Raw genomic sequence first — 71,139 nt, 5'->3', positions numbered from 1 at the left:
CCAATATTCACCAACCCAAGAACCCACAAAAAAAAAAAAAAAAAAATAATAATAATAATAAATAATACCAGAAACTGCTTCATTTTCATATCTATGAACCCTCCAATGGCTGCAGTTTTTTCATTAGATTATAATGACACATTATTTTATCATAATTCTTAACTTTATTTCACTTAAAAACATTTAATTTTTTTCAAGTTATTAAAAGAAATAAATTAAAAAGAGTTTGTTGGATTGGACTATTCATCTAATGAGAACTAATGGCAATTCTGAATCATGCATGCATGCATAGCTGCTAAATTCTGCAGTATATAATTTGTTTCATATTTGTCTTCTATGTATTACTTATATATATATGCTTCCAAAACGATACTTTATTGTTCTTCAAATAATTATGAAGAAGAACAAGTGTGAGGAATTTATAATAAGTTATTAAGAAGACAAATCAGCTTGTCAAAACCCTATTATATATATAAAAATATTGCATCAAAATCAAAATCAATAGCAGAATAGAAGTATATATAGTATAAGGGTTCCGCTTTTAATGGGATTAGGTGACAAAATATTCTGTTTGTTTCAGCTTTTGAAAGCTTTAAAATTAATCCAGTGATTAATTAACCAGACAATCTGCCACCAAAATATTCTATATAATCTGATTGATCAATGACTACTAATCACACGATTAATATAATTAACAAAAAAGCATGTTTCATTTCATTAGAAGCCTGAAATATACTGTATAATGAATGATTGATTGGAGAGAGACATTGAAAATAAATAAATAAATAAATAAATATATATATGTATATAGAGATAGGTGGGTGGGGACTAAGTTGGACTATCACAGTATGAAATTGATTAAAAACAAGAAAACATTCACAATATTTGATAAAAAGTGGATTGAAAACAATAGCTGAATGTTTCTTTCATATCATAACATAGCAAGTTAGTGGAAACAAAGATTTGGAATTGGTTGATGGGATGATATATAGGAGCAAAATATATGCATATGGGGCCACATTGCCACAATCCAACAGAAGCAGAATTTTTGTCTCAAATCTTTTTTCTCTCTCCCACTAATTTATTTACCCATTTATATAAACATATCCACTTTGGATATGGGAATTATGTTGCGAATCCAGCCATCAACCCAGAAAAATAAATAAAAACCCCTAGAAAGACAAACCCTAGCTAGAGTGAGAAAGAATGAAAGAAAGACAAAACCCTAAACCCCTTTTAAATAAAAATCTTTTGAATATATAAAACAAAATAATAAAAGGTATGAGGTAGAAGACAGAAGATGATTTTTACGATTCATTCCATTCCATTCCATGCACACATGTATAATACAAATTACCAAACCAATGAAACAATATTTATAAAATTCTTTTTTTTTTTTTTATTTTTTTTTTTTTTTTTATGTTTGTGTTCTCTATCATATGATACTAGTAAATGATAGCCCATGTGATTATGGGGTTGTTGTGGGGTCCCGTGATGTTTAACCGAAAGCAGGTGGTGGTGGTGGTGGGTGGAGGTGGAGGGTGGACCCTTTTTCAAAATTAAATAAACAACTTAAGCTTAATTCTATATAATATAAACCTTTTTAGCTTGTGACTTAGCGGCGGTGTCTCTGTCTCATCATCTTCCTTAAATCAATCACCCTTTTTATATTTATTACCATTAATTACTCTTAACAATATCTCCCCCATCAAAAACTCTTATAACTATCTTCTTTTTGTGATCGAATACAATCTTTTAGTTATTAGGGTAGTATATCTAGAAGATTTTGTATTCGAGTCGCAAAAAATATACTTACCACTGGTTCATTAACTGTAGCGTATTTCGTGACCTTAAGGAGAAGCAAACTCTAATGTGAACTGAATACTGAGCTAGCTTAAAAAAAAAAAAAAAAAAAAAAAACTTAACTTAGGTTTTTTTAAAATCTGAATGCACTCTTGCTTTTATTCAATACCATTTATTATGGGTTGCATGATGTGAATTTATAAATGAAACCATGAAATATGCTCAAGGAATAATAAATGCATATATTAATTAGTTTAAGTAATTTATTTCAATCTAATATTAAAACCCTATTCATGAAATTCGAAATACGTGCGAACAAGTAGCTGAATAGGTAATGACACGTGCGATAGGTAGCTGCAACCCATACTGGGATCTGCCACACGTGTATAGCGGAGTACAGCTACAGCGTTCAGTCTGATGTGGCTATCACCATCACCGCCATGGATTACTGTGGGACACGGTCCCACATGTTGCCTGCTTGCTGTTTGTCTTGTGTTCCAAAAAAGGGGACGTGCAGTACACGCGCTGGGCCGATGTGTATGTATTTTTGAAACGTAATGCGTATGCGTACGTAGAGTAGAGACGCTCAGCAAGAGAATCCTGTTACCAGTTATTATTTTAAAGCGGTGTACACGTCCGAAAAAAATACCCCTCCGTAGAGTTAGAAATGGACGGTTGATACCTTAAAAATGAAATAATATTATTTTATTTTTCTTATAAAATGGTATCTAAATAATTCTCAAGAATAAGCATATTCCTATTCTAATATGAATTGTTTAAAGCAAATTAAAAAAAAAAAAAATTAGAAATACTTCATATTATAGGACGTAGTCATATGCAGAAAATGAAACTTTTTGAGATGATATTCTAATTTTTTTTATTTTTTTTTGTGGGTTATGGCTATACCGCGACACCATGTCTACTAATCGTGCTTATCTATTGTTATATTATTTAATTTTTTTTGCATCATTTTCTTATTTTTAAAATTAGTTTTATTAAGAAAACAGAATATTATGATATAATTTTTGACTAATTATATCAAGGTATTTCTTTTTGTTTTAATAGTTCTGATTCAACGTATTTTGTGTTATTATAAAATATAACTATCTCCATTATTGAAGTAATTTACTCTACTATTCTATAGATTGTGTAACAATATATATATATATATATATATATGGGTGTTAAAAGAAATGCAAAAATCGAATCGAACCGAAAAACCGGTTAACCGAGAAAATGGTTCAGTTATGATTTGAAAAATTCAAAAAACTGGATTTTCGGTTCGAGAAAAAATAAAAAGCGGTTTATATATATATATATATATGGGTGTTAAAAGAAATGCAAAAATCGAATCGAACCGAAAAACCGGTTAACCGAGAAAATGGTTCAGTTATGATTTGAAAAATTCAAAAAACTGGATTTTCGGTTCGAGAAAAAATAAAAAGCGGTTGACTGAAACCGGTTTTACAAATATATATATATATATTAAATAAAAATAATATATTATATATTAAATAAAATAATATTAATATTTTTAATGTATTGTTAGTAGTAATCAATAGATATGTATGAATGTTTAATTTTTATTTGGATACGTATTGTTTATATTTACAATTTAATTTAGGAAAAAATTAAAAAAAAAATTTATAAAAAAAAGGAAAAATCGATTCAAAAATGGTTAACCACTTTTTTTTAAAGCGGTTAACCGGTTTTCCTTCTAAACTAGTTCGGTTTCGGTTCGAAAAAAATTTCAAACTGAAAAATCGGCTCGGTTAAAAAAAGTGGTTAACCGGTTCGGTTAATTGCTTTTAAACACCACTATATATGTATGTATTTAGTATCATGGATCATGCTTGTTTTACAAAATAAATTTAATAAAATTTTATATGAAAAATGTTATGTTATATTTATATTAATCCAAATAAATAGGACTATAAAAATTCCCTCGCGATAGTATACTAATAGAATTTACTCTAATACGAGCTAAGAAAACGTTAACAAATTTTCCTCTTTACTCAATTAGAAAATATTAACTTTGATTACTTATCTATCGTTTATTTTATCACTGAAAACTTTTTGATGGGTTATTTGTAATTCAATAAAGAATTGGGGGTATTATGTTATTTACCAAGTATTTTTAATAGCTTAAATAGCTTTCCAACAAATAGCACGACAGCCCAAAACTAATAAAGCTGACTTAGAAATTTGGACCGCGTTATTGTTTCTTTTCTTACACTTTTACCCCACTTTCTTTTTTTTAATTGTTATTATTATTATTATTATTATTATTTTTAATTTGAGTAAGAAACAAGAGACAACATAAAAACACATAATTTTCTTTTCAATTTGGACCGAAATGTTAACTTTAAACTTTGATGTGCATAGCACGGCATGGCTAGCTAAGAAAGAAGAAAGGGAATCTTTATCCTCAATGCTTCTTTTTAATTTATTTATGCTAAGCTCTTAATCATATGCTTAAACCCATAAATATGTATAAATTATATATTATATGATCAAAATAAAATTCAAATTATCAACGTGTGTAAAATATGTTTTGTATGGCAATAAGATTCTCATTACATGTGACCTTAAATATCGGGTCGCATTATTACATCTATATTAAAAAATGTATGGCCTTATATAATCCTTTACATTTCCTAATTCAATTAAGTTAAAACACATTGATTTTTTTTTTTTTTTCAAATTTTAAGAATGATTATATTTTTACATCAAAAGGTCTCTTTGGTAACCCAAATCAAAGAAGCCGTGTAGAGTCTTGAGGCTTTGTGTTTTGGGCAAATTGGATAGTTGAATGGTTAATTAGAATTCTTGGGTATATTACTTAAAATGTCATAAGTTTGATTCATCTTGACTGCTAATAAGGGTGGTCATTGGAGTTTTTACTCGAACGGTAATTTTAAGATTTGAAAGATTAGTTGAGATGTATGTAAGTTGACACGACATCCTTGATAATTAAAAAAAAAATGAAAGAAGATAAAAATGGAAATGTGAAGTGTGAGGAGAGGGGGTGTGTTGGGCAAAGCAAAGTTTCCCTTTTGAAGAAGAAGATGGAGAAGAAAATGGCTTTTTTTATGAAGAGGGTGAGAAGTGATTCAACATAAATAAGAGAAATGAATTTATTTATTTTTTTTTTTGGTAACCAGACACATTAATAATAATAATTAATGTTACCCTTTTACCAAAAATATGAAAAAAGGCACCCCATTTTTAAAGTGAAAGCCTCTCAAACTCCCATTTTTGCGTCAACAAAATAGGGAAAAAGATGTTTGATGCAAAGAACAAAGAGAGAGCCAAAAAAAAAAAAAAAAAAGCCAAAATTGCAAGTCATTTTAAATTTGACATCCCCCACACTTAAGCTTTGGGTTAAGTATCCTCTAGTCTTATACAATTTTTTAGTAACACATTGGTCCTCTCATAGAGTCGTCATCAAAATGTTGTGTTACTAACAAGTAACTAAAGAGTTACCAAAAGCTTCTATAGTTGTATAAGACTAAAGTGTCACTTAGACTAAACTTCAGGGTCGCAAAAAAAAAAAGTAAAAAAACGACACCGTTTTGACAAGGACAAAGTAGGGGATGATGTGGGGTGCACCTGTCCTCTGTACTACTAACCCACTGCTGAGACATGATATACTATAAATATACAAAATAGAACCCAATAAAAACGAATATGAAAAAAAAGAAAAGAGGAATGAAAAACAAAAAGAAACCAGAACAGGAAAAAGGAAAAGAGGGCAAAAAAAAAAAAAAAAAAAAAAAGCAAACAAGAAAGAAAGCGAAATGTGAGAAAAGAAAGGAGAGTCTCTATCTATCTAGTGATGGCGTGGTTTGCTTTGCTTTTCTCTCGACAGGAATCTTTGAAAATCAAAAACCATCCAACATTTTACTATACAGTTCAACAAAAAATAAACCTTAACTCATAAATATTTACCATATTTATTATAATTATAGGTAGCAAGGAAGCAGTTTAATGGAGTGGCCAAACAGTCCCTTAGAGACAGGGATAAAACAGTAATTTCAGAAGCGAGTGCCCCTAGAAATGCAAAGGCAAAGGGCAAAGGCAAAGCCGAAGAAAAGAGAAAAAAGGAGTCGAGTTTAGTAGTGTGGGGCATTCTGAAAAATTCTACGCGTAGATCTTTCTTTTTCTTTTTTAATTTTCCCCAATCTTTCATCATTTTCTCTCCTTCCTGTGTCCGTTGGAACCAAACAGTTGGTTTACACAAACACACACTCGGTCTCTTTTCTCTCTCTCTCACTAAAGTGTGGGTAGTAAATAACACATTATGAGCAGAGCAAGAGTGAGCATTACAAAACGACACCGGTTATGAATCCAGCAACCGAGCCACCACAACCACCGCAGCCCCACCGTCCTTCCACCTCTTGTGACCGTCACCCCGACGAGCATTTCACTGGCTTTTGCCCCTCATGTTTATGCGAGCGTCTCGCCGTTTTAGATCACTCTTCTTCTGCGTCTTCTTCATCGCGAAAACCTCCCCTCACTTCCTCAACCGCGGCCGCTCTTAAGTCCATTTTCAAGCCCTCCGTCGGCGGCGGTGGGGGTGGTTCCTCGAGACCGCCGTTTTTCCCGGAGCTTCGTCGGACCAAGTCGTTTTCTGCTTCCAAAAACGAGGGCTTTAGTGGCGTCTTTGAGCCCCAGAGAAAATCTTGTGACGTTAGGGTTAGAAACACGCTCTGGTCGTTGTTTACGCAAGACGACGAGAGAAACCCTTACAAGAGAGAACAACAGCAGCAACAACAACAACAACAGAGTGAGACGACGAGTGAGAGCAGAAATTTAGGGTCTTCGGCTAGGCCCAGCTTTCAAGGACCAGTGTTTGAGTCCAAAGAAGAAGACAAAACTGAAAGTGAAGAAGACAATGATGGTGATGACGACTACATTAGGGTTGTAGATGAGCCTGATGTAGGAACGTCATCTTCAAATGTTGTAATTGAAGAGAAAATTGAAGAAATTATCGAAGAAGAAGAAGACAAGATAGAGGAAGTTCAAGAAGAGGAGTTACACTTAAACTTAAAGCCGATGAAGGACCACATAGATCTTGATTCACAAACGAAGAAGGGTTCAGGGAGAGATTTTAAAGACTTTGCTGGGAGTTTCTGGTCAGCTGCTTCAGTGTTTAGTAAGAAATTACAAAAGTGGAGACAAAAGCAGAAGCTGAAGAAACGTAGAAATGGAAGTGGTTCAGCCAGATTGCCTGTAGAGAAGCCAATTTCCCGACAATACAGAGAGACTCAGTCGGAGATTGCTGATTACGGGTTTGGGAGAAGGTCTTGCGACACGGATCCGAGGTTCTCGCTGGATGCGGGTCGGATATCTTTTGATGATCCACGGTACTCGTTTGATGAGCCACGGGCTTCTTGGGATGGTTATTTGATTGGAAGGACTTTTCCAAGAATGCCCACTATGGTTTCTGTTGTGGAGGATGCTCCTGTAGTTCATGTTTCAAGGTCTGATACTCAAATCCCAGTTGAAGAACCAACTATGAATGCTATTAATGAGGATGAGATTGTTCCTGGTGGGTCTGCTCAGACTAGGGACTATTATTCGGATTCGTCTTCTAGGCGAAGGAAGAGTCTCGATAGGTCTAGTTCGATCAGGAAGACAGCAGCTGCTGTGGTGGCTGAGATTGATGAAATGAAGTCAGTTTCTAATGCGAAAGTGTCTCCTGCGACTGTGGATTGTTTTCAGGGGCCGAAGTTGGTTTTTGGAGATAAGGATTTGAGGGATTCAAACTCGAATTCTTTAAGGGATGATTGTAGTGAGACTTTTGAGATGAATTTTAGAGACAATGCGTCTGTAGTGGGGAATGGTGAAAGGAAGGGGAATAAGAAGTCCAAGAGATGGAGTAAAGCATGGAATATATGGGGTTTTATACATAGGAGAGGTGTTAACAAAGATGAGGATGAAGATAGGTATAGTAGAGCAAATGGGGTTGAGAGGTCATTTTCGGAATCTTGGCAAGATTTGAGAGGAGAAAGGAATGGAGAAGTTAAAGGGGCATTTAATCCAAAGATGTTGAGGAGTAATAGCAGTGTTAGTTGGAGGAATTCGAGTAATTTTGGTGGATCATTTGGTGGTTTGAGGAAGAACGGAGTTGAGGCTAATGGACATGGTAGAAAGAAAAAAGATGAGTTTGTGTTGGAGAGGAACAGGAGTGCAAGGTATTCACCAAACAACCTTGATAATGGACTGTTAAGGTTCTACTTGACCCCGATGAGGAGCAGTCGGAGAGGTGGATCAGGCAAAAGTAGGTCAAATCATGCACATTCAATTGCAAGGAGCGTACTGCGATTGTACTAAATTTGGAGCTCCATAAGGTGTTTCTTTGGTTTCATGTTGTTAATTTTTCTGCATTTGTTGTGTAATCACACATGCCTATGTATTCTTGATGGTTGGTTGGATAAAAAGCACCCTAAATTTGTTGCCTTTTCTTTGAGTGGCATGCTTCTTCAATTATTCAAATAACAAGAATTTTCAGTGTTTATTTGTCTCTACCATACTCTTGTTAGTGTCTTGAAATTTCCTTCATGTGCTGTGTTATTTTCTCTTCTTCTTACCAGAAATAGCAAGGGCATATAGATTATTAGTGAATATATGCATAAATGTTTTTGCCCTAGGATTCGACTAGGTTCTCTTTTGCGTTGTCCTTTGCGGAATTAGCTGATTTGATAGTGTACTGGTTTCAAGGTTCTTTCCCAAAATTGTTTGGTACAAGGCCATATAATGCTCTGCTGATTCCTCCTCATCCTTCTTTACCAAATGGAATTCTGTGACATGTCTGTACATGACCCACTGTTCGTAATAAGAATATGTGACATGTATAGGCAACTGTTATCAGACAAAACGTGAAGATTCTATTTAGATTGGGTTCTCTTTTTTTTTTTTTAATAAATGAGCTTTTCATTCTTACAAAATCTACTCTTCACATGACTGTTCCTGATGTGAATGTTTCCTGGGAGTTCTGTGAGATTTATTTTTGTCACTCTTGGAGCTTCAATGATCAGTGTTTCGGAGCTTATAAGCTGGCCCTTCATGTTTGTAAAGAAGATTGTTTGCACAAATTCATTATTCCAGTTCAATTAGATGTACTAGAAGTGAAGGATAGAGTAGAAACAGTGACTAGTAATTTCCTTTGTTTCGATGGATACTTCTTTTCAACGGCTTCCTGTTTTCGACAATTCCACTATATCCAGAGCCCAGGTAACATGGCTTCTCAAGATCAATTGTGTCTGTGAGATGATCAAATTTCATCAATAGGAAGAAGTCACAAACCTGGGAATAGAAAGAGGTCGAGCAGACCTGGAAGAGCTTAGTTTCTGTAAAATTCTTCACTTGGTTCTTCTGCGGGCAGACCAACTCAAGAGCCTGCCATGGTTACACAGAGATGGATTAGGTGAAGCAAATGATGCAGTATCTTAAAGTAAGCACCACCGTTTGCATATGATAGTACGAAAAGATCAAATTCTTTCTAAATCTTTTCTGTTTTTGTGTATGTCAGTGGGTCTGTATTTATTTTCATTTGAATATCAAGAGATGAAAAATTACTCCATCTGTCTCTAAACAGAAAATGGGTGACAGGGGTTTGGAATGGTTTCACTTGTAAAAGTTTGCCAAAGTGTGGTGCGATTTATTTTGTTCATTGTCATTGAGGTATATGATTTCATTGGTTTGTTCTATCATCAGCAGGATTCTATCATAGTACACTCTTTTACATAATACTCACTAAAATGAAGACTACGAATATGGTGGTGGGAAGTATCAAATCTTAGCCATAATGAATTCCATTTAGGCCAGGAGGAGGAGATTAAAAGATGAAAAATACTTTAAACACTAGTGCTCAAATCCAATTACCAAAACAGAATCAAACTTGAGCAATGATACAAAAGGCATATAAGAAACGAGTAAATTCCGATTCCAGTCAATGAGTTTGAGATTATGCTTTTCTCCTTTTCTCTAAATATGTAAAAAAAGCTCCATGATCAACAACAATCTGCCTTCTAAGTCAAAAAGTGATTAGGAAAAACATCGCAACATGCTCTTACGTCCAGTACTCCAGTTAGCCTTAATGGCAAGTGGGTGATAATAATAATTTTGTTTAAGGTAATTAGTACCTTCTTTGTCAACGATGTACACTCAGGCTTCCACTCATGGCACTTTGATGTTTTCTTTCAGTAACATTTGACAATTTGTAACCCATTTTTTTCTCTTTTTTCCTAACATTTTGTCCCTCCCCTCTGCACCTCCATGTTACCTTATATCTCTTCCATTGAGAAATGTACTTAAAATGATTCTCCCATATCCTTTGTCAAACATGTCAGCTGGCTTATCTAGATTAAAGTTTTCTCAAGATTTTTGCAACGCTCTCAATGAATACTTTAGTCGGAATATTTTTACATACTATTACATTAAATAACTTTTAGATTCTCCATTTTCAATGGGTATTTACAACCATTGGATCCATGCAGAACGTAAAATTATTAGAATGAGATGTGCAAACTTGAGATTTTGTGAAAAGTTGTTCAAATGATTGTGCAGTAAGCACCCATGTAAAGGGTAAGGTTAGATGTAATGTTTATCTAACGATTTGGGTAGATTTGAGGTCCTTTTCTGACTAATTTTCTTTCCCTCAGCATGTCCGTGTCGGTATCTTCCTCTATTGAGAGATTAGATGGATTGAAATAAAATGGATTTTCCCATTCCTCCGTCAAAAAGGTCAGGCTCATCCAGCTCTCCGCCTGGTATTTCTGAACTTTCTGCAACATTCTCCGCCTCTATTTTACTTGATGAGCTTGTGGATACAACTACACCCCTCAGGTTTGGGAAAGTATTCATTGGATCCCCATATTATAAGGATATACATCCCTTAAAGTTTGACAAAAAGTGTTTAACAACAGTGACAATTACATCCCTTAAAGTTAAAACTTGGTACGACTTATAACTTGTTTAAGAGCATATAAAAGTAGATCTTTTAATTATCTTGCGAAATTCTCATTTCAAATGATGTGTAATCTTATAGGGTGTTAAAATATAAACGAAGAGGTGATTTGATAAATGATACGACAATGCTAAACAAGATATCACGTCGAAAAAAGTAGTTTTGGGTTTAGTTACATTGACTAGGTTAATAACTATCGGCGTGTTAAAAACACTTTTCATGATGGGTTGTATTTGAGTTTAGTCTTAAAAATCGTTTGACAAATTAATTAAAGGATATTTGAGTTATTTTACGAACAAAATAGTTAAAGAGCATAACAAATAAGATGCAATATTTTGATTATTTATTTATTTTCTTAAAAAATTAACCTATTTACTCCTTTTTTTTTTTTTTTTTAGTTTCTATGATATTCAATGGTAAATAAAGAGAAGTGACCCACCCATGGGTAGCCCACTTGTAAGGGCGAACCAAGAGGGTTGCAAATGGTTTAACCCACAGTCTCATATTCGATTCTCCTGTTAGACGCAAAGGTAATACCTTTGTCTATGATTTATTTGGAGGCCATGATTATTAGTTGCTGTGGGGTAGTTTCTACTAAGGATTAGTTAAGATGCGTGTAAGCTGATCCAAACACCAAGTAAATACAAACTATTTGTACAAATTGATGTGACAATCTTGTATGCTTATATGTTATTTTAACTTATTTTTAAATTTAAAATTATCCAATCAACTTAAAACACTTTAGTTTGTACGTGAGAGTTTGTATATGAAATATTATCCGTAAATAAAAGTCTTATTCATTGTCTCCAATATGAGCCATAGGGATTAATTGAGTGTGCGCAAGTTAGTCCAAATACCCTGATTACCAAAAAGAAAAAAAAAGAAAAAAATGTATTATATATAGCTACCACATTCGAATGAAATGGAAGTATTATCTTCTAGAAGATGTCTTTAAATTTCTTTTAGTTTCTTTTTTCCCACTTTTTTAAGTTCCTTTTTCTATTATAATAGTTAATTCATGATTCATTCCTATCATTTAGTAATTTTATTTTTAGAGTTTATTTTATTTACAATGTGAGACCGCTTAATATGAAAAACATCCATTATTATTAAAAGAATAATACTACACATACATAATTCCCATACAATATTTCTTATACAATATTATGTGGCAAGATATGATTTGGTGAAAGTTTAATTTTAACTTTAAATTAGCCAATCATAGTTTGCCACATAATGTTGTATGAGAAATATTGTATGTATAGTATTACTCTTATTGAAAACTATCAAGTAATTAGGGTTAAGTTTAGTTAATTAACTTTAAAGATAAATTTATAATTATAAAAATATCTTTAAAAGCTTTTATTTTTTATTATAGTAAACTCTCTTGTGCTTGGCCTTTTTTGTAGTGAGTATCATTTGGTTTTAGAAGTGCGACCTTAAACCCCATTTTGACTGATAATTAGATTATGAGTAATACTAAATGTATAAACAAATCTTACAAAGATTTATATACTAATTGATGTATCTGAAAATGAATGGAAGGGTGAATATAATGAATTTGACTTTTTGTATTTACTAACTTCTTCATTTTCTATCACATCAGTTTGTATAAAAATCTTTGTAAAATTTGTCTGTACGTCTAGCATTATTGTTAGGTTATTTTGTTTAAATGTGAAGGAAATGTTGTTTTTACTATTCACCCAAATTCAATTAATCAACTATTCAAAATTTGTCAACAATGTTAAGAGGTTAATACATTTTTTAGATGTTAAATTGATGAAATTGTCGATAAATTTGAAGGTTGAATTAATAACATTTCCAAAATCAGTGAATGCTCATTACAAAAAAGGTTAAACACACAGGGTTAGGATTGCATTTTCAAAACCAGTAGATGCTTATTATAAAAAGGTCAAACATATAGGGATTATGATTGCATTTTCGAAACTAGCGAATGCACATTATAAAAAGGCCAAACACACAAGGTTTACTAAAAAAAAAAAAAAAAAACCTCGTACAAATGCAATATCAACGCAACCACCTTTTTTTTTTTTTTTTTTTTCTTTAACCAGGGTCAGAGCCCATATGAGCATATACATGATTCAACCTTGGGGCAAGATGTATGCAAATTCAATAAATTCATGTTGAAAAATAATACAGTTACCGAAGAATACGCACCGACTGACGTGACGCTATCTTGACCGTTGATTAATTATGAATTTCTTTTTTTAAGAAAACAGGATGGTACTACGTTATTCGGTGTATGAATTCGATGTACATTCTTCGATAACTGTAGCATTGCTTATTCAGGTTATTCTTACCATTTAACACAAACTACCGCCAATACTAAATTCTTTTGTAATTTAATGACTTGTTAGATAAAAATTTAACATACAATTTTTTTTTTTTAATTAAGATATTATCAATTAAGGTACAAAGTTTTCAAACATTATTAATAGGAGGATGAAAGTTATAAATTGTTCAATTAAGGGGCATCTAATGGTTATTTGTCATTGACTTTAATGGAAACTGATATAATTACTTAGATGCCCTTGATTTTTTTTTTCTTTAGTATAAAATATAACTTTAAAAAATGTTAAAAACTGAAAAAAAGATCAAAAAGCAATTTTTTAAAGGAAATAAAAAAACTAAAAAAATAAAAACTAAAAGAAAACTTAAAAAATTAAAAATTAAAAGAAAATAATAATAGTATAGTAAAACCTCTATATAGTGATACTATTTATAAGAATAACCTCCTTGTAGTCGTAAAAAATGATAGTCCTAACTTAGACCAATTATAAATAAGAATAAAATTCACATTGTAATAAATTATAATTTTTTAAGTCTCGTCTTAAGAAACTTGCCTTCATATAGTAATAATTATCTGTATATTACAAAATATATATGTTATGTTACATTAAGATTTAAAATGAAATAAAATATTTATCTAAAGTTGTTTGAGATAATTATTTATGTTTTAAAGTTGTTATCACGTCTTTGAACTTGCAGGTACGTGATAACTCGTCGGCAAGAGTATCTTCTAACCACCCACGAGATCTTTTTGTTTCCAATTAGGGTTTGATTCTTTCATTTTGTACAACTCAACATGAATACGTTTCCAATTGGGGTTTGATTCTTTGATTTTGCACAACTCAACAAGAATACATTCAGTCATCAAGTCGTTGATTGTGTTTATTTGATTGTTTTGTTTCTTTGTTATGTATTTGTTATTGTATCTTGTTTTTTAAGAGTTTTTTATTTCTTAATTATTCTTTTTTTTTTTTTTTATAAGAGGATCAAATTCTTAATTATCAAATCTTATTGATTTTTTTTTATTTTTTCTTTTTCAAGAGAGATTTTTTTTATAAGAAGATCGTGCCTTAGAACAAACAAAGATAAGTGTCCTTGATGGAATTATAAATACAGTTGCTTCATAGTTAAACTGATGTGAAGCCATAAACAATTGCTAATTGTTTTAAGCATTACAAAATTAGGACACCTGATGTCGATGAATTACAAGTTATAAATAAGTGGATAAGAAGAATCAAAGAGTCATTGTAGAATTGAGTAATCAGATTTGACAACTTCACTACACTAATCGAATGAATATTAATGTTTTCCTTAATAATTCACATGAGCAACAAGTCATGTATACTTTAACTGAAGAAGAAATCATCGCTATAATTACACAAGAAAATAAAGGAAATAACCATGAGGATGATAGTACGGAAATACAAAAAGTTTCATACCAAGAAGCTCCAGACATGCTTGAGAAGCTATAAATATTTTGACTTTAACAAGAACATGTTCATGCTAGCGAGTAGTGTACTCGTAAGTTAAAAGATATGGTAACAACTCTAAAATATAAATCATTCTCCTAAACAGTTTTAAATAAATATTTTATTTCATCTTAAACCTTCAATGTAACAAATAATATATTTTTTTGCAATATACACATAATTATTACTATGTGGAAACAACTTTCCTTAAGACAGGAATTAAAAAAATTATAACTTATTACAATGTGAAATTTATTCTTATTTATAACTATCCCAAATTGGGAATATAATTTTTTATAATTATATAGAGTTTATTCTTATATAAAGTATCATTATAGAGAGGTTTTACTGTAGAGGTGTAATTACAAAAATTATTGTTTTAACTTAATTATCATTAGTATAAGTGGTATAGAGATAAAGTATACACTGTATTAATAATTAATTAATGAAACATGTTAAATCAAAAGTATAGACATTGATAAAAGAGATAGACATAGTTTCATGTCAAGAAGCTCTAAATATACTTAAAAACCTAGAAATATTTTGGCTTTAATAAGATGTCCACGCTAGTGAGTTATTACGTATCCGCAAGTTCAAAGATGTGGCAACAACTTTAAGAATAAATCATTGTCACAAACAACTTTAGACATATATTTTATTTTATCTTAAACCTTTAATGTAATATAACATATATTTTTTGTAATATACAAATAATTATTAATATGTAGAAACAAGTTTTTTAAGAAGAGACTTAGAAAAATTATAACTTATTACAATACAGAATTTATTCTTATTTATAACTTCCTCAAATTGGGACCATAATTTTTTGTGACTACATAAAGATTATTTTTATATAGAGTATCACTATAAAGAGATTTTACTTATTATCAAGCATATATTGTTCTCTAAACTTAATAAATTATGGTTTTAATGTAAAACAAATTCTTTATCACTTTAGGAACCCTATGCTGGTTTCCTTTAATTTAGTTTATTTTTAGAAAATTAGGATTTTTTTTTATGCGTTTTCCTTATGTTACTATGATTTTTTTTATTTGATATGTTGAATTGTGTTGATGATGATCACTTTTGAAACATTAAGGCCTCCTTTGGATTAAGAGATTCTAAATGAATGATTTCGTTAAATCCATGGACGTGATAAAATCCTTCGTTTGGTTTTTTTTTTAAAAAGTTGAAATCCATGGATTTTAGAAAATCCACCACCCTCCAAAATCATTCATTTTTTAGGGTTTTAAAATCCCACTTCATAGGTGGAATTTTGCCAAATTCATCAGTTTTAATAAAATGAAGGATTTTGTTAATATTTTAAATTTTCAATAGTATATTTATTAATAATTTAATATCTCAGTAATTATCCTTTACTCTAATTAAAAGAAATATATTTGTCATTCTCCATTTTTGAGCTCTTCACCTTTACATCATCAATATCTTCAGAGCATACTAGAGAAATAATCTAGTATGCTTTGAATGAAGATGGTTGATAACGTATTATATAAACTTGAAATTCATTTTTTTTTCTTAGCAAATCACCAAAAAAAAAAAAAAAAAAAAAAAATCATTTATTATAATTGGACTTCTCTATCAAATATAATTTGACTTGTATTTAATTAGATAAAAGTTGAATTTTTGTTGGTTTTGAATATTGAGGGTAAAGTTAAAAATTATTTATCAAATCCATGGATTGTATTTGTCTAACCAAACATGAGTGCATAAAAATTTGAATTAATAATCCATAAATTTTATTTTTAAACTAAACAATGGAATTATCAAATACATGGATTTTGAATCCATGGATGGTACAAAATCCAAGGATTTTAAAATCCCTCAATCCAAACAAGGCCCAAAATGCGTCAAGGATAATTGCAACTATATTGAAAGAAAATATTGTCGATAATTATTAAAGTTTCAATGCTAATCTTTATATTGAAAATTTTAAATTTTATCACATATAGTCACATATAGTAAGATAATAAACCAAAATTAAAAAGATAACTCCTCCCTATCTTCTTTGAAAATATGAGGTCCAAAATGTTAGAAATTCTCATTCCAAATTTTTAATAGAAGTGGAAATTTCATATGACAAGCTAATACTAAGTTTTCAAATGCTAGAATTGATTATATATCATGTTTAGCTTTGTACCTCCTCCAACATAACCCCTTGTCATCATCATCATCAATTTGATCTTCATCACTATCAACTTGATCCAAAGAAGAGCTTGTTTGCTCGCGCATGCGTCGAGGGATGAACACATTATAGTAATAATTCAAAATGCTCCTCTTGCACTTGGATGGAAAAAGCTTGGAGATAGCTTCCCAAAATCCTGCTCCATCTGACAGTGGATTGTTTTTCACAAAAGATTCAAACATATGTTGTTCCCTCAATGTCCATGCTTTTGAAACTACTTCTCCCATCTCATCAAACTTCCAACTCAAGAAAGCAGGACCAAGACTAGACTGCAAATCATGCCTAGCCGAAAGCACATGACATTTAATGCAGTCTTTAGATCCTGGAGAGTCACAAGAACAAGAGTCAGGTCTACCTCTCCCAATAACTTTAGAGCTGTTCCTTAATCTAGTTTTTCCTTCAAGGGGCCACATTTTGGTGCCCAACCATTTTAAACTTTCTGAATCATAAAGGTCCTTCCTGCTGATTGGGCCCTTCCACTCTGGAATTTCAGCTTGGAATCCAGGCCCTATAGGAATAACAGCTCTTGGAAGATTTTCACCTTCACTCTCAGTGATCAGTGACCTGACTTCTTGTTGAAGTTTCTCTTCTGAGCTTGATGACTTTGAATTGATAATCAACTCACAGGAATCCTCCGAGGTTGGGTCCTGGACAATAAAGTTTTCCAAACTTAATGGATTTGAACCATTAATCGATTCCTCCGTGTCAACTAAACAAGAAACATTATTGTTGTATGGACTCCAGTTTGTCCTGTTATCCAAATTGTTTGACTCAGTACTTGGCTGCTTCCATTGGAAAGTACTGTCAAATGTCAATACACTGCCTGAACTGCAAGAGTTCCTTACAGCTAAATTGGGTAAGCCTGAAGCAGGACCTAGCTGCTTGCAACACAATGTCTTAACATTTTGATTATTAGAATCCTGTGAAGCCAATCCAGAAGCCTTAGTGAAATTTCCTCGTTGTAGAAACTGCTCACGCTTTCTCTTTTTCTGAAGAAAGTGGGAGAGGAAAAGGATGTTCTCATAGGATTCAGGAAAAAAAAAAAAACTAAAAATTATCTTGAAGGGACAGGTTTTAACATCTTATTAACTCACTGTTGGGCTAAATTAAAAAAGGAAAGCAAGTATGGTTTGTATTTTGGATCTGCCAAAGGGGGACGAAGATACACCTCAATTGTATTTGACAAAACATAGCAGCTGTTGAAGGTTTCACCAAACGTTAAAGTCAGCAAATTTTATGGTAGTCAAGGATTGTTAGTTCAATATTTTATCAAGTGAAGAGTGCAAAGCTGAATGGAGATGATTCAGCATGGAGTCAAGTGCTTAAAGAGCACTTGGAATCTATATATATACTGATTTAGCTCTCCTTTGAATTCACTTAACGACAAACTTTAGATGGGACAAACTGAAAAGAACAGCTCAGCTACATAGGAAACTGAAAAATGAAAACTGAACTGAAGCCAATCAGATGAAAGCATAAGACAATCTATCTAGTACTCCATTCAGCCACTATCCATAACGGACTCTCAGTCTTCCAGTCACTAACAAAACTGTAAGGTAATTACTTTATTTCTGAATTATTCACACTAAGAAAAAAAAAAAAAAATGAGAGAAGATAGCTCCTTATACTGAAAAAGAAGCTTACCATTTATATATAACCTTAAATGCAAGCATCAATTCTATTTTCACGGCATGAATCTTTACTCTCAGATCTAGGCAACACCCTCAAAACTGGAATCAGCTTCAATGATCCCTTCTTAATCATCTTAAGTCATTTCTGTAAAATTCTTGGGAATAATGTCCTAGCTTTTCTTATCTTGTTTTCCATTTCAACCTAATTATATCACTTCTCTAACTAAATCCTTAGCTGATGTCAGAGTAGTACTGACAAAACCATCTCAGGCAACTTCCTCATCTCATCCGTAACGAGCTGATGCCATAAAACACATAACTCATTGCAGTACTTAATCTAAGCCACCACAATGAGGATCACTCATCACTCCTATAGTACTCCTAATAGTCTCCAACCCACATAATTGTGATTGAACATAGGTACTTCACCACATTTTCTCTCCAAGGAGCCTAAATGTACACATTATTGGATTTTCTTTAATTGCTCCACTGCTTAACCCAAGTATATATCTACTAATGACTAGCCTACATGGGGCCAAGATCTAAAGGGAAAGAAGCTGGATTAAGGTAGTAGGTATATATCAACCAATTGATGAACACAACACACAGCCCCAAAAAGGGGATTATGTTAAGCTGAATCGAGCCAAATTTGCTCAATCCATTTTACCATAGTTATGTCGCTAAGAACAATATTTTCATTATACCTCTAAATTCAAGGAACTACCAGTGACTAGCTTTAATGAAATATATGCAAGGGCTACAAATATAACATTGGAAACACAAAAAATAAAATTGAATGCAACAATTATACGGAAAACAAATAATCATGAGTAAAAGAAAAAGATTCAGTTGGGCGCTTACTTGAGAACATTCACCATCATTAGAACGCCAAACTTTCCGCAACTTAAGAGTCTGATTCCGCAACTTTCTGACCAAATCTTTCAATGTTTCTGGTTCGCATGGATCCAACGCCAGTCCTTTTAAACACAGCAGCATATTTGAACAAGTATTTGAATTAACAACCCATTTTTTTGGACCCATTTGCTCTACCTTAGACAATGAAGCTTTCTGATTCTTATCCTTATTCCTCTCCTGCACTTTACCATTACCACGCATTCGCAAGACTACCATTTTAGCGATGATTTATTTCTTCAATCTCTTGAATCCACTCCTGGAAACAATATTAGAGTCCATGAACTTAGAATATTATTCATCTAAACAAACAATTAAAACCCAGTTCATTTAAAGCACACTCCATGTAATCACATTGTTTTCTTATGCAATCCCACATTTCACAACTACTCATCATCACTATCTGTTCATGCATGAAAGATTAAAGGCCGGAAAATTTTCCCCAAAAAAATTCCCAGAAGCTTTTTTCACCAAATTTCTACAGTGAAAACACATAAAAGTATAGATGATTATGTAAGTAAACGAATAAATTGATAAAAACTGTTAGTAAAATAAAACCCTGAATTTTGAGATTTATAGTTCAAAAAAGAGATTTGTTAGAATTAGGATCATGGAGAGATAATAGGGTACAACCAAAAGTGGGATGGGAAAGAACTAACCTCTTTCTAGAGCGAAATGGTGAAAGTGAAACTTGGTGGTGTTTGAAAGTTTGATTGATTGGGATTCTTCAACTACAATTTAAAATGGAGTTTGGAATTTCTTGAACTTGTGAATTTAGAATTTTAAGGTGGGAATAATGAGTAAAATTACACAAACAATCTATTTTCATGACCCTTTCTTTACAATTTTGACGTGGCAATTCGTAATTATCAATCGTAATTTATCAGGTAAAACTCAGGTAAGATTCATTACAAATTAATCAATTATAAACTATCACATCAGGATTGTGAAAAGAAGTTTGTGAGAAGAGGTTGTTGGTGTATTATTTTTCACAAATAATATTATATATATTTTTCTTTTATCGGGACATACTGATGATTTTTAACATATGACGTTAAATTTGAGTCGTTGGATTTTATTGATGATTGAGATTTTGTAAGGGCATCTCTAATGGGCTGGTGTGATACTATTCATACACCAATTTAGTGTGACTTTTAGATTTGGGTTGGACTTTAGAGTAACATTTATTTTGATGTTTTACATCAATTCAGTGTCCCATTAGAGAAAAAGAAAAAGAATATTCTAAGAAACATTTCCCTTGTTTGTTTCACTGTTTTCAATCATTTTTCTGTTATCCTATTTGGATTAAAAAACAGAATATGTGTTTGTTTACTTATTGGGATCATTATTTTGAAAATCAATCTGAATCAAATAAATTTTTTTCTATTCAAAATGAAAAAGAGAACACTTGTTTTCTATTATCCTATTGTAACATTTTTCCAACTCTATTCAACTAAAAACAATTACATTTCACAATAAAACTTTATAAATTAACAAAAACACCCCCACCAACCCAAGCCACTACTGACCGCCAGCAACCACCACTGGCCGTCGGCACCGGAATGACACACGATTGGTTGGATCTGGTCAGTTGTGTATCGATCTGGCTGTTTCCGGCTAGATCCATGGTGGATCTGGTCGGAAAAGGCCAGATTAGCCAGATTTAGTCGGTCGTGCCCCATTCCACTGTTGACCGCCAGCAACCACCGCTGGCCGCGGGCACTGGAATGATACATGATTGGTTGGATCTAGTCAGTCGTGCACCGATCTAGCTGTTTCCAGCTAGATTCATGGTGGATCTGGCCGGAAAAGGTCAGATTAGCCAGATCCAGTCAGTCGTGCCCCATTCCGACGACTATCGGTTACCATCCGACGATGATGGTTGCTAGTAGTTTTTGGGTGAGTGGGGTGTTTTTGTTAATTTATAAACTTTTATTGTGGGGGTGTTTAGCTAAATTAACAAATATAAGAGATTAAAAAATAATCTAAATGTTTTCCAAAAATGTACCAAACAACTATTCTAATTTTTATCCTATTTTTATCTAACTCATATATAATTTTCAAATATTATACCAAACACATTTTTAAAATTATATCCTATTTGATTTAATCTTATTCTATCTTATTCAGATAGTTTTCCATAATAACATTTTTTTTAAATAACCTACTAATCAGGTCATTCTGTTTGGTGTAATATTTGGTGCAATAATAAAATAATGTGAAGTAACACCATTTTAGTGTAACAGTTTCACCAAAATGGTGTTTATGGTTGGAGATGGTCATTAAAAAGACACTTGATATTAAAGTTGTATGAAATTTTAAGTTTCTTTACCTTTTTTTTTCACTCTCTCTCCTATAAATTTTGTTTGGTAACTAATTTTAATAAGAATAGATCTCAATCATTAAAAAAATCTATGGCCTCAAATTCAATATCCTAATAAGAGAAAGACTATATATATATATATAGAGAGAGAGAGAGAGAGAAAGTGTTTATTTATCGAGAACAAAAAAGAGTTTAACATATATTGTCATGACAATGAACATTCATCTGACATGTTTATCTGAAAATAATATTTTAAAAATATAATTTAAAATCATGTTTGATAATAAAACATATTCAAAATAGGTCTTAATTTCATCTAAATAAAGAGTTGAAATAGAATATGGATATAAATCCAATGAAAAAAATCAAATGACAGAGAAAAATAAAGGTCTAAGTTTCCTATAAGTTTTGTGCAAGAGAAAAAAATATTGTCTTTCCTTAACCAAAAAAAAAAATGATGAGTTTTCTCTGTTCCGTGATAATAAAAAACAAAAACATAAGAAATGTAGTTGAGGCCCTTGAGGAGACAATGACATTTTCCCAACCCAAAGTTTGGTGAATAAACATTTTCCACCCATAAACTTTGGTAAAAACATTTTCCGACCCATTGTTAAAATTCAGACATTAGTTTTAATGGCAAAAGGGCATGCTCATAGTTTGCACAATAAATATTATACGGTTATTATTCTTACACCCCTAAATTACAAACACATAACAATTACCTTCATCAACTTGGGAATTGGCCATTTAAACCCCCTATCTTCAATTTTTATATGTTTCTAAAAAAATTTAAAATTGTATATATTATTCTTAAAAGTTATAATAATATCTGTCAATTAAATATTTATAAAGCTACAAAAACAATATTTTATTAAAATTGTATATGTTTTATGAAATTATATTTATAATTTCAGAAAAAAAACTGAAGAATTATAAAAAAGAAGAAAAAATTTGAAAAAAAAATTAATCGCACCTGACTGGGTGTAAATCTGCTGGAATCGCACCTGGCTTTGTGCGATTTGACCTAAAGCGATTCGGCCCACCTGATGACCACTGAATTTTTTATTTTTATTTTTTTTCAAATTTTTCAAATTTTTTTGTATTTTTTAATTTTAATAATTGACTTTATTTTCATTTTTTTTTAATTTATTAACCTTAAAATTAAAATAAACTAAACTATGAGTGAAAAATACATTTAATAAAGTTCTAGTGGGAAATTGTAATTCAACCCCATTAAAATTTATAAAGTCAAATAGTAAAGGGTATTATAGTCTTTTCATAACTTTAGCCCTGTCAGGTAATAGATTCCATTGACAGAGATTAACTATGGGTGGGAAGATGTTTCTTCCAAAGTTTGTGAGTGGGAAAACATCCTTCTGATTGGTTATGAGGAAAATATTCTAGTATCCAACATCAAAATTTCAAAAAAAAAAAAAAGAAAAAAAGAAGAAACTTAGTGTTCAAAACATACCTTGATGATATTGTTCAAAAAGAAAGAAAGAAACCTGATTGTAAATATTTTGATTTAGTTTTTATAATGAATTGAAAGAAAGAATTGTATTGAACATAAATAATATAAAACATACCTTCTGAAATTGTTGAACCAATTGGATGATAAATAAATATTGAGCAAGGTGTGTGGTGGTGGTGGTGGTGGTGAAGAAAGATGAGATGTAACTTATATAGACCCAAACCCTAATAGGTTTTAGTTTAGAGTCAATTTCAGTTAAAAAGTCTACTTCTTAAAGAAGTCCATGTATTAAGGACTCTTTTTAGGAAGGTATGACTTATTTGTTATGTAACTGATTTTTCCATTCAATAATTATTGCTTAATTTGAAATTTTTGTATACAAATTGATGTGAATGATCAAATGAGACATAAATTATTTATCTCGATTGGCAAATTCATATTATTTTGACGGTTCTTGATATATATATCAAAGTTTAGTCACAAATTCGTGGTCCTTTCATATTATTTCTCTTCCTAATTGGGACTTGATTTCTTATTTCATATTATTTTCCTTTTGAGATTTTACATGTTTTCCCTTTTTGGGACTAGGAAAGATTTTATTTTAGGAAGATTAATTATTTTTTTGATAGCTATTTTCTTATTCTATTAGAAATTACCTATTGTTAAGGATTGTTATCCTATAAATATCCATGTAATTGCTAAGTTTTATTCATTAAAATTTTTAATAAAATCTCTTATTACTTTCTTTGAGAATTTATCTGTGTCATACTTTTAGTATTAGATATTAAGATATGTTACCCTAAGTTATGTGTTTCCCACTTTCCCTTTGAGAATTGTGGAGAATAATAAGGTGGTTTTATCCAAGGTATAGTTTATTAAAGGGAGAGATAAATATGCAAGGCAATGAAGATAGAAGAAAACGATATGATAGTCAAACATTTACCTGTCAAAAGGCCATGCATTTAACTCTAAAATGTAGTATATATTTTGTATAAAACAATACTTATTGGTGTGCCAAAAATACACACTAATGTCAACACCACCAATCAGAGTTCAATAAGCACTTAAATATAAGATGGTATTAGTTGTCAAATACTCAAACCGCCTTCAAGAGATATTTTATATCAATCCTATCCTATTTTAAGATAAGGATTAAGGAGTGGTTCCCACGTGTCAAGACAACTTGCAAAAACACTCATTATATTTACCTCAAATGTATAAATTGACATCTTTCTTCATGAAAAAAAGAGGTTGGGCATATGAGAGCTGGGCATAGATTTGAACTTTATTATTTTTCTCTGTAACCAAAGTATTTCTCCATCTTTATACGTCTTACAGACAATATCATAAAAATAGTTAGAGAATAATAAGATAAAAGTGGATGTAGGATTCGCTTTAAGCATCCGAACCACTATAAAAATCCCTCTTGTCCATCTTTTAAATATGTTTCATTAAACATATATCATCTCAGCACCATAAACACTTCTCATGAATCATTCACGTGTAATTTCTAGGACAGATTAGTACTTTACACGTGTGAGTCGTTGGTGTCAAAATCACGCATTAACAGTTTGGCGTTAGAAGGAGGGCATGATTCACACCAGCCCTCCATGTTTTTCTAGCAAGCCTCAAAATCTTCACGTTATCAGATGTGAAAATCGGAAGCTTGTTCCTCATAAGAGCTCTCAAATTGCGTGGTCAGATCGCGGATCGCACGCATCAGAGCTCTTATATCACAGATTGCACGCATAAGAGCTCTCAGATCGTGCTTTCGAGCACTCAGTTCGCCGCTCAAGATCGTTGAGATCACGCATTCAGAACATTTAGATTGCGCTTCCGAGCGGCCAGATCATACTTGTGAGAGCCCAAATTGCGCTTCCGAGCGCTTAGATTGCTGATCTCGAGTTCTCAAATCAACCTTCATGCTTTCTGATCGAACTCCTTGTGTTCTCAGATCGCAAAGAGTTCTCGAGTTCTCAAATTAAAGCTCCTTATGCTTCATATTGAGCTCCTTATGCTTTCTGATAGAGCTCATAAGCTTGCTCATTTGCTTCAGATCGCATGCTGTGGATTGTTCAAATCTCACGTCTCAAGCTCTCAGGTCAAGCCCATATCAAATTGCGATCAGCTCCTAGCTCTCAAATCGCGATCAACTCTTAGCTCTGAGATTACGAACAGCCTCAGGTCATGTTCTCAGCTCTCAGATCACGATCAGTTCTTAATTCTCTAATCGTGACCAGTTGCCAGCATCAGAAAAAACGCATAGAAAGCTCAAAACAACCCCGAAACATGCTGAAACGATGGATTTTGGCCCCTAAAATGGCCAAAATCGGGTTCCCTGATTGTTACGATGTAGAGCTTGGAACAATTTTCCATGAATATCTTATGGGCTTCAAAACTCTTCATAGATCAAAAGTTATGGCTGTTTTAAGTTGGCTTGTCCGTTTAAGGCCTCTAAGCCGTGCGTTTGGGCTTCTCACGTCAACTCTCTCCAGGAATTCATCTACAAGACATTTTATGTCAGTTATCAGACCGCGTTCAGCTTCGGATCACTCCAAGCTTTCAGATCGCAGTCCTAGCTCTCAAGACCCATTATGCCAGACATAGTTCGAGCTCTTCAGTTTGAGACTGCAGCCTATAGTGTGACAACCATTTAAATCTAAGACACAACCATTTCTATTGTGCCAAAAATACACACTAATGTCAGTACCACCAATCAGAGTTCAACAAGCACTTAAAGAGATATTTTTTAAAGAGATATTTTATATCAATCATATCCCATTTTAAGATAAAGATTAAGGAGTGGTCCCCACGTGTCAAGACAACTTGCAAAAGCATTCATTATATTTACCTCAAATGTATAAATGGACACCTCTCTTTATGAAAAAGAGAGGTTGGACATATGAGAGCATATCTTTTAACTTGCTAGTACGTAATAATTCGTCACCATGATTACCTTATTGTTGAAGCCAAAATATTTCTAGGTTCTCAAGTATGTTTAGAACTTTTTGGCATAAAACTTTTTGTATTTCTAGGTTCTCAACAAGGAAAGGTATCACTTGAATTGATTCAAGATTGCATGAGTTGTGTTATAGTACAATGTATTTATAAAATTTACATTGGATAAAAACATTAAAGAGAATGCAAAATTGTAGACTTTTAACATGATTTTACATATTCTTAGTGCATACTTTACTTCTAGACTACTTGCATGAAGGATAATTAAATTAAAATAATAATTTTTGTAACTACACACACCTCTATTAAGTTATAATCTTCTTATAATAATAAAATTAGTTTAATTCTACCGTTATAACTACGGAGAGGTTTCACTGTATATAATAATGATATTATTTAATATTTTAATTATTATGAATACTTTAACAATAATTAATTTATATGAAAACATACATACATATATATTATTTCAAAACATTTGATTAAAATAAAATTTCTTTTGAATGATTATTACGAACTGTCTAGTTATTTCCTCTTTTTAATAATTAATTTTAATAACATATCATTTTTAATGTTTTAACTAAAGTTGATAAATAAATATCTCAATATCTCTTGTTTATTTAATCAAGGTTTAAATTATTTTATTCATATTAATTTAGTTTTTTTTATAATTATCAATAACTACAGTATTTAGCTAATTTATCACAATTATCATACAATTTCTTTCACATGAAAATCATCTTATCAAGATTAAATGATTTTCAGAAACCTCAGGGGAGGTGAGGTGAGGGTGAGGGTGAGGGTGATAGTCCATCTCAAAGTACTACACCTGGGCTCAAAGGGGTCTCAACCCATCGAAACGAGTACCCACCCGGTACCCGATATGAACAGTACACAGTAATCAGTATGCAGTCGTCCCATGAGTTCATGACTTCATGACAATCCTTTCCTTACTAATTCTCTTCTTTTCCCGCCGACTAATCGGGCGCCGTTTTCCTGCGGAAACATGCTACAACATTGACTTTTCATAACCCACAAAATTACCACCACCGCCATGGGCCTCTCCTCGAAACGACTCCTCAAACTCCTCAAAGCACAAAAAGACCCTCAATCCGCACTGGCCCTGTTCGACTCAGAGGTTCGCCACCCTTCTTACAAACCCTCATCGGACGTGTACCACCACATCCTCCGCCGACTCGTGCACCCGAAACTCGTTGGGCACGTCGGCCGAATCGTTTGTCTTATCAAAACCCGGAAATGCAAATGCCCCGAAGATGTGGCTGTAACGGTTATGCAAGCTTATGCGAAGAACTTGATGCCTGATAAAGCACTAGATATATTTCAAAACATGGGTGAACTTTTTGGATGTAAACCTGGTATAAGGTCGTATAATACTCTGTTAAATGCTTATGTTGAGTCGAGACAGTGGGACCGGGCTGAGTCTTTACTTGGGTATCTTGAGACTGTAGGAATTTTGCCAAATTTACAAACTTATAATATTTTGATCAAGATTTCGTGTAAAAGGAAGCAGTTTAAGAAGGCGAAGGCATTGTTGAATTGGTTGTGGAAAAAGGGCTTTAAGCCTGATGTGTTTAGTTACAGTACTGTGATTAGTGAGTTAGGAAAAAGTGGGGATCTAGTGGGTGCGTTGCAGGTGTTTGATGAAATGTTTTTTAGAGGAGTGGAGCCTGATGTGGTGTGTCATAATATTTTGATTGATGGGTTTTTCAAAAAAGGGGATTATGTGAAGGCAAAGGAGATCTGGGAGAGATTGTCGACAGAGTCCTTGGCTTATCCAAATGTGGTTACTTATAATATAATGATTAATGGTTTGTGTAAATGTGGAAGATTTGATGAGTGTTTGGAGATATGGGATAGGATGCAGAAGAATGCAAGAGAGAAGGATTTGTTTACTTATAGTAGTTTTATTAATGGATTGTGTAAGGCTGGGAATGTTGATGGAGCTGAAAAGGTTTATAGAGAGATGGTTGAGAATGGGATTCTAGCGGATGCGGTCACTTTTAATGCAATGCTCAATGGATTTTGTACTGTAGGGAAGATTAAAGAATGTTTTGAGTTGTGGGAGCTGATGGGGAAGAAAGGTTGTCGTAATGTTGTGAGTTATAATATATTTATTCGAGGGTTATTAAAAAATGGCTGCGTCGATGAAGCAATTTTGATTTGGGAGCTCATGCTAGAGAAGGATTGCGAAGCTGATTCCACGACTTATGGAGTTTTGATTCACGGATTATGTAAGAATGGTTACTTGAATAAGGCTTTACGGATACTAATAGTGGCAGAAGATGGAGGAGGTGATTTGGATGCATTTGCATATACCTCCATGATTGATGGGTTATGCAAAGAAGGGAGATTAGATGATGCGGTCAGTTTAGTCAATCGAATGGATAAGCGTGGCTGTAAATTGAATGTTCATGCTTACAACACACTGATGAATGGATTTATTCGGGCTTCAAGGCTTGAGGAAGCAATTTGTTTTTTTAGGAAAATGGAAGATAAGGGCTTTTCTCGAACTATTGTTTCATATAACACTCTCATCAGTGGTTTATGCAAGGTGGAAAGGTTTAGCGAAGCATACTCTTTTTTGAAAGATATGTTAGAGAAAGGGAGGAAACCGGACATGGTCACTTATAGCTTGTTGATGGATGGTCTCTGCCGAAGCAAGAACATTGACATGGCTGTCAACTTGTGGCGCCGAGTTCTTGAACAGGGTTTTAGGCCTGATGTAACCATGTACAACATTTTAATTCATGGGCTTTGCTCTGCAGGCAAAGTTGAAGATGCTTTGCAGCTTTATTCAAATATGAAGAGGAGCAACTGTGTTCCAAATCTTGTGACTCACAACACTGTCATGGAGGGGCTTTATAAGACTAGAGATTCTGAAAAGGCATTGGGTATTTGGGATCATATTCTAGAAGATGGGCTACAGCCGGATATCATATCTTATAATATTACCTTCAAGGGCCTTTGTTCATGCTGTAGAATATCAGATGCTATTAGGTTCTTGGATGACGCCTTGGACCGTGGAATTCTTCCTACTGCCATTACATGGTACATACTTGTCAGAGCAGTGATAGGTGATGTGCCTTCTGCGTGAAGCTTTGTTTAGAAGTCTTAGATGTAAGTATCAACTCCTAACTGCTTATATATGTTGGGTTTTTTTTCCTCACCTACCATATTTGCTTATAAGTTAGAATGTATGATGAGTGAGGCGAATTAATGATCATTTTTATGCTCTTATTCCCTCTTTATGTATTTGGGCTTGATATACCCTATGAACATAAAAGGCTGGAACAAGCCTGTGGGCTAGCAGTTAGAGATGATAAGATCTTTGATTAAAATTCTGGGGATTGTGATTTAGGTAAGAGTATTTTCCTGAACTTAATGAAGTATAACTTTTTTTTTCCTTTACTGCAGATGAAATTTGTGCTCATTCTTGCAGACGTAATTTGAATGGGACTGTGTGTTGGTACTTGAACAAAGTGGTAAATCCTTCTGAATCCTGCTTGCTAACTGGCATGCAGAACCCCATTTGTTAAGGCAAGTTTAATTCTTGGTCCATAGATCTTGCCATGTCATTGGTTAAACCGTTAAAGCATATACAGAGAGTCGTCTAATTTACAGTTTCAGAAAGAAGTTTTTGGCACAACTACTCCCTGTCATTTTGACAAAAAAACCAACAAATTTGTTGGACTAATTTGTTGCATTGACTTTTTATTATGACACTACATGCTGCGTATTATATCTGATTTGACGCAAGTAACAGCTGCATTTATTGGCTAACCTTGAGTTTGAATATCTTGCACTAGAAAAGTGATAACAGGTTGTTATTTAGACATTTAAACTGCAGGCAGTAATTTCACCTCGTATATTATGGGAATTGGCAATTTGAGAAAATTATACGAAAAAGAAGGAGAACACCTCTTTTATGTAGCTATAAACTATGTTGTCATAGAAGGAATTCAATACCTTTCTTTGCAGATACAATGATGGAAAAATTCACCAAGCATCATTCATTGTAACTCAATATGGGTTTTGGTGATTTTAGTGTAATCACCAAGATCACCAAGATGATGCAAAAGCAAAGTAGCGTGAGTTATCAACCCCTAGTTTTAAGTATCACTGGGGGCTATATATCATGCTATATCATTGAAACCAAGGCTAAAAGCTTTACACAATATATTCAATAAACTAAATCGCAGGAAATATTTTATTTCTTTTCTTTGTCAGTCTTTCCATTTCCTGTTGTTTCTGTTTCTGATAGTATCCCCTGTTCATAAAGGAACTGAAGAAGCAAAGGCACTAAAATTGCTCCAAGAACAGCAACTTTTCGCCAATCAGGTGAATTGATGAAAGAGTCAGCAATTCCTATGACTAGCAGGCCAATTAAAGCAAGGTAAATGTTCCTCCTGGTTTTTGAACCAGCATTTTGTGCAGTGACCTCTTTTATCTTCTTCATTTCCTCTTTAGCTTTTGCTTTATCAACAGGTTTTTTCTTTTTCAGACTCTTGAAGAATAGCCCCTCATTCCGGTCTTCCTCCATTTGACCTTCAAATTCTGCTAACTTGTTATCATTTTCCACAATCTCCTGTCTGTTCATTTCTGCAGATTCCTCGAAGGCTTGCATTTGGCTCTCTATATTCCCCATTATCTGCTAACCAGGAACGAATACGAAATGGGTTATGAGCATTACTACACATTATAATATAAACCAAGACCCTTTTTCTATGATTAGTGCATGGGAATTCAATGAATTATATACTGACCCTGGCACTAGCTTCATCCAGTTCTTTGAGGGCATCCTCTCCAACTTTGTCAAACTCAGTACTGGCTTCTTCAGCAAATTCTGTTAGATAAGCTGATCTTTCGTCCAAATAATCCGTCAGACGGACTTTTTGCGCTTGAAGCATTGCAATTCTTGCAAGCAGCTCTTGTTTACTAGCATCACCTTCAGCTGTGGAATCTTCAGAGTCGGAATCTTTGGACTTGCAGAGAGACACAAAAGAATGTTTTGTGGTGATAGTGATTCTTCTTGTGTAGAAAATATCATGCTTGGTTGGAGTGAAGGAGGTTTGAATAGATTTTAGAGCAATCATCTTTTCTTTTTTTTCTTGAGAAGAGAGAGGATTTTGTACAGATGATGGAAGTTTTTGAACCCCAAATTCAGTTTTCATTATCCTGTTTTCGGTGTATATATACTTTCTTTTTTTTTATGTAACGACTCATTGAAAACATGTGCGTGCCACGTGTCAGTAACAAGGTTACAACCCGGCTGGAGGACTGCGCATTGTCCTTTTGGAGTTTTTTCCAGTGTTTTAAAACCCAACCCGGGTAAAACCGGGCAAAGTGGCCGGGTCTCGAGTTGATTTGTTTATGAAATCCGACAAAGTGGTTGAGTGTTAAGTTGACCGGTTGAACCCATTTGACCGACGGGTCAAATCGGTGACATAAGCATGTCTATAAGTTTAAAATCTAGTAAAAACACTTTTGAAAATTACACATAAGTCTATAGAAGTTTGAAATCTTGTAAAAACACCTTAAAGTACACCACTGGTGTTGCAACGTAGGCCAAATAGGGTTTGTTTCTTGCGTTGACAACATATCTCATCATCACGAAAACTCTCCCCTCAGCTTCTTGACCAAAACCCATCTCATCTCACCCCTATTCGCCTTGCCAATTGTTGACAACAATTAGATTTTTGCGATTTTTAGTCATTTCACTCATCGAAAATCACTTTTGTCGCCACCTTTCAACTCAACATCTTAGCCACCAATCATTCGTTGATCGTTGTCCTAATCTCTAAGGTTTGCCATGTACAGTCAAAATTGGCATTCTGTCCGATGAAGGCCTTGTGTCTCGATTGAATCGGCTAGGCTGGGCCGGGTTTTAAAACACAGGTTTTTCCACATTAAAGTGGGTCAAGTGCAAGACCACCCGTGGGCCTAGTGTTTTAACATTAATCTGACTCCTTAGATCCTTAGAATCGAATCAATTCTTGAACCCCCACCCCCCACCCCCCCCAAAAAAAAAAAAAAAAAAAAAAAGAATAGAATCGAATCAATTCAAATGTTAAACAAACATATAACCAAATAGTTTTAAACGAAGAATATGAAGCACAAAAAACTGGATACATGAAACAGTATTTACAAGCATTTGGTCAGTCAATCTCAAACAAGTAATTCCATATTTTATAATTACCAGAAACACAAGTAAAACTGAAACTCCTACTCATACTTTTATAATCCATCTTTGCATCAACGTGCACGCCCCGTTGCCTTCTTGTAGGTATACCACTTGGAAATCCATAGATACACAAGGAAGTTTATTAAACTGAGGATGGCCAAGAGCCAGTAGAAATGGTCAAGGTGACCCCTGTTCAAATTATCTGGAATCCAACCGAGCTTTCCATGCCTTGTGGTCACTTTAGTCACAACGGTCACCAGCAGAGTGCTCAAGTAGTTACCTAATGCAACAGTTGTAAGTGATAGTGCTGAGCACAAGCTTCTCATGGCATCGGGTGCTTGATCATAGAAGAATTCTAACTGCCCAATGAAAGTAAAAACTTCTGCACAACCAACTAGAAAATACTGTGGGACTTGCCAGAAAATCGACATGGGAATGTACTCCAGATCATAGTAATTGTGCCTCCTGACAAAGTTGAGCCTAACAATCTCCAAAACTCCAGCAACTATCATGGCAACTGTGGAAATGACAAGTCCGATTCCCATTCTTTGGAGTTGAGTGAAGCCTCGCTCATGACCTGTGAATTTCCTCACAACTGGAACGATGACTTGATCATATACAGGAGCCCAGAATATTACACTGAGAGTGTCAAAGAGGGAGAGGGATGCGGAGGGAATCGTGAAGTGAGGTCCCATGTGTTGGTCCATAGTGTTGCCTTGTAAAACAAACATAGTGCTCATTTGACTGTACACAGTTGCGAAGACAATTCCAGATGCCCATACTGGCAGCAATCTGATTATGGCCTTGAGCTCCTCAACTTGAGTTACAGTACAGAGTCTCCATGGGTTTGCAAAGCCCTTGACGCGATCTGTCTGAGTCTCAACTGCAGCCTTGTCAAAAAACCTGCAATATAACAATTTTGTTTAGATGACTAATAAACCATACAAATTCAGAAACCGAGGAGCTTAGAACTGTTTCAAACATGGTTAAATATTAAAGCTCCAGGAAATGGTTCCAGGGGATCTGGCTACTTCAGTCTTCCTAAACCAGATTGCTGATCATGTTAACAGTATTTATGGAGGCAAATATAAGTTCATAAAATGCAAACTTATATGCTCTCTTATTGGGATGTAATTTTTCAGAGACTAACTCTTATGCAGCTTTTAACTAACCAACACAACATAAATAAACTTAAGGAGTCAAAGCAACAATGAATCTTGTGAGCTTTATATGAGACTACTGACCAAGAGATTTATTTAACTACCGTACACTCAAAAAATTATATGCAAGTGAGCTAGTGAAGAATAATTTAGATACTTCTAGCTGATTCGTGAATAAAAAAAAAACCTCAGATAAGACCAGGCTATGGCATAGCAGTTGATAAACTTACTTAAATTTGTCTGTTGGCTCGAGTTTGCGGCTTCCTTGGATACTGCATTCCTCATCTGTAGTCTCATAAAGAAGAGACTTATCAGCAGGAACTTTTACATTTGCTTTTCTAAAGGATGCAACTATAACCTGGAACATCCTTGTAATAGGACTGCCTCCAGGTTTTTGTATCCGATACAACCGACTACCAGTGAAGAAAAACACTACTGCAATGGCCATTGCAGCTGCTGGGATTCCAAACCCCCAACCCCAGCCTACGTTCATTTGTATCCAGACAAGAACAGAGGAAGCAATAAGTGCACCAATATTGATAGAAAGGTAAAACCAATTAAAAAAAGAGCTCTTCTTCTTTCTCTCAACGTCATCAGTTTCATCAAATTGATCTGCACCAAAAGATGAGACACATGGCTTAATTCCACCAGTACCAAGAGCAATCAAGTACAGTGCAGTGAAGGTGACTGCAGTTTGTGTCATTGTTGCATGGCAGGCATCCTTATCGCACCGTGGTTTCAATCCAGTGACTGAAGAAGTCAATGTTAACAGTGTCATCCCCTGTGAGTAAAATAAGAATTCATCATTTCCAGGCAAAATAAACCAGTTTGACAACAAGCTTTAGCAAAAATGATGTCTTGGCCAGTGTTCCTAATTCCCAGTCTATATCAATCATAAACCTCACTGGGAAGTTTCAGTGAAAACAAAGTTCACAAAGACCAAAAATAAGAGCATAAGCAATAAAAAAAAATGTGGCTTGACTTGACGATCAATTTTACAGTTAAATTGACTATTCATCAATATCCATAAACTTGAGAGGCTGAAAACTCATCCAATTCAAGCACTTATGTACGTTTCATTTTTTAATCAAAAACTTACAAAAACATAGAGGATTGAGAAACTGGCAATGGTCCAGTATCTACCCAAGTAAGAATCCGCAAGGAATGCTCCAATCAATGGTGTGATATAGCAGGTTCCTGACCAATTTGTAACATTGTTTGATGCAGTAACATTTCCCTGACTGAGCTGCTTTTGGAGATAATTCACCAGATTAGTACTCATCCCATAATATGCCAACCTCTCGCAGCATTCATTTCCTGCAAGAAAAAGTAAAAGTTGCAAGTGTTACAACATCTCAGGATTATCAGATATCACAAAGAATGAAACACAGCTAATATTAAATTCATTCAAGACAACAACAAAGTAATTGTTAAACCCTACCAAGAATAAAGCGGCATGCCTTCCAATTTCCAGTTTTCTTCTTATTAGCTGGATTTTTATTGATATCCACCGTCCCATCTTTTGTATAGACATCTTCTTCCACCATGTTATCCTTTCAAATTTGCTAGATATACTTGCTTTTTTCTTTTTCTTTTTTCTCTCAACAAATCACCTACAAAATCAGCTGCGCAATTCACTAATTCTTAGATTGAACGAATTCACATGATATGAATAAACAACATCAAGAATAACAGTCATCGTTACAATAGTTAAACGCACAAAATATTACCAGGGATTCCATTTCCTGGCAACTCAACAGAGCACAATAATTATATATCAATTGAATCAATTCACCTACCTTATATAGTTATATTCACACACATATACCTATATATATATTCAAGATTATAGGGAAATTCAATAAATGTTGTCAAATAAGGTACGTAATTAATACCACGATACTATGAGATAATCCCACAAACAGTTATGACACTATAATCAGAATCTCATCATATAAAAACCAAGTTAGCTTAAGCATGACCGAGACAGCACAGTCCGGACACACCTCTAAATAAAAAAACCTACCTTTTTTGTCAAGATGATTTTGAAAGTAAGGTAGGAAATTATGAACTCCACCTAGAGTAAAAAATTAAGGGAAGAGACGATAAGGTCAAAGATGGTCCGCAAAGAGATATTTGTCATCATCAAAGAATCCATAAAATTCCATTTTATTATAATAAAATTACACACAAGATTCTCTGGCACAACCGCACAAGCGTAACGGTGGTATAAAACATTATTACTGAAGTCAAAGGTCAACTAAAATTATAAAAATAATAAAAAGTTAAGTCTGAACAATCAGTATTTAATGAATTATAGAACTGAAGATTCGTCACTGTTACGTTACGATGATAGTCGAAATCAAACAAAAACAAAAATATGCCGATAGGCAATAAAGGAAAACAGCCATGGTAAGAATCAAGAATCATGCAAAGAAAATCATTCTTAAACAGATCTAAAAATAGAGAAAGAAATGATTTTAAATTGCATGCAATTAAAATAATGAAAAAGAGAAAGAAAAAATGGAGTTAAGGGTACCTGAGGGTGAGTAATGGTTGAACTTTGAAGTGGAGAAGGGAGATAAATGAGTGAAGAGTTTGGCCTGGTGGGTATTAATACGATATGAAAGAGAAATGGGAATAAGAGTAAAACCAGGACACGAGTCGAGGTCCGGTTCCTACTCCTTCACAATCACGCCTTATTCATCAGAGAATTGGATTGGAGTTCTGAATTGAGACGAATACAAATACAAATACAAATACAAAATCTTTATATTTTTTTTAATTTAATTTACGTTTGTTTTTTGTACGTGTTTGTTTTCCTTTTCCATATCTCATTTCTCCTGTTTTTCATTTTCACCCCCGTCATTTTCTATTATTTCCTTTGCCTGGTTTTGTCTTGGGATTTATACATTTTAGTCTATTATTTTTGTAATGGAAAACCAACTCACGTTTCTTTGTAACAAAAGTACTAGTCTGAAATTTTTAATATAATTGTTTTTCTATGTTTAAATTATCTAATAGTTGTCTAACGTCAAATTATTTAATATGGTGTAAAATCAAATTGGATTTAGACGAGATGAATTAATTTTTTATTCAATTGAATACAATTTTATTAAATTGATTGGATTTAGTAAAGACGATTGGTTTGGATCCAATGAACATCCCTAGTTAGGAGTGTTCAAAAGAACCGATTGGAACCGAAACCGGCAGGTATCCGAGGTTTGGTTCCGGTTCCTACTCGAAATCGGGCGTCAACGGATAGGTTCCGGTTCTAAATTTTGGTAACCGGAACCTGGAACCGAGACTAATATAAAATAAACTTAAAGAGTAGGAGGGTTAATAAAAACTTTTGTAGAAAAAGTAATATGAATATATTTACATTTATATTTCACATTTAAGTAAGTTGGTTTGACTTTTGAGAATCTATCTTTACAAAGTAATGGAGTTTGTAGTTTTGAATTTATAATTTTATTTTCATTAACAAGTGCCAGGTGGGGGCGTATTTATAAGTTTTTAAGGGTTTTTTTTGTCATTTAAAAAACTTTTGGGGGTCACATAATTTTATAGAGTACCCAGAATCAGAACCGTTGTTATAGGTTCCGGTTCCAAATTTCAAGGAACCGTCGGTTCTAGTTTCGATTCCTTAAAAAAATATAGAGTACCCGGAACTAAATCCCCCTATCCCTAGTATTGTCATTGGGAAATCGAAACAACAAAAGGGCTAAAAAGCAATATAGGAAATTATGGGGGAGAGGAAAATCAAGGCTAAAAATCTGGAAGATTTAATAATGATTCCTGTTTTACCATTAATAATGGGATCCTGTTTTTATAGATGCATCTTATAATTTGGGTAATTCTGTATGTGGACGATTTCATATATATAATACATAAATAATTTTGAGTCCAAAAATATGTTCACGCGTGCTGTTGCGTTGGGGGAAAGGTAAAATAGGCCACGGATCCTTCTGGTAGCGGCCATATGGATGACGGTGTGTGAATCTATCTTTAAAGTTAAAGGTGGGGCTATATCAATAACGGAGTTTAAAGTTGATTTTAATACGGAATCTTGTGCTTAAAAGTTAAAACATAAAAAAGTCTTAAGTTTAAAGCACTTTTTTGGGCTATTGATCAATTCAGCAATAATCCATGTGAAATCCTCCTTTTTTTCTTTGCAGGGTAGGACGTTGTGGAATATTAAGTTCCCATTTTTTTTTTTTCTTTTCATTATTTCTTTGTTTTAAAGAGGAAAAGTTGTATTCGAATTGAAAATTAAATAGTAATGCTCTTGAATTTTTCTAACAAGCATTGAAAAACATAAGAAATGACTTATATACTTAGGTGTAAAAGTTTTTAACCGGCATAAAGGTGAATCGTCTAATCGCTTTCGTCTAATTATTGACTTTTAAATTTAGGATTTGTGAAGTGAACTATTAGTATTAGACACTCAACTTTGATTCATATATTAAAAACTTCGGAATGTTCACACTAAAGATTATATATATAAAAACTTCAAAATTCTTAGGTGTGTATGTTTTGAAGTTTTTCACGCAAATACTAAGGTGAATGTCTAATCCCTAACTTTTAATTTAACTTTAATCTACACATTAAAAACTTTAGAATGTTCGTATTAAAATATATATGTATGTATGAACAGTTTTACTAGGATCTCAACTTTGATCTACACGTTAAAAACTTCAGCGTGTTTGCATTAAAATATATATATATATAAACAGTTTCACGATTATCAAGAAAATTTGTATCCGAATTGTAAATTAAATATTCTGGACTTTAACTTGTTGGAAATTTTCAGTATGTGGACTACCATTAATTATGTTTTAATTTTAATAAAATCAAGTATATATATAATGAAATTGTAAGTGTGGCTACGTAATTTATTAAGACGGTAAAGGGAGGGATCAATAAATTATTATTAAAAAGGCTTAAGTCCCCTTTCTAAATGTACGATAGTTCTAACTCCATTTCAAAATATCATCATTCTGTGTGTTACTGAAACGGAAGACAAGTCCTTATGATCAACAATCGATCAATTACAGATTTCAGAAAAGGCTTTCTACATTGAATTATGACACAATCATGTTTGTCTTATTCCTAATTTAATTATTCAGTATTTTATAAACTAATATGTGTATCTTAGACCGTCATTGAATGGAAACTATATTGGTTTTGTGGTTCAATGATTGGGATTACATAAATTAAATTTATGTGCTATCAATCTTACGTATCTAACAAGCATTGAGATACAAATAGATAAGAAATGACCAAAATTTTTAAGTGTGGATGTTCTGAAGTTTATAAGGTGCATACTAAAGGTAAGTACCCAGTCATTGACATTTAATTTTTAGGGTTTATGATGTAAACGACTATACGCTCAACTTTGACCTTCACCTTAAAAACTTCACAATATTTCCATTAAAATATATAGGTATATATAAACAATTTCACGAAAGATTGTCATTTTTGTGTTAATTTTTTCGTTAAATAATAGTAAAATGAAGTATGCTTTGAAATAACACATTATATGTAACACTGTCACATCTGTTTTTGTTAAGTGGTAGGAGTATTGGGCAATTATGGTTGTCCATTCTGAAAGTTTACTAACAAGTAGACAATCTATTTAATAATATGTTGAACCTGAGATAACCATGAAGGCACTATCAAATTCAGAAGAGTCAAACATTAATCAAAGCACAAGGCATGCTTGGAGTTAGTGGGTTTGGATTAGGTTATTGTTTGCACATTTGTTTTAATTTTGTTCTTGGCCTACATCATCATCTCATCATGTTTACATAATTTACATTATAATAAGTTATTCAAATCGCTTTTCTTATCATATGGTTGACCCCATTGTTTTAAAACCCGGATAGGAGGGCAACTCGTCCTACTGCCCGAGTCACGGGTCAACCGGTTGGACCGATGACGTCAGCAATAATTTAGTTTTTTTAAAATTTTATATTAATCCCTTAAATTTTAGTATATTACAAAATATCCCTAAAAATTTCGAAGTAGTCCCTAAAATTTTTATTTATTTAAAAATATCCCAAAAAATTATCAGTTAATCTCTAAACTTTTGAAATCTCTCCAAAACACCCCTAAAACATTATAAAGTTGACCATATAAATTTGAAATATTACAATATCCCCCTAAACCCTGAACCGGACTGGAGAAGCTGTCGGGTCCCGATCGAACTGGTCAGGAGAAGCTGCTGGACCCCGATCGAACCGTTTCGACCGGATAGTCCGGTCTGGGTTTTAAAACAGAGATTGACACTAGGAATACTTTTGTTGACACTATCAATTGCCTTGTGGAATGTGGGTTCACATTGGTCTTTGTCTAGCATTAACTTAATAACAAATCCAAATCTATATAATTAAATAGGAGTTATAGTTAATTAATTCATAGCTTATTGTCATTATCGAGGAAGTTGTTGACTGATAGTGAGAGTTTACCTCATAGTTGTGTTGTGCCCATCATTTTCAAACTTTCTATTCTTAACTCCCTTACAAGAGTTTTTCATTTATTAATTTATTATTATTATTATTTTATAATTGGGGTGTCTCATCTAGTTTGCGCGTATTTCAAATAATCTTCGAGACCTATTGAATATCCTTTTAACCTAAAATTCTAAGGTAAGTCACAAATGTGATAGATGATTTCAAGGTTTAAACCCAGAAAATCAATAAAGAGAGCAAACTTTCTTGCCAGACCAACTCCTTAGAGTTACTTGCTTACAAGATTTGTTTTAGTTGTTTTTTGGCCTAACTTTCGTCACTTCTATGGCTTATTGAGATGTTGAGAGTTTTAATTAACACTCTTCCAGGATATCGTTAATTTGGAGCTTTGACAAGTACCATATTATTTGGTGCAGTATTGGGAGATTGTTACTAGCTAGGTATTGAGATGATATTATCATATTGTATGTTAGACTTCTATATCTTTATAATATTAATATATTTGTTTTCACATTTGTAAACATAAATTTTACACTGAATTAAGGTAAAAATCGTATCTTTTGTGTGAAAGTGATATATTTCAGTATTTCACGTATTGTTCATCTTAATATTTGATATGCTTCTACGAGTTCAAAACAAATATTGTATTTCTTTATTTTCTTATAAATAAAATGTATTAATACCAGAATAAGTACCAATTTCATGTAAAAATGAAGTTGCTAATGCAAATCAAATAATACTAATTCGCCAGAAACGTGCAAATTAATCAATGAGTGGATACCAAGGGCCTCTTGTATGTATACCACCTAGCAACCAGAAGATATGCTCCCAAATTGAGGACACTCAATGAAGCCAAAAGCCAAAAGAAGTAGTGAAGATGACCATAGTTTAAGTTGTCTGGTATCCACCCAGATTTACCATGCCTAGTGCTCAAATCTGTAACAGTATTAACCAGCATTGTGCTCAAATAGTTCCCCAATGCCGCAGTCGTCAGTGACAGAGCCGAGCACAGGCTTCTCATGGCATCAGGGGCCTGCTCATAAAAGAACTCCAATTGCCCAATAAAGGTGAACACTTCAGCACACCCGATAATGAAGTATTGCGGCACCTGCCAGAAAATTGACATTGGAATGTGTTTAAGTTCATAGTAATTGTGTTTCTTTACTTCGCGGAGCCTCACAAGCTCCAGAGTTCCTGCAGCCAGCATAGCGAAAATTGAGATGACTAGGCCGATTGCTATGCGTTGAAGCTGAGTGAATCCGCTTTTATGGCCTGTGAACTTTCTCGCAAATGGCACGATTAGACGGTCGTAAACCGGTACCCAAAAGATGACACTGATTGTGTCGAAGAGGGAAAGTGAAGCTGAGGGGATTTCAAATGAGCTGCTGCCCATGTGAAGGTCCATTGTGTTGCCTTGCAGGACAAACAAGGTGCCCATTTGACTGTATACAGCAGAAAATATAATGCCGGTTGCCCATATTGGAAGCAATCTTATAATGGACTTAAGCTCTTCAACCTGAGTCACTGTGCATAGTCTCCAAGCATTTATGGACCCTTTTATACGATCTGATGGGGTCTCCACAGCTGCTTTGTCAAAAAAACTGATGATATAAATCTGTTAGTACTTATGTATATGTAAAACAATAAGTAAATTGTAGTTTGTAAACTATACCTTAAGTGCTTTGTATGATCAAGCTTGCGGCTTCCTATGACAAAAGATTTCTCATCAGCGGTCTCGTATAGAAGAGACTTGTCAGCGGGCACTGGTGTCCGAGTTTTCCTGAAAGAAGCGACTAGCACTTGGCAGATTCGGGTCAAGGGACTCCCTCCTGGCCTTTGGTTTCGATACAACCGAGTACCCGAGAAGAAACTTACAACGGCAATGGCCATAGCCACTGCAGGGATGCCGAAGCCCCAACCCCAACCAACGTTTGTTTGTATCCAAACAAGACAAGAAGCAGCAACAAGAGCACCAATATTAATGGAAAAATAGAACCAATTAAAGAAAGAACCCTTCTTTTTCTTCTCCGTTTCATCGGAGTCATCGAATTGATCAGCACCAAATGATGAAACACAAGGCTTAATCCCTCCAGTTCCCAAAGCTATCAGATAAAGTCCTACAAAAAATACTGCAATCTGTAACCCTGTTGGGTGGCAAACATTTTTTTCATCACATGTTGGCTTCAGTCCATGGAGAGATGCTGACATTGTTAATATTGTCATCCCCTGCAAAAAAAAAAAAAAAATATATATATATATCAGATGGCTTTAATTTTTAGATATTATATATGTGAAATAACAGTTAAATGATTCAATTTACTTACAATTACATAAATGATAGAGAAACTGGCAATTGTCCAATATCTTCCCAAGTAGGCATCGGCTAGAAAGGCTCCAATAAGTGGCATGACATAGCACGTTCCAGACCAATTGGTGACATTATTAACAGCTACAACACTTGGCTGGTTTAGTTTGAATTTGAGATAATTAACCAGGTTTGTGTTGATACCATAGTACGCCAATCTTTCACAGCATTCATTTCCTGTGGTACATCCAAGATATGTTGATAACAAACATTTCTAAATTATCATATCAAAAGAGCAATAAAACACAGAGAGCTATAACACAAACTTTATAAAAAAATACCTAGGATATAAGGGCATGCTTTCCAAGTTCCTTTTTCCTTCCTGATGGCAGGATTGTTGCAGAAATCAGTTGTTCCATCTTTAGCATAGATATTTTCTTCTGCCATTGTTCGGTAGATTTTCTTTGTTACTTCGACGGTTTGACCTTCAGTTTCCGCTATCTCATATCTACTATCACAATTGGTACATAATCGATTTATTACCTGAAGGATTTAGCATTATATCCTTCGTATAAGAGAAATTGCTTACAGTGCAGTAAGCTGAAAAGAGTTTCATTTTAAAAAATAATGGGCACGCAATACTATCCAATCCTTCAATGTATTGTTAAGACCTGACATTATCGCTCGCTGGGTTAGTTATGATTTCTAGATATCATATATCTAGAAATGAACTATATTTATATGACACTCTTTTCTCTAACTTCTTGGTTTGGGCACACTTTCATAGGAAGACTGAGTTATTACGAATGACCAGTGAGGGTTGTGTCTGCATTCTTTTCCTATTAGAAGTTGTGGAAACTCCTCAATAGACAAGCTGGCTTTGGGCCATGAATAAAGCATGGGTTGGGCCTAAAATAGTTGAGTTGAACCTTGGCTCCATTTAATAATGGGAAGTGATTTTGAGCCCCATTTAATTGATCAATAGCATTATTTATTTATTTGTTTATTTTTTGACATTTTTTTTACAAGTTTAACCTTAAAGAAAATTGAGTAAACGTACATTTTCCCACCCAAATAATGGCTTAATGATACTTTTTCACTCATAAACTTTTAAAATATCATTTTACTACCTAGATTTATATTCCATTTCTGGTTTCGACATAGTTGTGACCCTGCATCACCACCATTCTCTTCTTTGATAATTACTCATCAAAATCTCTCAAACCCTACTCCCGTCGACCATGCCAATCATCGGCAATCAAGCGATTAATTCAGATCACTCTCATCCACCAAAATCCAACCTTCCACCACCAAAAAACTCATCGGCCCCCCTCTTCAAATGCCCCAACAGTCTGGACCGAGTTTGCCTTCTATTTGCTACTAAAGTATAGATTTGAATAATAAAATGATATTTTAAAAGTCCATAGACAGTGAAGTGTCATTAAACTATTATTTGTGTGGAAAAAAGTTGTTAACTCAAAGAAATTATTAAAAAGGATGTTATAAGTATACTCATACTCTATTTTATACCCTAATCCATATTTTCATGATCAATTTCATGCAATCAATTAGATGGGGCCAAAAATCACTTCCCTTTAATAATTATGCTATTCTTTTAATGGAAATATCTTTTATCGGATAAATGTATGATCTTGTACATTCATTAATCAAATAAAATTTTATAATTGTATATTTACTTCAAAAGTAAACAATAAAGGTGGTAGATGAGGACGAAAAGTCACAATAAAAAGATATAATTTAATAGTATAATAGTGATTTGATATACACGTTCATAAGAAAAGTTTAAGTCCTATATGTACTTTATCATTGGTGTAGAAAATTATGAAATTGAGTGTTGTTATGAAATTATATAGGGGCGTAAAGTAGTAATCAATAACTTTTCTAAATAAAATTATTGTTATACAGTATAACATCTTTATAGTGATATTCTATATATGAATAACTTTTATGTAGTCATAAAAACTTTTGATCCCAATTTAAGCTAGTTATAAATAAAAATAAATTTCATATTATAATAAGTTATAATTTTTCTAAATCCCGTCTTAAGGAACTTGCCTCTACATAGTAATAATCATATGCATATTGCAAAAAATATATGCTATATATGTTACATTAAAGATTTAAGATGAAATAAAATATTTATCTAAAGTTGTTTGGGATAATGATTTATGTTTTAGAGTTGTTACCACATCTTTTATCTTATGGGTACATAACAAGTTATTAGCATGTACACCTTCTTATTGAAGCCAAAATATTTCTAGCTCCCAAGCATGTTTAGAGCTTCTTGGCATGAAATTTTTGGTATTTCCATACTATCATCCTTAAGATTATCTCCTTCCTCTTCTTGTCTAATTCCAGTGATGATTTCTTTTTCAGTTTAAATATACACGACTAGTTGCTCATTTGGATTATTGAGGAAGACATTAATATCTATTTTATCAGTATAGTGAAGTTGTTGAATCTGATCACTCAATTTTACAGTGACTCTTTGATATCAATTTCTGTGCTATCCTAATGCTATTAAAACAATGAATTGAAATCCTAATACTACTAAAACATGAATTATAAAATAAGAAATCAAAACAAAAATTATTGTAACTACACCTCTATTAAATTATAATCTCCTTATGATAATAAATTTAATTGATCAAACATTATGTCTATAAAGAGGTTCTACTATATTAAGATGTGATTAGTGGAAAGATTTAATTAGATGAAACGTAATTTCATTGGAACAACTATTAATGTTTTGACTTAATGAGGTTGGGTATACATCCATTCCTAAATATATTCTTAAAAATTAACTAATTTCACAATGTCCGATGATGTATGACCTTGAATTTCCTTTTAAAATTGATTGCATAAATATATCTATCCACCGCATTGATTTGGGTCAGTTGTAACTGTAAATATGACATTTCATCTTGTCCAAAATATATATATTATATGGTTTTAGTAACTTATTATCTCAGTAAGAAATGTAATACGTTGATAATATAGATATATTAATTATAAGGTGGAAGACTGAAATCAAGAAACTAACGAAAGTGAAAATGATAAAGTGGGGATGAAATTAGGTTGAGTACTAGAGTACCATCTAAGGTACGGTACACTCACCATCACCAATGTTAGATCAAAGAGACAGTCACTAAGTCCCACATTCTCTCCAACTCTTTTGAAAATGAAACAGACACCATTCTTAAAAATGGCATTTTCACATTTTACCGTCACCTCTTTTATCAACAAATACCCCACATGTACATGTGATACCGAAACTTACAGTTTTCTTTCACCTCAAGCCACACAATTAAGTTCCAACAAATTCATATAAATTTATTTTTATTATATAGTTTCATTTTTTTTTTTTTTATGACAAGGAGTATCCGGACAGTTTACGTGGACCTCAACTAACTTTCTAGAACCCTAGAACTACTAGTCAAATAAGAGTTTCAGTGACTACATCTATTAACAATCGATGAGGGATTCGAATTCAGAACCTCTTGAGTAATATACCCAAAAGTTATTCTCAAACTACTCGATCACCCAGAGATAATTTTATATAATTTCATTAAATAATTAAGTTGACGTATAAGATATTGTCCCATTAGAATTAACCATGTATTATCGGCCACTATGCCTTACCAATAAATAATCATCTCTTTTTGAAATGTTTTACATGAATTTCATTCAAAAATCATGTAAAACATTTACCATGACTCCTATATATAAAAAGAAAAAGACACGTGCCCTCATTACAATAACCCAAACTAGATGGTGAACCTTATTTTCTTCAAATTTAAGGCAGAAAAATAAAAAACCATATGTCCAAAAAGAAAGAAGCAGACAAAAATCCCGAGAATGTAATTAATCTGTTCTGTTTTTTGTACATGTGAATGTTGGTGATGAAAGAAACAGCAGTTGTTACAATCTTATCTTAAAGTTGTAATAAGTTGAGAACTCGCAATCGCTTAGGGTTTGAGCTCAGATAAAATAAAATATGAAAGTGAAACCAAACCTGCCATGCATGCACAAAGTCAAATTAAGCTTGCCGCCACAGTATATATAAAAAGCGCTCCAAACTTTAATTATAATTAAACAATGACATATAATAACGTTAAAACACAAACTTTCAGTTTTATCAAAGCATGATTAATTACCTCTGACGGGCCACTTAAATCATCTCCACTGTGCAGATTTCATCAGAAAAAGAAAAGAAGTAATGGATAATCAAATAGGGTTTCGATGAGTTGCCAACTACTATTACTTACCCACCGTTTGTTTAATCTTAACTTTCAAACAACTCATGATGATGATATAGCTTTTGTAGTGTTACCATCTGATGCATGATATGAAAGCCATTTCTCAACCGTTGATTATCTTCATGGGTAAGCATTTTGATTAGAATACAAGCATATATACGTTCACTCTTTCGTAAGCTTTCCAAGTTTAGTCTTTAAATAATACAACGATTTAAAAGCTTAAGACTTTGCAAAGCTTTTCTAAAATTGTGTAGCGACCCAAACATCGGTCAAAGACGTTTCTCATTGCGTCATTTGATAAATGATGATACTTTTTAGTATTATATCAATGCATTCTAGAAGCAACAATTAATTGCTTTTTATTTTTATTTTTTGATTCATAATGATAGTACGTAGAAAATATAAGTAAATATAAACTTAACCCATTACGCAAGAAGAGGTGACATGTCGTCTATTTTAATTGTAGCAATGGGACAATGGACATGTCAGTTCTTGTTCTTGTCATTTGAAAATCCCATCAGTTAAAGATTGAAACTTACCATCTATAAAACTTGCAAGAAAAAGCAGTAAAACTATCAGGTTGCTGTTCCTACAATTTGATTGAAATGGGCTTGATTAGATAGAGCAAGTAATAACTCCAACGGTATTGCGCAATGCTCAAGTACATGAATATATTCAATTATAGAAACCTAAATGCATTTATATACAGTTATATACATGCATATATTGACCTAATAAAATGAAATTCAACCTAACAGTTGATCTGTAGAGGTGAAAATAATAAATTTCCACGCTACCAATTCAGTTGACTCATAATTATCACAGTTCAATTTATGTTAGTTTTAACTAGCATTAGGTTTTATTTTTTTAAGTAAACGACTATTTCCTACCCAAGATTTGCTTTAAAAACACTTTCCCACTAAAAAAGTTTCAAAATACCACTTTCCCACCCAAAGTTTATATTCCGTTAATACCCAAAATATACTTCACTTTCTTGGCCGACGTTTAGCTAATTATCAAGAGCCAGGATAAGAGGAGTTTCGTAGAGTGGATGCCGGTCGATTGAATGGTGTTGATCGATTGAATATTCGCCATCTGAATTAGTGGAAAATTGGCTAAGAACATGAAGCCTTAGCTTTGTTGTGGCCAGTAATCGATAAGAAATTAGGTGTCGGAGCGAGAGAGGTTTTATAGAAAGGAGATCGAAGTTTTAAATGGTGTTGACAGGGAGAGTTTTTGCCATCAGAGTCGGCCGTAATCGGCTTTAGGTAATAACGAAATATTAACTTTGGGTGGAAAAGTGGTATTTTGAAATTTTTTGGGTGGGTTAAAGCAAACCTTAGGTGGAAAAAAAAGTTCCTTTACTCTTATTTTTTCTTCAAACCTGACACACTCTAGACTCTGAACATTTTCTTTTGTATTGAATTTAATTGTTTAAATATTATACAACGGTTCAGTTAGTAGTTCTATATTAATTTCTAAAGAGTGGGGACGATAATTAAATAATTTACCTTAAATTCCAACCCACCAAAATATTTCCCATAAATAGAAAATGGAATACAGAAAGCTAAGTAGATGAATTTCCAAATCTTAATTAGTCCTTGAAACACTACTTTATGTAACATGCAAGATACAAAACTTGGGTATTTTAACACTACTTTATGTAACATGCAAGATAGAAAACTTGGGTATTTTTTAAGAAATCTTGTTTTAAAGAATAATATTATTGTTCATTCACCTAACCAAAGAAAAACGACATTACAGCAATTCCCATATCCTCTATATAATAATAAGTTAGTGTTAGCCCGTCATTCAATATACGACGGCAACAAGCCTGAAAGCAAGAAGCAATAGACAATAACAAGAGAGAGTGAGATATCGAAATGGACTCCTGGCTTCGACTTTTGCTTCTTGTAGCATGCGTTTTTCCTCTTGTAGTTGAATGCAGGGTTCGCCACTACAAGTTTAACGTAAGTACATGCACCTCTTAAGTTGCACTTAAAACACGGTAGCCTTCTTCAGTTTTTCATTCATTCCTTTTCACCATGGCATTTTGCATGTTTGTTTTGATCTATCACGCGGATAAGCATGTAAATATTTACGTAGTTATAGTAAATTTTTGTTAACGTAGTTGTTGGAAAATGTAAATGTCAATCTTGGTCACTTGCTGCTGGACTTTTTTATGGTACTTTGTTCTAATTTTTTATATATTTTTCATAATTCTACCGTTAATAAACTAAAACGGGGAGGAACCTTGCTGTATCAGTTTGTGTTGCATGTCGAATGAAACTTAAAGGACATTTGCAGAAACTTGTGCAATATATTTGTAAGTTTTTAACAGAGGTTTGGTGCTTTTCTGGGTAACTTGTAAAGGTGGTGATGAAAAACTCCACCAAACTATGCTCGACCAAGCCCATTGTCACAGTTAATGGGAGGTTCCCAGGACCCACTCTTTATGCAAGGGAAGATGATACCGTGCTCGTCAAGGTCGTCAACCATGTCAAATATAATGTTTCTATCCACTGGTGAGAATTCTAGAGATGATTCATTCAGTCTTTAACCCAATTAAATGTAATGTTGATTTATTTAATTACACTTAATTTTCCAGGCATGGTATCCGACAACTGAGAACCGGCTGGGCTGATGGACCAGCATATATCACACAGTGTCCAATTCAGCCTGGGCAAACCTACATATACAATTTCACAATTACAGGCCAACGGGGCACGCTTCTCTGGCATGCACATATTCTCTGGCTAAGGTCCACTGTCCATGGTGCCCTTGTTGTCTTGCCTAAGCGTGGTGTTCCATATCCCTTCCCACAACCCCACAAGGAACAGGTTATTGTACTTGCTGAGTGGTGGAAGTCAGACACTGAAGCCGTTATCAATCAAGCTCTCACATCAGGATTGGCACCTAATGTTTCCGATGCCCACACAATTAACGGCCAGCCGGGGCCTGTATCTAATTGTTCTTCACTGGGTAGGATTACATTACATAAATAAACTTCTGTTTATTAGATTCATTTTTAAATTTTGGGGCTCTGTTTCTGTTATGTGCAGGGGGCTATACATTGCCTGTGGTAAACGGCAAAACCTACCTTCTTCGTTTGATCAATGCTGCACTCAATGAAGAGCTTTTCTTCAAGATAGCAGGGCACAAGCTTACCGTTGTGGAAGTTGATGCCACCTACGTCAAACCATTCAAAACTGACACTGTCGTAATTGCCCCAGGACAAACCACTAATGTCCTTGTTACTGCTGACCAAAATTCCGGCAAGTACCTAGTTGCAGCCTCTCCTTTCATGGACGCTCCAGTTGCAGTCGACAACGTCACTGCAACCGCCACATTGCACTATTCAGGCACGCTTTCTAGTACACGCACAACTGTCACCAAACCACCCCCCCAAAATGCCACCGCAGTTGCTAACAACTTTACTGATTCTCTTCGTAGCCTTAATTCCAAAAAGTACCCAGCCAAAGTCCCACAAACAGTTGATCATAGCCTTTTCTTTACGGTAGGACTCGGAATCAACCCTTGTCCTTCTTGCAAAGCTGCAAATGGTAGCCGAGTGGTGGCTGCTATCAATAATGTCACATTTGTTATGCCAACTACTGCATTACTTCAAGCACATTTTTTCAATATTAGTGGGGTATTCACAACCGACTTTCCCGGTAACCCACCAAACACTTTTAACTACACTGGAACCGCACCAGCAAACTTGGCGACCACTAATGGGACTAAAGTTTACAGGCTGGCTTATAACTCTACAGTTCAACTTGTTTTGCAAGATACAGGGATCATTGCCCCCGAGAACCATCCAGTCCATTTGCACGGATTTAATTTCTTCGCTGTCGGTAAGGGACTAGGGAACTACAATCCAAAGACAGATCAAAAGAAGTTTAATCTTGTTGATCCTGTTGAAAGGAACACAATTGGAGTACCATCAGGTGGATGGGTTGCTATAAGATTCCGGGCAGATAATCCAGGTACAGTACTAACATTCTTCTGACAAATTTTCATTGATTTTGGTCTTTTTCTTTTTCCTCCGTGACCTTCTCTGCAAATTACAGTGTTATATAAATGCTAATTTCTTTGAATTTTATATATGCAGGAGTTTGGTTCATGCACTGTCACTTGGAAGTGCATACAACATGGGGACTGAAGATGGCGTTCTTGGTTGACAACGGCAAAGGCCCGAATGAGTCACTTCTACCACCTCCAAGCGATCTTCCAAAATGCTAAGTCACTCAAACAATTTATACATAATTATACGAAGTAGAGAAATCTTCCATCAAAACCGAGGTGCAGAGGCAGTGTGCACTTATACAGAAGAGGATGAGAAGAGAGAGCTAATAACAAGACCGGATACAATATTATATCTTGAGAAAAAAACAAATTCTGCTCAAGCATGTTTGAATTATATTTGTACGAAAACTTTATTAAAGGAATCTTCATGAAATTTTTTACAACATTTGGTATATGCTATTCCGAGTGAAATTAATTGTATCTTGTGATTCTTAACAATTGTAAAAAAATAACTAGAAATTAAAACACAAAAATAAATCAGTACACTGGGTTCTTCAAATGGTTTAGATTACATGTTGTAAAAATTTTTGTTTATGGAAACACTTTGCAAAGTTAGCGTCCAAGTTCTAATGAAGGATGGTTCTGTAGTTTGCTTAAGGAAGGATTAACAATATTTGCCGTGTGGGAGGCAGATAATTGTTTGTGTATTGAGTTGTTTGAAAACGAAGTTTCCCATTAAAAGGTGTAAAGTAAAGAGAATTCATCAGTTTCATTCACTGCAACTGTTCATGTCTTGGTAATCAGAGAAACCTGCAGATCTAATTTGTCATTCATGTATGGATTATGAATAGCTTTAATATGTTGTTTATAATCACTTCAAATCATCTGAAGGTTGTGGGCATTGGAGTAATTTTGGCTAATTAATCTTGTGGATATATAGATGCCAATAATCAACATTTTCTGAGCAGCCAGCCATGTCCACCCATTTTGATTTTCTAAATGCATCCTAAAAGATTTTAGAGGTTATTATGACAATTAATTTGCAGAATACAAAACGACATGTCGTTTAAGCTTCAAATCTAAAACGACTTGCTTTACATTCACCTTTCATTCCTCTTGTCGACTTGTACTTTATATACTACATTTACGAATTTATGGCATAACTAAAAATATCCCTCTCTTCGTATTAGAGATTATGTCAAGTTTACCATATTTGTTCCATAGCCTTTTTGTTGGATTTTTAAGAATAATTTTTTTACTCCCTCTATTTTTTTTTAAAAGTCGTTTTAAGGGTGTAGACGACTTTTAATAAAAAAATTTATTCTCTCTCCCACCCAACTTTGTCCTCTGATTTTGTAGGTGGGAAAAGATTTTGCAGGTGGGAAATCGACAAATGCCCATTTTCTCCTTTTTCTCCCATGGACACCACTCAACCAGACTGGTCCGCTCTCCCCGCACTTCTCCTCAACGCCATCGCTAAACGCCTCGCCACACGCATAGACATCCTCTCTTTTTTCGACTCTTAGTTCTTCCTTGTCCACCACCCCTCTCCGATCTCAAAATTTCCTTCCCTCAAACCCTCACACCTTACCCCTATGGCGACCTCTCTCTCGCCCAGTCCACCATCTACGCCTTCGAACCCCTCGACTCCACACAAAAACCCGGCGAAATGTGGCTCCTTAAAGTCGAAGAATTGATCTCCGATAAAGTCCGAGTCGGGGATCCTGCCTTTAAACTTTGTTCCGAAAAGTTATCCCAATTGTTACCCAAATCTTTAAACTTGCTGGATTATCGAGTAAAGGAGATAATTGAAGTTTATAGACTTCAACTAGAGTCCAACAAGTTTGACCCCTCTTGTTTCAGAAAAGTGGTAATTTCTAATGAGGATGAGGTTGAACTCCAAGTTATGGCGTTAATTACAGGAGGCAAAGTGGGCTTATGGAGAAGTGAAAACAAAACGTGGACGAACATTGAGATTAGAGGTAATGGATTATATTGGAGGTAATTACAGCATACATGCTTTTAATTGAAAGGTACTTCCTTCCTTTTTGCAAGTTCTACAACCTTAGTAGGTAAAGAGAGAAAGGAGATGAGGGGCGGAATAGAGAAAGAGAGAAAGAGGACGTGGGTGATAGAAAATCTGGAAGAGGGGAGATAGGGAAGAGATAGCAAAAAAGAGAGAGAAGATGGAAGCAGAGACGCAGAGTAGAGAAAGATCAGAAGTGGGCGATGGAAAATGTGGAAGAGAGGAGAAGAGGGGAAGAGATAAGATAAAGAGAGACGAAGGAGATGTGGGTTATGACGAAAAGTGGAGAAGGGAGACAGACAAGACAAGCAGCGACATTTAATTTGAAAAAAAACTACACCTTTAAAACGACTTTAAAAAAAAAAAAACAGAGGGAGTATTTAAAATATATTGTATATATGTTTGAACCAATGTTTAATAACCGATGGTTACTTCATCCGAATTAAACTTGCATTCACCATTTTTTCTAGTATAAGGGCATGAGATTTCTTCCTGTAGTCCTCCGGCATTGATAAAATATTTGTAGGCTTTTGTCATAAGGCCTTCATAGTAAACATTGTCACATTCATTCTGTTGCTTTGCATCACACTGCAAATTACTTATACGAAGCATCAAGAAAGTAATTAATTGGATCATTAAGAGGAACCAAGACAACCATTGTCACATTCATTCTGTTGTCATAAGGCCTTCATAGCAGCCATTGTCACATTCATTCTGTTGCTTTGCATCGCAAATTACTTATATGAAGCATCAACAAAGTAATTAGCTGGATCATTAAGAAGAACCAAAACCATGTTCAAAAAAGCTATTATTTCTATGCAAGGATTTTAACTATATTTATTCTTATGGTGCAAAACTTGAATGTATCTTTTTTGATATGGGAAAAGATCCTGTAGGACCTAACCATGTCGTCGCAATCGACAAGCTGCTGCTCACTAAGATTAAGAAGCTTCCCGGTTGCGATAAAGTTGGCTCCTTCAACTCCTGTAGTGCTAAAAGCCCAGCATGATCCACATGTACCCTGCATCAAAATTTCAAACTTCACCATCATTAAACAACAGAAATGTTACAATTTAATTCAAAAAATTAGAACCATGAACACAAAATTCCTGCTTATCCATAAGCAATTTTGTTCATCAATTTGGCTTAGTTTTTTATTTTGATCTGCTATATTTGTATTACTGTTTCTAGATTTGACGCTTACTTATTTACTTTTCTCGTGTTTTATGTATCTTATTTTAAACTTACCTCTAAAGTTATTTTCTAACTCGTGCTTGAACTCATCTAGGCCTAAACTTCAATTCAAAGTTCTATGAAAATCTATCCAAATTATGCACTACTTTTGACCTCGGTTTTGAAAACCGGACCAAACTGGGACCTGGCAACCTCTAGTCCGGGTTACTATTTTTTACTATTCACAAAATCCCTAATTTGATTGCCGGCGAATCAGGGGCTACCAAGTGCTGGGGTTCAACTTTGAGGGCTTTTGTAGAGTGGAGTCTAGTGGTTTAAGGGGTGGTGTGGGATTAAATTTTGGATGTGGGAATCAACTGGAATTTGGCTGAAAAATTCAACCCAAAACGCGAGTCACGGTTGGCGAACAGGGGGCTACCAAGTGCCGGGGTTAGAGGAGTTTTGTAGGGTGGAGGCTGGTGGTTTAGATGGTGGTGTCGAATTGAATTTTGGCCGTCAGACTAAGACGAAATGTCGCTAGAAAAATCAAAACTGTAATTGCATAGGATTGTATTTGTAATATTTCAAACCTAAAGGGACTGCTAACTTTTTAGGGGTGTGTATGCAAGATTTTAAAATTTTTGGATTAACGGAGACCGTCGATTTAACCGGTTGGACCAGTCAACCTGGACCTGATTAACTCAGAAACTTTCTTGTGTGGAATACTTTGTTGTGTTTTTTAAGCTGTTTCTTTGAAAATTAGAATCCAGCTGATTAACTAAGAATCTTCAACAGTAAAAAGAACATATAATAAATGAGTAATGCTACAGTTACTGGAGGTTGCACACCGAATCTGTGCACCGAATGACATGACAAAATCCTGACCGTTGATTCATTATCAATTAATATTAATCAACGGTCAAGATTTTGCTACGTCATTCGGTGCACAGATTTGGTGCACAACCTTCGGTGACTCTATCATTACCCCTAATAAAATTAGCAATTGGGACTTTGGAGGATGAAAATTGAAAAAAAAAAAAAAAAAAAAAAAAATCTCTCAGGTAGTACATAATTTGGATAGATTTTCATAGAACTTGTGCTGGTTCCTGAGATGAAGACCCAAGATGAAGACAAGCTGAAAATGTCTCGAAGAACCATGAAAATGTACCTTATGGCAGCAGGTAAGTGAAGAAGGGTTGATGATGGTGGACGGTAGTAGCTGAAGCTGGTCGCTGGTCGATAGTAGCTGAATGAAGGTTGGATGAAGGTTGGACAATGGTGGTCTCAGATCTTGCCCTGTGTTTTGGTGGAGGTGAATAGCTGAATGTCTCTGTCTTTGGCCGAATGAATGACTTGATAAGACTTTAGGGCAAATATTAATACAGCTCGATCCCACGAGCTCTCCTGCTCAAATGACGAAACGAGTTCTTCGAACAGCTCACGAACAGTTCGAATCGAGCCCGAAAAGCTCGACAGTTTTCACGAGCTTGAACTCGTGAACTACGCGTTCCCCGACGAGTAGAGTCTGAGCTCATCACGAGTCAAATCCGAGTAGCTCACGAGCTACTTGGTTCGACTGCACCCCTAGCCACACCACTAATTTTACATCAATTTTCTCTTTCCTTTTAAAAACTTCTCTTTCCTTTTAAAAAAAGGAAAACTTCTCTTTCCTTTTAAAATCTATTTTGTCTTTTCTTTTAAAAAAATAGTGGTGAATTTTCTCTTTCCTTTTAAAAGCAAGTGGTGAGGGAACTGCCGTATCACCCTTTGTAAGAGTCTGCACTTTGTCGGAGTCATGTAGCATTCTCTTTACATTAATACCTGGTGAGGGAACTGCCGTATCACACTTTGCAAGAGTCTGACTCTTTGTCGGAGTCATGTAGCATTCTCTTTACAATAATACCTGGTGAGGGAATTGCCGTATCACACTTTGTAAGAGTCTGACTCTTTGTCGGAGTCATGTAGCATTCTCTTTACAATAATACCTCCCTCTTATATACACCCAAGTATCCAACCCTAAAAATTCACATCACACTCCACCAGCCACCTCTCAAGTCTCACCTCCAGCTCCACTGCTCCAGGCCGACGTCTGTCGCTCTATTTGCATCCTCCTCCTCCTCAGTCCTCATCGTCCTCCCCTACTCCTCCTTATTTTCTGTTTGATCCAACCCATGTTCACTTCTTTTGCTTCTTTGTCACAAGATACCCAAATGTATGTTCCTCTCTTTCTCTTTTTTATTTTTTATTTTTTCGGTTTAATTTTTTTAATTTATAAGCTTTATTCATTGGATCATGGATTTTTGTTTCACGGGTTTTGTTTTCCATGTAGTGATCTGTTTTTTTTTTTTTTTTTGGTAAGTGATAATAAGAAAGGAAGAGAAATTCAGATCAAACCGAATATCCAGCTTATCCGATCCTGAAATTCAGATCAGATCACACGAAATTTCTCATTTTAATTTATATTTTGCACCTGAGAGCATATGCCAATCCACGTTATCCCAATTCACCTATTGGAGCATGAGACACAACAGACTACAGGAAAGGCACCATATATTGATGTAGGATAATTTAGCTAGTTTGTTATTGATGTGCTGTACAAAAGGGTATTAATGTATTTTTACTTTATTAGTTTGTTAGAGGATTCCTTTATGCAATTGTATATGCATTGTCCTGTAAAGCTGCAAACTGAGAATACACATTCAGAGAATGATTTTCTCTCCCTTTCTTTGTGTTTTCTCTGCATTTTTCCCTTTTTCCTTCTTTTTGTTACATCACCCTAGCCATGAGCTGCCCATGGTTGAGTTTATGTTCTCTTCTGCTAGAATTTTTTTAATATTTTAGTTCAATTAAAAATGGTTATATTTCAATCAAGTTTTGTTTTTTTGGTTTTTCTTATTATAATTTTTTTGTTTTGTTTTGTTTTCTTGTTGTAATAGTATTAGGATTAGTTTTTTTGTTTTGTTTTATTTTATTATAATTCTTTGTTATGGTAATATTAGTATTAATTTTGTATAAATGGTGTGTTATTGAATTGTTTGATCATGGATTGAATTGAAAAATGCAGAAGAACCCTCTCGTATGTTCAAGAGCTCTAGTCTCAGAGCCATGCGTGTCGATTAGGGGTGTATACGAGCCGAGCCGAGCCGAGCCGAACACTATAAGACTCGACACTCGGCTCGAGAAAATTTAACGAACTCGAGCTCGAGCTTGGGTTCGACGAGCTCTGGAAACCAAGCTCGAAGCTCGGCTCGAGATGATTTGCTGAGCTCGAAGCTTGGCTCGAGCTTGACTCGTTTAACAGGCTTTAATCCAAAGCAACCCACCAATAATCTTTAAAAAAAAAAAAAAAATCCAAAGCCAACCCACCAGATTCTTCAAAACTTAATGATAATGTAAAAGCAACAACCTCATTTTTTAAGAAGAAAAAGCAGCTTGGAGAAGGGAGAGTGAGACAAGATTTGTAATGCCATAGATTTAAGGTAGAAGAGCTAAAGGAAAGAAGAAGGAAAGAGAAAACAAAGGAGAAGAAGTGCGGCTGTGATGGAAAATGTGTTAAGGTTTTTAGAATAAACAATTTATATGTAAAATAATAAATTACATAGACACCCTTATACTTGAAAAACTTACACCTTATATTTAAAAAACTTATACTCATACCCTTTCGAGCCATGGAGGCTCACAAGCCTACCGAGCCGAGCATTGGGTGGCTCAGGCTCGGCTCGAAAAGGCACTTGAGCAGCTCGAGCCGAGCCCGAGCCGTTCTCAGCTACACCCCTAGTGTCGACACATATCCTTAGTCTTACGACAATGGACCCACGCTAATGGAAATTGATCGAGCTGAGCCAAACTCGAGCTTTTCTTGAGCCAAGCCCGAGCCATTCTCGGCTACACCCCTAGTGTCGACACATATCCTTAGTCTTACGACAATGGACCCACGCCAATGGAAATTGACCACGAAGAAGAGAAATTGGAGGATAAAGTAGAGAAACCGAAAGAAGATTCGAAGAGAACAGAGAAAGAAGTGGAGCATTCAGATTCTTTTTCTTGTATTATCTGCACAGACCCATGGCAGCGTGAAGGTCTTCATCAAACTTGGTGCGTTTAACTCTCAGAGCCAGAGGCCCTTTTCTTGAATTTCTACATATATATTAAACATTATTTCATTACTTTTTTATTTTATTTTATTTTATAGATTCATAGAATATAGTAATTAAAAGTTTGTGAAAAATGCAGCTGCTTGCCTTGTGGACACCTATATGGTTTGTCTTGCATTGAAAAATGGATCAACAAGGCTCTAGAGGCACATTGTTTTCCTATTTGTAAAATGTAATTTGATTATATGTTTCATTCACTTTTATTATGTGCATTAATTTAATTTCTTGGTTGTAGTGCCCTCAATGCAATGTGCGGTGCAATTTGAATGATGTGATAAAGCTTGATAAATTTCCTGCAATTCTGCTTGATCAAAATCTCGAGAAGGTATTTTTATTGTAGAATGAATTGATGTTTATTAATGAACTATATTCGTCAAAAATTCAATGTGAGGTTTTACTCTTTTGTAATGTTGCAGGAAAATGAGGAGCTCAAGGATAAGAACCGCATTTTGATGTCACATGTAAGGCTTATCATTAATAAATTATTTAAACTCACATTTATTTCTTTTTCCATTAAAATTCGGATTTGTCAAGTTATTTCTGTTTTTCCATGACAGTTAGAAAGTGCTAAGTCAAGGATTCCTTCTCCATGTCAAGCTTCTGGTAGTGGTCAGGGTTGTTAGACTTCTCCATGTCAGGTTTCTGGTAGTGGTGAGCACAAATCTCAAAGAAAAATCGTCAAAGGTTTTGTTACAGTCTGTTCGCAAAGATTTCATACCTTTTAGTTTGTCTTATGATATTTCTTGCTTCATTCTTGTCTTGTGCAAATACCCATTTTTTGCTAATTAGTCTCACATTGGTTCAAACCACTTTGGCCCCTCAGTTGAGTCTACGTTCTCTTCTGCTACAAATACTTCCTCATCTGGCAGTTCTTCAGATACTAAAACATCTTGTGATATTGGATTTTCTACCAGCGCGTTATATAGTTTACTCTTTTAATATTTTACTTAAATTTAAAAAGCTTAAATTTCAATTAAGTTTGTTTTTTGGATTTTCTTATTCATTATAATTTTTTTTGTTTTTTTGTTTTTGGTTTTCTTGTTCTAATAGTATTCAGATTAGTTTTATTTTATTTTATTAAAATTCTTTGTTGTAGTAGTATTCGGATTAATTTTTTATAAATAGTGTTATTGAATTGTTTGATTGTGGATTGAATTTTAAAAAAGCAGAATACCCTCTACTTGTATATCAAAGGGTCTCAGAACCATGCCTGCCGACTCACGACCTCAGTCTTGCAACTATGGACCCATGCGGATGGAAATCGATAACAAAGAAGAGATATTGGAGGATGAAGTACCAGAGCGTTCATATTATTTTCATTGTATTATATGCTGCCATACATGGGAGCGTGAAGGTCGTCATCTACCTTCGTGCGTTGCACTGTTAGAGCCCAGAGACATTTTTCTTGAATTTCTACATATATATTAAGCATTCTTTCATCACCTTTTTATTTTATTTTTATTTATAGATTCATAGAATATTGCAATTAAAAGTTTGTTGTTTGAAAAATGCAGCTGCCTACCTTGTGGACACCTATATGGTTTGTCTTGCATTGAAAAAAGGATCAACAAGGCTCTAGAGGTACAGTATTTTCCTATTTGTAATTTGATTATATAATTCATTCACTTTTATTATGTTCATTAATTTAATTTCTTGGTTGTAGTGCCCTCATTGCAATGTGCGGTGCAATTTGAATGATGTGATAAAGCTTTATGCAGTACCTGGAATTTTGCTTGATCAAAATCTTGAGAAGGTATTTTTATTGTAGAATGATTTGATGTTTATTAATGAACAATATTCATCCAAATTCAATCTGAGGTTTTACTCTTTTGTAATGTTGCAGAATAATGAGGAGCTCAAGGCTCAGAATAGCGGTGTATACGAACCGAGCCGAGCCGAACACTATCAGACTTGACACTTGCCTCGAGAAAATTTAACGAACTCGAGCTCGAGCTTGGGTTTGACGAGCTCTGGAAACCAAGCTCGAAGCTCGACTCGAGATGATTTGCTGAGCTTGAAGCTCTGCTCGAGATGATTTGCTGAGCTCAAAGCTTGGCTCGAGCTCGGCTCGTTTAACAGGCTTTAATCCAAAGCAACCCACCAATAATCTTTAAAAAAAAAAAAAAAAAAAAAAACAAAGCCAGCCCACCAGATTCTTCAAAACCTTAATGATAATGTAAAAGCAACAACCTCATTTTTTAAGAAGAAAAAGTAGCTTGGAGAAGGGAGAGTGAGACAAGATTTGTAATGCCATAGATTTGAGGTAGAAGAGCTAAAGGAAAGAAGAAGGAAAGAGAAAGGAAAGGGAAAGAAGAAGGAAAGAAGAAGAAAAAGGAGAGAGAAAAGAAAGGAGAAGAAGTGCAGCTGTGATGGAAAATGTGTTAGGGTTTGTTAGAATAAACAATTTATATGTAAAATAATAAATTACATAGACACCCTTATACTTGAAAAACTTACACCTTATATTTAAAAAACTAATACTCATACCTTTTCGAGCCATGGAGGCTCACGAGCCTATCGAGTCGAGCATTGGGTGGCTCGGGCTTGGCTCAAAAAGGCACTTGAGCAGCTCGAGCTCGAATCAAGCCAAGCCAAACTCGAGCTTTTCTCGAGCCGAGCCTAAGCCCGAGCCCGAGCCGTTCGTGGCTACACCCCTAGCTTAGAACCGTGATTTGTTGTCACATGTAAGGCTTATCATTAATAAATTATTTAAACTCACATTTATTTCTTTTTCCATTAAAATTCAGAAATCTCAAGTTATTTCTGTTTTTCACGACAGCTCCTCCATGTTGAGGCTTCTGGTAAAGATGAGACTTCTCCATATCAGACTTCTGGTAGTGGTTATAATTGTTAGTGTAATGAGCTATTTAAAAGGTGAATTTTCTCTATACTTAAACCTTTTTTTTACCCAAAAAAAAAAAAAAAAAGGTGTAACTATAGAGAAAATTCACCAGTTTCATTCTCTACAACTGTTTATGTCTTGGTAATTAGAGAAATATTTAGATCTAGTTTTGTCATTCATGTATGGATTATGAATAGCTTTAATATGTTGTTTATAGAACAATGTCATGGTTACAACTGAATCATACAACCAAACAAAAAACATAGGATAGAGTAGTCATTTTACATGAATTTTGTAAATTTTTTGTTTGGTTGTATAATTTAATTTTAAGCATAGCATTATTCATTTTTTATAATCACTTCAAATCATCTAAAGGTTGTCGGCATTGGAGTAATTTTGGCTAATTACTTTTGTGGATATATAGACACCAATAATCGACTTATTCTGAGCAACCGTGTCCACCTATTTTGATTTTCTAAATGCATCTTAAAAGATTTTAGAGGTTATTATAACAATTAATTTGCAGAATATTAAATGACATGTCGTTTAAGCTTCACATCTTAAATGACTTGCTTAACATACATCATCCATTCCTCTTGTGGACTTGTTCTCTATATACTACATTTACGAATTTATGGAATAACTAAAAATAGAATAATGTTACGGACATTGAAAAGTTGCATCAAATTTTTGAACTGATGTATGTGACATACAGTTAGATGTAGTCACGTTGGAGACAACACTCTTCTTTCATGAATGAACGGTTGTCCAATAATTATGGATGTCTGTCTATATTTGATGAACGATCGTTCATCACGAATGAATGGTTGTCCAACAATTATGGACCCCTTTCTATATTTTATGGACGATCGTCCACCAATCTAGACAAATTCTTATACCAAAATAACAATGAACTCTCGTTTATTTCTTATGGATGGGTGTCCACCTCGAATGGACGTTGTCCATGATTTAAATTATAAAAGAATAAGGGTAGATGCCCGTCAATATTCAATAATAATAATAATAACATACTAAAAAATGTATGGGATTTTATTGGTCTTTGGAAATACAAAGCCTTAGACTTTAGAAGTCAAAAGATGCTTTTGTTTTACATGAAATTCACTGCTGGCCTTGCAAAATAAAAATAAATCAAGCCAAAATATGTCTATAATCTAAATGAGAAGCAGAACTAAAATATTCAAAATAGTCAATACCCCAACAAAATAATAGTATGTTTAACTGCCAAAAATCCAAAAGAACAACGTATAAGAATCCAACAAAAACCTTCATGGAAACCAAGTGAAGTCCATTGAAGAAATTATTCAAAAATGTGGGATTATTTCTGCCCAAGGAAAATGCATAATGGAAGGCAAGAGTAAGGACTCGGTCCAAGGAGATATTACAGCTCAAAATTTGGCCCAAGTAGGTTGAGTCGTTTATCAGGAGCCAAAGTGGCCCGAAATGGATTTTGACTATTTGGATTCAATTGGATGTAGCTTGATTACTTGGGGAATTTCCCTCCAAAAGTAGTTTAAGTTTTCAAACTTTGCTGGGAGAATCAAGGGAAGCATGTGGGAGCATTAAATGCAAGAGACAAGGGAACACATGGGTGGCTACAAGCATTATCTGATTTGGCAAAAACAAGATTGTAAGGTTTGGGCGGTTCCATGTCCCTTACGACTTAGAGAAAGTTCTAGGATCTTATATTTTAGCTAATCCATGCATGCATTTTTTTATTTTTTATTTTTTATTTCTCTTATATTGGAACCCGTGTATGACCAATTCAAATATTGGTCAATTTTATTTTATATGGCTTAGATTCACTAGGAGTTAGTGCATGTCATTTGCACGCCCCAAGATTAAACCAAGTTAGGGCAACTTTTGCAACTTTTTGTAAGGCCATTATATAAGGCTAGCTTCTCCTATTGTAAGGAAGTTTTTGGATGAATGAAATTCGTAGTTCTAGTGAGTGCTCATTTTAACCTTCATCCAATCTTGCCGAAAGGGTTGGTGGTGGATTATCCTTGGCTGGTGGTGATCCTTTAGGCCTTGGAATCATTTTGGCAACCTTGTTTTTTCTTTGTTTTTAAGTGTTATCTTTGTTGTTGAGTACAAACATTAGAGTTGATCATAAATTGCAAGCTTGATTCCTTGTCAACCAATCTGAGTTCTTCAAGTGTAAAAATCCATCAACTCACTTTATTCACTTACAAATGCATCAGCAACATAAATCAGTAATAATTTCCATCACTTAAACCTTGGTATCTATACGAGGCAAATAAAAAATTTTATTTATCAATGGACGGCCGTCCTTTATTATAATTTTAAAAATTTATGGATGGGCGTCTATTCGAGGTGGACGCCCGTCCATATAATACGGACTGGAGTCCATTGTTATTTTCGTATGAGATTGGTGAACGATCCTTCATTAAATATGAATGGATGTCCATAATTGTTGGATGGTTGTTTATTCACGAAAGACGTGTTTTGTCTCCAACGTGGTTGTGTTTGACTGGATGCTATGTCCTTCGGTATAAAAATTCGGTGCAAAAAATTGGTGTTTGTAGCATTATTGCTATTAGAGATTATGTGAAGTTTAATATATTTACATACCCTCTTTGTTTGATTTTTAAGTATATATGTTTTTTTATTTAAAATATATTGTATATATGTTTTGTTGATGCTTGATTTTGACACCAAATATTCATGCATGTGAAGTGCTAAGCAGACTTAGAAATCACACGTGATATGGAAGTATAAAAAGAAAGATTAAACGTGGCAATTTTTAAAGTGGTTCGGATGCTTTAAGGCAAATCTTACATCCGCTGTAATTATATTAATAGGTGGTTACAATCAGGTCGTGCTCGACGAGCTGAATTATAATAGAGAAATTAAATATGAAGAGAGAGAGAGTGAGTATATGTTTCAAACTGAGAATGAGCCAGTCCCGTAAATGAGAGGAGAGCCCTCTATTTATAGTTGGAGGATTCAAGCTGGTAATCATGACTCTACGTGCGGGGAGGTGTGGTACGATTCCTAACTCGTTTCCCATTGGTTGTCGGCACAAGAGATATCCTTAAATCGCATGGGGCTTTGGCAGGTGGACAATTCCTAGCCTGATACATTTACAAGTCCTAAAACACTTATAAACATGAGTGGACAAGGAATTACAAGTCCTAAACACTTGCTAATTCGGTTGAATCAAATAGTTTCATTCCAAGTCCTAAAACACTTGGATTGTGGAATGTGGAAAGCAATGGGGGAAATTCGGCCCAAGCAAGTTCCAAAGGGGGAGAGAGCCCAAGCATTTCAGCCCAAACCATTCCAAGTCCAAGCCCAAGAAAGGAAGCTCAAGCCCACCAAGAGAGAAGCCCAAGTGTTGAAGTGAACCCATTCGGCCCAAGTCTCATTCCAAAAGGGAAAGCCCACATGAACCCTTATTGGATCCATTTGCAAGATCTTCAAGGCCCAATCTCTTATACCCTTATTAGTAGACTTGATTAGGATCATTGATCAAGCTTTAAGCTAATAAAGTGAGTTTTTTCAACTAATGGGGTGGTTAAAGACATGGATCCTAGAATTAGGGAATCATGTCTCTTTTGCATTAAATAGCTATGGCCTTGTTTTTGAATGAAAGGCTTGTAATTATTTGTGTAATATTTATTATTTTCATTTTCTTGTATTGTATTTGTTGATTACTCTTTTAACCTTGTAATTGCTTATATAAAGGCAACTATTCTCCTTGTAATAGTTAGTTTATGAAATATCAAAAATTTGGTTTAACCATTAAGAGAACTTTGTGTTCTTGTTGTGATTTCTTTATCCAAGTCTTGGCAAGGAGATTTGGTGGTGAATCAATTCAAGTTGGTGGAGAATTCCTTTATGCTTGAAGTGTTTTTACTTGTCTTAACCCAAAATTGCAAGTAAGTGTGACATTGCTTCCCTAGTGTATTTGGCCGAATTTAAGCTTGAGTTTAGGGCATATTTTGTTGTGTTTTGTTGTTCCAAATTGGTTGGAATTGGACCATTTGGTATCAGAGTTTAGGTTGTGAAGTGGAGTAGGATTGATTTAGGGTTGATTGAATGTAGTGGTCGGAATTTTGGAGTTTACATTGCCGGATTTGGAGTGCTCTAGCTTAAGTGTTCTTTCTCTTTTGTTGCAAGTGATTGAACATTTCTTTCTCTCTCATAAAACACTATTCGCCAACCAAATCCCTTATACCTTGTTCCCTTTCTAACCAAATCCATTGCCACCTCACCCAAACCCTAACCAATTCCCTCCAAAGTCAACTAAACCCATTCCTTCACAACCAAACCAACCCTAACCCTTAACCAAACCCTAAACCCTAAACATAATTAAATTAACCTAATCCCATCTCCATAAACACCATTCCTTAGCCTAATTATAGAACACTATTCATAGAACACTATTCACAGAATACTTACACTTAAACCAAAATCACCAAAACTCATACACTTGACCTTTCCCTCCCATTTTTCATTTTCTTTAACATTCAAAAAGTTACTGTTCATCCAGAGTTACTGTTCACAGTAGCTAAATTTCCCCAATTCTCATGGCAAACAAGTCCCCTTCCTCCCCAATTCCACCCCCAACACCATGGGAAAGTGCCAACAAAAAAATTCAAGAAGAACTTGATGAAGTAAAAAGAAATATGTCCAGCATGATGAAATTGATGGTTAACATGTCTAAGGACATTGTCCACCATGGGAAAGTGCCAACAAAAAAATTCAAGAAGAACTTGATGAAGTAAAAAGAAATATGTCCAGCATGATGGAATTGATGGTTAACATGTCTAAGGACATTGCCAACCTTTCACAACCCAAACCCACATTTGAGGAAACCCTACAACCACCTCCATGGGATGGTTGTCCACACTACCACCAACGAACCATCCTTAGGACACCATTGTATATGGAAAACCTAGGAGATAGTAATGATTCATCTAGTGAATCCGAAGTGCCTAGGAGGAGAAGGTTTGATGATGATAGGGGTCTTAAAGTAGACTTACCCGAATTCAATGGAAGTCTTGACCCAAATGACTTCATTGATTGGTTGCATGAGATTGAACGGGTATTTGAATTTAAGGGCTACAATGATGAAAAGAGATGTAAAGTAGCCATATTAAAGTTCAAGGAGAATGCCTCTTTGTGGTGGGAAAATACAAGGAAGAAGAGAGAAAGAGAATGTAAGACTAGAATTAGGTCATGGGAGAAATTGAAGAGAGTGTTGAAGAAAAGGTTCTTGCCCGATAATCATAAACAAGACCTTTATCTTAAGCTCCATAATTTGAAGCAAGGAGATAGAAAAGTTGATGAGTATATTTGGGAGTTTGAAGGGTTGATGTTGAGAAGTGATATTCCCAAAGAGAAAGAGCATACAATTGCAAGGTTCATCGGCGGTTTGAGTAAGGACATTGCATACAAGCTTGAGTTGCAAGCTTACCATTCCTTTGGGGATGTTTGCAAGCTGTCCACAAGGATTGAAAAGCAATTGAAGAGCATGAAGTCCTTGGCCCCCAAGAAACTCTTTAAGGAAAGTAACTACCAAAGGGGTTCACCTTTCCTACTCCAAACCATATATGGCACCTATGGCTTATGATAAAAACAAAGCCAATGAAACACCAAAGAAGAAAATAGGTTTTGTGAAGAATGATGCTCCACGGCCTGATTTGAAGAACAAGAAGTGTTTCAAGTGTCAAGGTTATGGACACTTCCAAGCAAATTGTCCAAACTGAAGAGTTAAGACTCTTAGAGAGATAAATGAGATGATGATGCTTGTCAAAGAGATTCTAGTGAAGAAGAGGAAGTAGATGAGAGTGAGAATGAGGTTATTGAGGAAGCTGATAGTGGAGAGATGCTTATGCTCAAGAAGTTGCTTTATACTCAAGTAAACCTTCAGAGAACCAAAGGGAGAACTTGTTCCATACAAGGTGCACTATCAAGGGAAAAGTCTATTCAATGATCATTGATAGTGGGAGTTGTACCAATGTTGCTTCCACCAAACTTGTGGAGAAATTGGGCTACTGGTTGTGGGCATTCTCACCCATACAAGCTACAATGGTTGAGCAATGGAGACACCATACAAGTAGTCAAGCAGTAGTGGTACCATTCTCCATTGGGAAGAGCTATTCGGATGACGTACTTTGTGACATCATCCCATGGATGCTTGCAATTTTTATTGGAAGACCATGGTAATATGATAGAGAAGTGATCCATGATGGCCGCAAGAATACATACTCATTCAAGCTCAACAAGAAAACTGTTACCCTTGCACCCTTAGCCCCCACCCAAGCTATTATCCAAGCTTCCACATAAACAACTCCCCAAACACTTTCCAAACACTTTCCCAAACACATCCAAGGCACCCACCCATAAAATTTGAATAGCTTTAATATGTTGTTTATAATCACTTCAAATCATCTGAAGGTTGTGGGCATAGAGTAATTTTGGCTAATTAATCTTTTGGATATATAGATGCCAATAATCAACATTTTCGAGCAACCAGCCATGTCCGCCTATTTGATTTTCTAAATGCATCCTAAAAGATTTTAGAGGTTATTATAACAATTAATTTGCAGAATAAAAAACGAGATGTCGTTTAAGCTTCACATCTTAAACGACTTGCTTTACATTACCTTCATTCCTCTTGTCGACTTGTCCTTTATATACCACATTTACGAATTTATGGCATAACTAAAAATATCCCTTCTTCGTATTAGAGATTATGTCAAGTTTACTATATTTGTTCCATAGCCTTTTTGTTGGATTTTAAGTATAATTTTTTTATTTTAAAATATATTGTATATATGTTTGAACCAATGTTTTAATAACCGACCTAGGGTGAAACCTAGCAAAATGGCCGAGTCCGGGTCAACTGATACGGTCGAACGGTGATGTTAGCATGTCTAGAGGTTTAAAATCCCGCAAACACACCCTGTTATCTGTCAAATGCAAATCGATTGTCGACTGGTTGGCAGTGGCTACACACCAAATGCAAATCACACTCATCCTTTGACTCATTCCGTTTGAGTCTTCCTTAGCAAATCTACCATAGATCTGGCCAATCGAACCATTTTCACAAAAAAAAAAAAAAAAAAAAAAAAAAAAAAAAAATCACACACGCAACTATTAACCTAGGCCAAATAGGCATTTTCCAGTGTCGACAATCGCCTTACCAAAACCCATCTCACCCTCTGTTCGCCCCGCCAATCGCGCCAATAGCCCGCTATTATGGGCATGAACTTTTGCTTTTTTGGTTGTTTCACTCACTGGAAATCACCTGTTGCCACCTTTTGACTCATCAACACTTCTTCTTCAAAACCCTAACCTCCTCACCACCGTCTGCTCGCCGATCGCCGCCCTCCTCTCTAAGGTTTTCTGCATCGTGAATGGGGTTTTAAACTATTGACACAGGTGACCCCACCCAGAGAAGGCCCCGAGTCCTAGTCCGACTAGTTGAACCGACCAGGCCGGACTGGGTTTTAAAACAATGGTTTAAACATTGAAATGATCTATTTAATAGTGTTAATTATAGGTGAGAATTGTAGTTTTTGTTGAGGGTAACAAGGGTGGAATTAAATTCTCTTGAGTGCTATTATGCTTGAGTTTCATATGAATTAGTACACAAAAATAAAATCATATATATAAAATCAAATCAAATGGAAATTCATTACATAAAAATTTCACATGTTCTCAAAACAACATGACAAACATTATTGTTCAATTGAATTCTATTTTTAGTGCATAGTAATTAGATATGTTTAGACTTATTAAATTTATTCTTATATTTTAAACTAAATTTGTCACACAATCAACATAGTCTCTTAGATGATGCGTCCATGGCTCCATCTTTTTAAGGTCCAATGTTATATTAGGATTTTAATTATTTAAATTAAAGATGAGATACCATAAGGGAGAATCTAGATCCAGCTTGAAAGTTGTTATTGGAAATCCTTTTAGACATGCTACAAATTGATATCTTTTGCAACTCTTGTATTGTTTTGTAAGCATATTTAGGTATAATCTGCCAGAATTCACCAAGAAATTTAAAAAAAAAAAATGCCACCCCTTTGGTTTATCAAAAAAGATTTAAAATTCCTGTAACTATAAATTTTCAATTTCCTCTTAAGCAAAATTATTTATTAGTGTTGCTTTAACATGTCTCTGGATGATGTCGTGAACGTTGCATCTAGTGTCAAAGGATGGATTAACTACCAAGTCAAAATGTATACCAAACGGAAGATCAATCTGGAATTTTTCCCACTCCTGTTTAGCACAATTAACGGTAATAATGTTGATTCTAGAACCACCATTTGTGGCCTGATGATAAAAGAGCAAAGGAGTACAACAAGGGTTCTGAGTTTGAGTTCTTTGAGTATTAATAGGGGTGGTCACTGAAAGGATCTATCCAACCGTTTACTCCAGGACCTCGGAAGATTAATTAAGTTACACGCAAACTGACCCAGACACCATCAATCATAAAAAAAAAAAAAAAAAAAAAAAAAAAAAAAAAAAAAAATTAATTGTGATTCTAGTACAATACCAATTGGTAAGATTTTGAACAGTCATATAAGGGACCAAGGCCTTCTGGTGCCTGGTGGTGGGGAATCGTAGAGTGCCATGCAAAGACAAGCAACTGTAGTTCTCATAGTTAAATTATTAACTTTAACATGTGTAAGCATATTTTTTAAAAGGAAAAGCTGTCTAAATAAATGGTTCTAACATTAATATTAACATTTATCTAGAGGGCAGGGTACCATAAATTCCAACAAACCAAATCTCTTATGAAGTCTCTTGTTTTCAAAGAATATGTCCATACACCTAACCAACAAAAAAAGACATGGCAGCAATCAGCTATTCCCTTATTCCCCCCATATAAATTTGCACTATCCCGTCATAGATGAATGCAACTGACCTGAAAGCAAGAATTAATACTATAGGAAGAGAGATTTAAAAAGAGAGAACGAAATGGGCTCCTGGGTTCAACTTCTGCTTCTTGTAGCATGCATTTTTCCAGCTCTGGTTGAATGCAGAGTTCGCCACTACAAGTTCAATGTAAGTACATTAATTGCTTCATACTTTCATTCTGCTACTAAATTAAACCAAGACTGAATATCAATATGTGTCGCTTATTAGAAACTTGTGCATCCAATTTATTAGTTGATAAAACAGATGTTTGGTGTCCTTTTGGGTGACTTATACAGGTAGTGATGAAAAACTCAACCAAACTATGTTCGACAAAGCCCATTGTCACTGTTAATGGGAGTTTCCCAGGACCAACTCTTTATGCCAGGGAAGATGATACTGTGCTCGTCAAGGTCGTCAACCATGTCAAATATAATGTTTCTATCCACTGGTGAGAATTCTTAAGATGATTCATTCAATCTTTAACATAATTAAATGTAATATTGATTTATTTGATTACACTTAATTTTCCAGGCATGGTATCCGACAACTGAGAACCGGCTGGGCTGATGGACCAGCATATATCACACAGTGTCCAATTCAGCCTGGGCATACCTACATATACAATTTCACAATTACAGGCCAACGAGGCACGCTTCTCTGGCATGCATATATTCTCTGGCTGAGGTCCACTGTCCATGGTGCCATTGTTATCTTGCCTAAGCGTGGAGTTCCATATCCCTTCCCACAACCCCACAAGGAAAAGGTTATTTTAGTTGCTAAGTGGTGGAAATCAGACACTGAAACCGTTATCAATCAAGCTCTCAAATCCGGATTGGCACCTAATGTCTCTGATGCTCACACAATAAACGGCCAGCCAGGGCCCGTATCTAGTTGTTCTTCACAGGGTAGAAATTATGTGAATCAACTTTTGTTTGGTAACAGTCATTAGGAAGGTAACTTTATAATATTCCGAACTCCTTTTCTGTCATGTGCAGGGGGCTATACATTGCCTGTGGAAAACGGCAAAACCTACCTTCTTCGCTTGATCAATGCTGCACTCAATGAAGAGCTTTTCTTCAAGATAGCAGGGCACAAACGCACTGTGGTGGAAGTTGATGCAACTTACGTAAAACCATTCAAAACCGACACTGTTGTAATTGCCCCAGGCCAAACCACTAATGTCTTAGTTACTGCTGACCAAAAAGCTGGAAAGTACCTTGTTGCAGTCTCTTCTTTCATGGACGCTCCAATTGCAGTCGACAACGTGACGGCAACTGCCACATTGCACTATTCAGGCACGCTTGCTAGCAAACCCACAACTCTCACGAAGCCTCCTCCACAAAATGCCACCGCAGTTGCCAATAACTTTATCGATTCTCTTCGTAGCCTTAATTCCAAAAAAAAAATGAATGTTGATTCTGTACATACAATGAGCTACAATGGTTGAGCAATGGAGACACCATACAAGTAGTCAAGCAAGTAGTGGTACCATTCTCCATTGGGAAGAGCTATT

At 34.5% G+C, this 71,139-nt stretch overlaps 7 protein-coding genes across 11 annotated transcripts; 4 read left to right on the top strand and 3 right to left on the bottom strand.

The window, feature by feature from the left end:
• The first annotated feature begins 5,925 nt into the window (after window positions 1–5,925).
• LOC116134623 (protein OCTOPUS) lies at window positions 5,926–8,326 on the top strand. Its single transcript, XM_031420303.1, has one exon. The coding sequence runs from the start codon at window positions 6,148–6,150 to the stop codon at window positions 8,140–8,142; it is 1,995 nt and encodes a 664-aa protein (XP_031276163.1). The 5' UTR covers window positions 5,926–6,147; the 3' UTR covers window positions 8,143–8,326.
• Window positions 8,327–27,108: 18,782 nt separating this feature from the next.
• On the top strand, window positions 27,109–29,146 carry LOC116134596 (pentatricopeptide repeat-containing protein At3g09060). The gene is made up of 2 exons (XM_031420280.1): window positions 27,109–28,966; window positions 29,055–29,146. The coding sequence occupies exons 1-2, from the start codon at window positions 27,109–27,111 to the stop codon at window positions 29,144–29,146; spliced, it is 1,950 nt and encodes a 649-aa protein (XP_031276140.1).
• Window positions 29,147–30,168: 1,022 nt separating this feature from the next.
• Window positions 30,169–31,402, bottom strand: LOC116134576. The gene is made up of 2 exons (XM_031420261.1): window positions 30,839–31,402; window positions 30,169–30,723 (listed from the first exon to the last, which is right to left on the bottom strand). The coding sequence occupies exons 1-2, from the start codon at window positions 31,244–31,246 to the stop codon at window positions 30,283–30,285; spliced, it is 849 nt and encodes a 282-aa protein (XP_031276121.1). The 5' UTR covers window positions 31,247–31,402; the 3' UTR covers window positions 30,169–30,282.
• Window positions 31,403–32,180: 778 nt separating this feature from the next.
• LOC116134573 (protein NRT1/ PTR FAMILY 8.1-like) lies at window positions 32,181–36,152 on the bottom strand. Of its 5 annotated transcripts, none has more exons than XM_031420254.1 (5): window positions 35,956–36,152; window positions 34,858–35,041; window positions 34,516–34,733; window positions 33,647–34,197; window positions 32,181–33,159 (listed from the first exon to the last, which is right to left on the bottom strand). In XM_031420254.1, the coding sequence occupies exons 2-5, from the start codon at window positions 34,961–34,963 to the stop codon at window positions 32,328–32,330; spliced, it is 1,707 nt and encodes a 568-aa protein (XP_031276114.1). In that variant the 5' UTR covers window positions 34,964–35,041; window positions 35,956–36,152; the 3' UTR covers window positions 32,181–32,327. The 5 variants fall into 5 exon arrangements, with proteins under 5 accessions (XP_031276114.1, XP_031276118.1, XP_031276116.1 ...); XM_031420258.1 differs by having other exon boundaries at window positions 34,858–35,029; XM_031420256.1 differs by lacking the exon at window positions 35,956–36,152 and adding an exon at window positions 35,443–35,574.
• Window positions 36,153–40,655: 4,503 nt separating this feature from the next.
• Window positions 40,656–42,647, bottom strand: LOC116134595 (protein NRT1/ PTR FAMILY 8.1-like). Its single transcript, XM_031420279.1, has 4 exons — window positions 42,536–42,647; window positions 42,214–42,431; window positions 41,562–42,115; window positions 40,656–41,490 (listed from the first exon to the last, which is right to left on the bottom strand). Exons 1-4 carry the CDS (start codon window positions 42,639–42,641, stop codon window positions 40,656–40,658), a joined length of 1,713 nt encoding a protein of 570 aa, XP_031276139.1. The 5' UTR covers window positions 42,642–42,647.
• Window positions 42,648–48,336: 5,689 nt separating this feature from the next.
• On the top strand, window positions 48,337–51,069 carry LOC116134616 (laccase-4-like). The gene is made up of 5 exons (XM_031420296.1): window positions 48,337–48,444; window positions 48,848–48,999; window positions 49,083–49,456; window positions 49,537–50,463; window positions 50,589–51,069. Exons 1-5 carry the CDS (start codon window positions 48,358–48,360, stop codon window positions 50,717–50,719), a joined length of 1,671 nt encoding a protein of 556 aa, XP_031276156.1. The 5' UTR covers window positions 48,337–48,357; the 3' UTR covers window positions 50,720–51,069.
• An 18,576-nt stretch (window positions 51,070–69,645) lies between these two features.
• Window positions 69,646–71,073, top strand: LOC116134594 (laccase-4-like). Its single transcript, XM_031420278.1, has 4 exons — window positions 69,646–69,773; window positions 69,923–70,074; window positions 70,158–70,531; window positions 70,622–71,073. Exons 1-4 carry the CDS (start codon window positions 69,687–69,689, stop codon window positions 71,071–71,073), a joined length of 1,065 nt encoding a protein of 354 aa, XP_031276138.1. The 5' UTR covers window positions 69,646–69,686.
• Window positions 71,074–71,139: the final 66 nt, after the last annotated feature.

This window comes from Pistacia vera, unplaced genomic scaffold (genome assembly GCF_008641045.1).
Source record: "Pistacia vera cultivar Batoury unplaced genomic scaffold, PisVer_v2 Contig29, whole genome shotgun sequence".
In the NCBI taxonomy this organism is placed as follows: domain Eukaryota; kingdom Viridiplantae; phylum Streptophyta; class Magnoliopsida; order Sapindales; family Anacardiaceae; genus Pistacia; species Pistacia vera.
Note: the sequence above shows the minus strand (reverse complement) of the source record. Positions and strands in the feature narration are given on the sequence as shown.

What these genes read in the sequence shown, in the direction of transcription:
- LOC116134595 (XM_031420279.1), bottom strand. Translation starts at nt 42,641, where the DNA reads ATGGCAGAAGAAAATATCTATGCTAAAGATGGAACAACTGATTTCTGC. An exon ending in TCTCTATCATTTATGTAATT is followed by an intron (nt 42,116 to 42,213) that starts GTAAGTAAATTG and finishes TTTTTTTTGCAG; the next exon opens with GGGATGACAATATTAACAAT. An exon ending in GATCATACAAAGCACTTAAG is followed by an intron (nt 41,491 to 41,561) that starts GTATAGTTTACA and finishes TTATATCATCAG; the next exon opens with TTTTTTTGACAAAGCAGCTG.
- LOC116134623 (XM_031420303.1), top strand. Translation starts at nt 6,148, where the DNA reads ATGAATCCAGCAACCGAGCCACCACAACCACCGCAGCCCCACCGTCCT.
- LOC116134594 (XM_031420278.1), top strand. Translation starts at nt 69,687, where the DNA reads ATGGGCTCCTGGGTTCAACTTCTGCTTCTTGTAGCATGCATTTTTCCA. An exon ending in TTCGCCACTACAAGTTCAAT is followed by an intron (nt 69,774 to 69,922) that starts GTAAGTACATTA and finishes TGACTTATACAG; the next exon opens with GTAGTGATGAAAAACTCAAC. An exon ending in TATAATGTTTCTATCCACTG is followed by an intron (nt 70,075 to 70,157) that starts GTGAGAATTCTT and finishes TTAATTTTCCAG; the next exon opens with GCATGGTATCCGACAACTGA.
- LOC116134573 (XM_031420254.1), bottom strand. Translation starts at nt 34,963, where the DNA reads ATGGTGGAAGAAGATGTCTATACAAAAGATGGGACGGTGGATATCAAT. An exon ending in TCTCAATCCTCTATGTTTTT is followed by an intron (nt 34,198 to 34,515) that starts GTAAGTTTTTGA and finishes TTTTACTCACAG; the next exon opens with GGGATGACACTGTTAACATT. An exon ending in GAGCCAACAGACAAATTTAA is followed by an intron (nt 33,160 to 33,646) that starts GTAAGTTTATCA and finishes GTTATATTGCAG; the next exon opens with GTTTTTTGACAAGGCTGCAG.
- LOC116134576 (XM_031420261.1), bottom strand. Translation starts at nt 31,246, where the DNA reads ATGAAAACTGAATTTGGGGTTCAAAAACTTCCATCATCTGTACAAAAT. An exon ending in TGGATGAAGCTAGTGCCAGG is followed by an intron (nt 30,724 to 30,838) that starts GTCAGTATATAA and finishes CCTGGTTAGCAG; the next exon opens with ATAATGGGGAATATAGAGAG.
- LOC116134596 (XM_031420280.1), top strand. Translation starts at nt 27,109, where the DNA reads ATGGGCCTCTCCTCGAAACGACTCCTCAAACTCCTCAAAGCACAAAAA. An exon ending in AGATTCTGAAAAGGCATTGG is followed by an intron (nt 28,967 to 29,054) that starts GTATTTGGGATC and finishes TTCATGCTGTAG; the next exon opens with AATATCAGATGCTATTAGGT.
- LOC116134616 (XM_031420296.1), top strand. Translation starts at nt 48,358, where the DNA reads ATGGACTCCTGGCTTCGACTTTTGCTTCTTGTAGCATGCGTTTTTCCT. An exon ending in TATAATGTTTCTATCCACTG is followed by an intron (nt 49,000 to 49,082) that starts GTGAGAATTCTA and finishes TTAATTTTCCAG; the next exon opens with GCATGGTATCCGACAACTGA. An exon ending in ATCTAATTGTTCTTCACTGG is followed by an intron (nt 49,457 to 49,536) that starts GTAGGATTACAT and finishes TGTTATGTGCAG; the next exon opens with GGGGCTATACATTGCCTGTG.